The sequence below is a fragment of the Podarcis melisellensis genome, assembly GCF_964234715.1.
Source record: "Podarcis melisellensis genome assembly, chromosome: 9".
NCBI lineage: Eukaryota > Metazoa > Chordata > Lepidosauria > Squamata > Lacertidae > Podarcis > Podarcis melisellensis.
This window is the reverse complement of record NC_138541.1, coordinates 2,630,288-2,687,085: the sequence shown is the minus strand read 5'-3', so window position 1 is coordinate 2,687,085 and position 56,798 is coordinate 2,630,288. Positions and strand designations below refer to the sequence as shown.

The 56,798-nt window shown below is 46.9% G+C and overlaps 4 protein-coding genes across 6 annotated transcripts; 1 reads left to right on the top strand and 3 right to left on the bottom strand.

Annotated features, from left to right (window-relative positions):
* Positions 1-5,514: 5,514 nt before the first annotated feature.
* Positions 5,515-17,478, bottom strand: LOC309377701 (uncharacterized protein). Of its 2 annotated transcripts, XM_081925369.1 has the most exons (8): positions 17,333-17,478; positions 17,111-17,236; positions 15,294-15,512; positions 12,989-13,096; positions 10,362-10,448; positions 8,223-8,383; positions 6,809-6,912; positions 5,515-5,826 (listed from the first exon to the last, which is right to left on the bottom strand). In XM_081925369.1, the coding sequence occupies exons 3-8, from the start codon at positions 15,508-15,510 to the stop codon at positions 5,661-5,663; spliced, it is 843 nt and encodes a 280-aa protein (XP_081781495.1). In that variant the 5' UTR covers positions 15,511-15,512; positions 17,111-17,236; positions 17,333-17,478; the 3' UTR covers positions 5,515-5,660. The 2 variants fall into 2 exon arrangements, with proteins under 2 accessions (XP_081781495.1, XP_081781496.1); XM_081925370.1 differs by lacking the exon at positions 17,111-17,236.
* A 6,663-nt stretch (positions 17,479-24,141) lies between these two features.
* LOC309377716 (CD209 antigen-like protein D) lies at positions 24,142-38,453 on the bottom strand. 2 transcript variants are annotated; one of them, XM_081925415.1, is made up of 7 exons: positions 38,078-38,453; positions 33,285-33,461; positions 31,220-31,327; positions 29,182-29,268; positions 26,679-26,845; positions 25,246-25,349; positions 24,142-24,413 (listed from the first exon to the last, which is right to left on the bottom strand). In XM_081925415.1, exons 2-7 carry the CDS (start codon positions 33,457-33,459, stop codon positions 24,257-24,259), a joined length of 798 nt encoding a protein of 265 aa, XP_081781541.1. In that variant the 5' UTR covers positions 33,460-33,461; positions 38,078-38,453; the 3' UTR covers positions 24,142-24,256. The 2 variants fall into 2 exon arrangements, with proteins under 2 accessions (XP_081781541.1, XP_081781540.1); XM_081925414.1 differs by lacking the exon at positions 38,078-38,453 and adding an exon at positions 34,773-34,974.
* On the top strand, positions 36,653-50,696 carry LOC309377722 (C-type lectin domain family 4 member F-like). Its single transcript, XM_081925423.1, has 7 exons — positions 36,653-36,890; positions 40,346-40,453; positions 43,470-43,577; positions 45,175-45,273; positions 46,525-46,676; positions 47,921-48,033; positions 50,087-50,696. Exons 1-7 carry the CDS (start codon positions 36,842-36,844, stop codon positions 50,223-50,225), a joined length of 768 nt encoding a protein of 255 aa, XP_081781549.1. The 5' UTR covers positions 36,653-36,841; the 3' UTR covers positions 50,226-50,696.
* Positions 50,697-51,643: 947 nt separating this feature from the next.
* Positions 51,644-56,187, bottom strand: AP5S1 (adaptor related protein complex 5 subunit sigma 1). Its single transcript, XM_081925461.1, has 3 exons — positions 56,098-56,187; positions 54,614-54,802; positions 51,644-53,296 (listed from the first exon to the last, which is right to left on the bottom strand). Exons 2-3 carry the CDS (start codon positions 54,784-54,786, stop codon positions 52,870-52,872), a joined length of 600 nt encoding a protein of 199 aa, XP_081781587.1. The 5' UTR covers positions 54,787-54,802; positions 56,098-56,187; the 3' UTR covers positions 51,644-52,869.
* Positions 56,188-56,798: the final 611 nt, after the last annotated feature.

The window sequence follows — 56,798 nt, the reverse complement described above, 5'->3', positions numbered from 1 at the left end:
GTAGAAGGTCTCTCGCTCGCCCATAGACATACTGGGTTGCATTTTCCTGTGGAGCAGTCGGTGGAGGCAGCTCCCCTAGTGAGATTTATTCCCTCAGGGCCTCTATAGGTGGGCTGTTTATTAACTCCCTCTGTGTACCAATAATTATATACCCCGGCCCCAGCCCCCACGTTACTTCCTTTTATTCTCTGGAAAAGGTACTTTCTTTCCTGTAAATATGATTGTTCCCAACCACGATTTCCACACCAGACCCCTGCCCCTCCATTTGGGCCCTGTCCTTTATCTATTGCGATACAAGCATCAAAACAGACCATAATCCTGCCCTCTCCCCTTGTTGTATTATGTGCTCTATAACCCTGTCGGTTTTGGGCCAAGGAACACATACTTCTCCCCTCACCAGCTTGATTAGCGGTTCCGCCCTTATATCCGTAAACATATATACTGGAAGTTATGGGTCCCACCGCCAGGGGTTCATAGCATTCCGTCTTGTTTCCTTTTACCCTACATCTATAGTATTGAGTTTGGTTGTGAACACAAGGATCTAACTGTTGAACACATTCTGGGGCTATATTATAATACATTAGGGTCTGTGTGATTTTATTGCCTGTTCGGGTTGTCTGGATGCATTCGGTGCACTGGGGTTCCGATTGGGTTGCCCATGAAGTGGCCCATCCTATTAATACTATTCCTAATACTTGCCAGTTACCTTTCATGTGTGGGGTTCAAATAGATTAAAGCTTGCCTCACCGTTGGGGTTTCTGCTAATTGGCACGTTACCTCCCCTCCTAATTTCACTTCACAATATTGGAGTATAACGTCCTCTATAAAGATGATGCTGCACCTTTCAGTACAATGCACACACTGCACACACCCTTCGCAATGTTGACAGCAACAGCACTCGAAAAAAAAAGCACACACAGGTACAAAACAAACACCTCACAGTCTAGGTGCGCCCTTCTGGATCCCGGTTCCTGATTTGGTAAGCGTAACTTTCAGCGGATTATTTGGACTAGTCACTGCTGTCCAATTTTCAGGTGGAGCTCTTTTCACCCGGTGGTAATGGGTCCATCCATGCTCTCTGGTCCGTACTGCTGATTCGGTTGTGAGCAGGACCTGGTATGGGCCTTCCCAACTCGGGCTGAGTTTCTCCGTCCGCCAAGCCTTTATCAGGACCAGGTCTCCGGGCTGAAAGGTGTGCTGTTGCTCCAGGAGCGGGGGCCGCTGTGCTAGTATGCCTTGTCTGTGGAAAGATAACAGAGACTGGGACAGTGACTGCAAATATTTCCTGATAAACTGATCCCTGAACTCGATTTGAGGGTTTCCTAATACTACCAAATATGGGTGACCCATCATCATCTCAAAAGGGGACAGACCGGTGTCTTTCCGGGGAGCCACCCTCATCCTTAATAGTGCCAAAGGGAGATTTTTCGTCCAAGGCAGCCCATTTTCAAGATATAACTTAGTCAAATGTTTTTTATTTCCCCATTCGCCCGTTCCACCTTTCCGCTGCTCTCAGGGTGCCAGGACGTGTGGAAACTCCACATGATCCCCACAGCTCTCATTACCTCCTGCATTGCTGTTTGGGTGAAATGAGTTCCCCTATCAGAGTCTATGACTTCTATTATTCCATACCGACTTCTGCCCCCCTCTTTCTGGCAGTTCGGTAAAATCTACCTGTACTCTCTGGAAGGGCCATACCGCTAGAGGCCGCCCACCCCTTTCAGTTTTCCTTGCCCGGGCTTTGTTAACCTTTTGACATATCAGACACTTCCATGCGATGGCATGCGCCATCGGCCACATGTCTCTACTCCCAATACACTGACTTCACCAAATTCACCATTCCCTCCGTGCCTAAATGACTTCCTTCATGTATTTTCTCCAATATATTTAACATAGTTGATTTTGGAAGGACCATTTGCTTTTCCGGAGTCTCCCAACTTTCTCCTTTTCTTTCCCATCCCTCCTTTTCCATCTATTCTTTCTCCTTTTGAGTGAACACTAAATCTTTTACATCCTGCGGGTCAATCACAGGTACTTGCAGGACACATTGTTTAAATATTTCCTTCCTTGGTTCCCCCTCCGCCGCTTCTCGCGCTCGGAGATCAGCCCATGCATTTCCCTGTTCCTCCGAACTGTATCCTTTGGTGTGGGCGAGGATGTGCACAATGCCTATCTTCCGAGGTCCCATCAGGGATTCTAGTAGCCGCTCGAGTAAAGCAACGTGTTCAATTTGTTTCCCATCCGCCTTTATGAAGCCCCTTTCTCTCCAGGTCCGACCGAAAGTATGCACCACTCCCCATGCATATCTTGAGTCAGTCCAGATTGTCACATCTAACCCGGTTGCCAATTCCAGGGCTCGGGTTAGCGCCATTACTTCACATTTCTGGGCTGACCAAGTGCTAGGGAGGGCCCCGCTTTCTATTGTCTCCCCGTCTTCCTTGACCACTGCGTATCCCGACCTTCTTTTTCCTTCCCTCACATAACTAGATCCATCTACGAACCATCTTTCCCCTTCCGTTAGAGGTACCTCGCTTAGATCTTCCCTAACTTTGGCCATTAATTCTATATCCTTAAGGCAATCATGCTCCTCGAGTTCCCATTCTTGCCGCTCCCCTCTTAGGAATTCCGCTGGATTCAAATTTCTATCTGTCCCTATGGTTATATCATTTCCAGTTCTGAGTATCCCTTCATATTGCACTAGGCGCCTGTCCGTCATCCAGGTGGGTGCAGCACCTGTCAGTACTGCGCCTATCTGATGAGGGCTGTGCACTATCAGTGCTCCCCCAAAGGTCAATTTCCTGCTTTCCAATACTAATTCGGCCGCTGCAGCCACCGCTTGAATGCACGCCGGCCATCCTCTAACCACTGGTTCTAAGGTTGCGCTTAGATAAGCTACTGGCTGATATCGCCCCCCTCTTTTCTGAGCCAGGACTCCTACTGCCGTCTGAGCAGCCACTGTCACATACAAGTGGAACGGCTGCTGTAGATTTGGCAGGGCCAGAGCCGGACTAGTTATTAAAGTTTTCTTAATTCCTTCCCACCTGGCCTTATCTTCCTCGTCCCATTGCACCTCCTCTTGTTTTCCTGTCAGTTTCCTATTCAAAAACTGAGTCAACTTTGAATACTGATCTATCCACAATCTGCAATATCCCAATAATCCTAACATTCTTCTTACATCAGTTTTATCTTTAGGTGGTCGTAGTTCCATGATCCCTTTTACTCTATCTGGGTCTAATTGCCTTATCATCCCAAGCCAACAAAACCTGTCCCAAAGGACTATTTGGATCTATGGGGTCCTTGGTCCCATTACTGGGGCCCCTTCTACATGTACTCTGACTCTTTCCCATACTCTATTATGTCTCTTTCTCATTCACTCACACAATCACGCGGAATCGCCTGGCCGTTTCCCTCGCGGGAGAACGGAACCGCAAGCTAATCCTCCCGCCGGGGTCCCAGGCCCCCCGGTCCACACTCACGCGTCCGTTTGGAACCTCTCTTTCATACAGAGACCACACACCAACAACACCCAATATTCCCCTTCCCAGGGATATATTACCAAGATACTCACCCCCTTCAGTCTAGTGCCTCCTTCTCGGTGGCTGGTAAACTGGCAGGCGTCCCTGCAGGGCGAGGCAGTCCCCGACTGCGGCGGTCCCAGACCACCAGTCTTTCAGAATATCTTAAGTCGGTTCTCCGTCCTTCCAGCTCCCGGAACCTGTCACCGCGGGCCCTGAGCAACAGATCTCTCCGAAAGTCGGAGTGCCGGCTGATCCGTTCCCCAGCCCCCGCCGAGCAGGTCGTCGAGAGCCCCACGTCGTTGGGCGCCAAAAATTGTGAGAAGTTACTTACGTGGACTTACAATGAGACAAGGAGACACCGAGATAAGGTCTATTACTTCCCTTTTATTATAACGCGTTTGCAAAGGCGGGCTCCCCATCCCAGGGTGGTACGAAGAGCCCCGAACAATGGACGGGCAAGTGTATTTATCCCTATTGCTGCCGCCCTTCATTCGAAGCTTGGCTTACAATCTGTCTAATCATCAAAGACATGGTACTAATACATCATCCATTCTACACTCTCTAAACCTAACCTTATTTAGAGACTCTTTCTACTTCCTTATCTTGTTGACCTGGCTCCCCCACCGCTGGAATTTACAACAGCCCAACGCTGGAATTTACGACTGAGTTCGAGGCACACCTTTTTACTCCTTCTCACATTATATAAAGAAAAGAGCATGGGTTGAACTATGGAAAGCACACAAGGAAAATTATTTATGTATGTTTCTAGGTATGTAGGTTCTCCCAACATTTCCTGGCAGTTGAGGGGTGGAGCGGGCAGCAAACACAACAGGTAGCCTGAATATTGCCATGGCATGCTATCTTCAACAGAGTAGCCACTGCCAGCCATGACCTGGGAGGAAAGTGGTAACCCTTTGATGCCCCCCCAGCCCTCATGCTGCCTTCCCAAAGCCAGCTAAGTGAGGTGCCCAACTTTCAGAAGGAGGTGCGAGCCTCTGGCAGGGTCCTAGAGTCCTCCTACCTCCTTCCCAAAGCTGGCAAAGCACTAACTGAGCTTTGGGAAATAATAATAATAATAATAATTTTTTATTTATACCCCGCCCTCCCTGGTTCAAAAACTGGGCACTTTAAAACACTTAATTACAAAAGCAGCATAAAATACAGTATAAAAACATGAATAACAATCAAAAATCAATTAGATAATCCCCAGGGCTAGCTGGCTGAATTGATCCTACTTGGGCCAGCGAGGAGGCCAGGGGAGAATTAGCTGTGGGGTCTCAGAGCAGGTAATCTTCATAAAAGGGGAGAGGGAGGGAAGAGAAGGGAAATAAAAGATCAGACTGAATTCAAATTACAGGCCCGATGGAAGGAGGTTAAATCCTGCAGGGCCCTGGTCTCCTGGTACAGAGCATTCCACCAGGTCGGAGCCATCAGTGAAAAGGCCCTGGCCCTGGTGGAGGACAGTCTGACTTCCTTAGGGCCCGGGACCTCTAAACTATGGTTGTTCATGGACCTTAAGGTCCTCTGTGGGGCAGATCAGGAGAGGCAGTCCCGTAGAAGCAGCAAGGAAGCAACTGTGACAGCAGGGACCCTTCCCAACAAAACTAAGACATTTCTTAATTTAGTTAGGTATTAGTGCAACTGCAGTGCTTAAATGGAGACCCTCCTAGTGTCCCTGTTTTCCAAAGACAGTCCCGGATTTACAGAAGCTGTCCCAGTTTCTGATTTGACCCCAGAACGTCCCACTTTTCCTTAGGGCAACCCTATTTTCAGCAGAGAAATATTGAAGGGGGTGTCTCTAATTTTCATCGGAGAAATGTTGGAGGGTATGTTAAGTGTCCATCGTATCTGGGAAGAGCACCAGAACAACTGGTCATGCTCTGTGACTTGCTAGCAGCCCTGCCAGGTCCAGTAGGTGCCAGTTTCCAGGTACCCATCACCTGAGAAACAGATCCCCACAGCCAACAGATAATAACAAAGCACACTCTAATCTCTCTTGGTTTCAGGCAGCTAAAGGAACGGTGCTTGGAGGGAATCGGACGTTTATGTTTATTCTGTAGCTCTGAAGGCTTTCCATGGGGTTGGATGGTGAAATGCAAAGCATTCTGTCTTCACTTCACTCAAGTGTTGGTTCCCCCAACTTTACAGTTCTTCAATATCCAGGTTTTCCTTACAAACCCATCTGCGCTGTTCGTGACAGTAGGCATCGTTCCAGTTATATTTGTTACTTGCAGGCACGATGGAGACACAGTCCTCCTCTATTTCTCTGTTTTGCTGTCTGTGGGGAGGCTCATTGTGAGACCAGTACCTGCAGAAAGACTTCCCATTAAACAGGAAAGATAGAGACAGGCTGGGTCTATCAAGGAGGAGGAAGCAAGGCATGCTGAGACCTGTGGGGTGAGAATGGAATGCAGCCCCCTTGGATTGTGGGGGGCAGGAGGGCCATATTTTTAGACGCTCCCCAACATCATCATCATCATCATCACTATTATTATTAAAAAGAAATCCCTGCAAGTTGGGAAGCGTAACACAGAAACTTAACCACACCTCAAAATAACTATGGGATGGGTGTCTCCTTTTCTCAGGAAGAAGAGAGGCTGTATTAGACTGTATTTGGACCCTTGCAAGATTCTGAATAGGGACATGGGTGGCACTGTGGGTTAAACCACTGAGCCTAGGGCTTGCCGATCAGAAGGTTGGTGGTTTGAATCCCTGTGATGGGGTGAGCTCCCGTTGCTCGGTCCCTGCTCCTGCCAACCTAGCAGTTCGAAAGCACACCCAAGTGCAAGTAGACAAATATGTACCACTCCGGCGGGAAGGTAAACGGCATTTCCGTGCGCTGCTCTGGTTCGCCAGAAGCGGCTTTGTCATGCTGGCCACATGGCCCGGAAGCTGTACGCCGGCTCCCTCGGCCAGTAAAGTGAGATGAGCACCGCAACCCCAGAGTCGGCCACGACTGGACCTAATGTTCAGGGGTCCCTTTACCTTTACCTTTTAAGATTCTGAATAGTGTGGGACATTTGACAGCCAAGTAAGTGTGCTCGTCTATACCTGGGAAAGAACCATCTGAACACCATAATACAGTGCATATCTTAGAACATGGAAAGAAGGTGTTCAGGGGTTTACTCCATTATGCGCCTCCTGCCTCCACATATACACACACCCTGGTCCATGAATGTCCGTGACACAGGAAACACTCCTGTGTGAAATGCTGCGGCCATTTCTGCAAGACTTGACTTTTCCTCTAGTGTTTGGGAACAATTCCTCGACACCGCCTATTTCAGACTTACTCTTTTTTAAATCGGGAGCCATCTGTCCATTCCCATTTGCCTTCCTCCGTTTCATCTGTAAGGCCAATCCAAGTGGGGTCACTGAGCAGGGAAGTGACAAAGTTCTGTAGAAAGAAGGAACAACCTCACTTGACATTGGAAAGAGACAACAGCCTGCCTGGGGTAAGCCTTCACAGATTTGCTAACGTAACCCTAAATGTGTGGTAAGAAAAGTTAGGTTCTGTTAAGTATTATTGGTTTAATTGTCACAGAGATGGAAAATGGCTAGAGGTATATTGCTGAAAGGTTTAACATGGGGCTATATTAAAGCCAAGAACAGCACTCTGAGCTCTTGCTGAGTTGAGAATTAACTGATGGTTGTTCTCTGGTAGCTAACATGTGAGTGTTGTAACCTTAGATCATGTGAGAGGTGTTGGGTTGCAAATTCTCCATCTTGAAAGCTTCCTTTGTCTCCTAAACTCTATGGAATGAGGCTGCAAATGAAGTTCTCCTGAAGGGAGAGTAAGCAGCCTAAAGCCAATGGAGGCCGGAATGAAGGCTATGGGGAGAAACAGACCTCTGCTTCTCGGTCTGCTTGGGTCATTTCATCTTTTCTAAGATGTTGAGCCTGTGCTGGACAGCACAAGACAATGTATAGATATTTTGATTGTATCTTTGATGCTTGTGTTCTGTTTTTGAAGAGTTCTGCCAGTAAAACTTTGAATAATATTTTTATGGGCCAGGACAAGGCTTCATTGCCAAAGGCCTCAGTACTTATGCTTCCAGTCGCTTCAAACTGCACAGCATTAATATCTGCAACAGGTTCAGTGTAACCCACATAAACAATTTTCATTTTAAAAAATTCTCTGCCCCAGGTTCTGAGCCAAGAAACTGCTTACACAACTGTAATGGAGCCTCTGCAGGTTGCAAAATATTCTGGGCTGTGTTCTATAATGACTTTACATTGAGATGCTACCATTGCCTACTGGGCTTCACCATCGCTGCATGTGCAATGGGATTGTGCCAAAGAACCATGTTCTCCTGTTCCAGAAAGGTCAGCCGTGGAGGGACAAATGCCTTTCAGTGAAAGCTGCCTGTCATTTCTAACTTAATTGAAGAGCCTCTTGTAAGCTTTCATGGAGGCCCGGGACTATTTGGGACAGAATTTTCAAGCCATTGCATTGATGCTACAAAGGCAGAATAGTAGCAAAATCATCGAGTTGGAAGATACCCTGCGGATTTTCTAGCCCAACCCCCTGCAATGAAGGAATAAGCAGCTGTCCCTTACAGGAATCAAACCTGCAACCTTGGTGCTATTAGCACCACACTCTAACCAACCGAGCTATCCAGCTGGGATGTGTGGATAGGAAGCAGGCAAGAAATCGTACAATATTTGCATGCGAGAACAGAAAAAAGAGAAGCAGATGTCTATAACCTGTTCTTCATCAGTCAGGATGGAGGCCAAGTGGGCATCTCTGGACTCGCAGAAATTCTCAGCATCATACCAGCTCTTTTTTCCTTTTGAAATGTAGTAGAGATTCCTCCCAAAAGCATCCCACCTACCAGAAGACTTCCCACCTTTAATGAAGAAGGATTCTAAGAAGAAATAAGTAGGAAGAAGAGGATAATGTATTCTCTTCTGTATATAGTTGAATTCAAGCCCTGCTCATCCCTGAGGAACAATGGGTGATGTGGGGTAATTCTTGCAGTTTAGCCTACCTCCAAGGGTTCTTGTGCCAATAAATTGGATAATCCAATCCACACTGCTCTGAGCTCCTTATGGGAAGGGAGGGACCCCAAATATAAGAAATAGTGGGAATTGCTGCAGAACCCACTTCTGGGTCCCATTAGAACTGAATTCATATTTCCCCATTTTCTGTGAGCCCAGGAACACCAACCCATCACTTCAGCACATGCTTAAAATCTAGAGCTCTGCTCCACAGTGAGGTGGAGCCAAGGTCCTCTTGCAGCAGAACCATGACCCTCCCAGCCAGCACTTTCTGAAATAATGCATGACCTGAAACACAACCATTCCCCGAATTTTCTGAATTTTGAATTTCAGTTCTCCAGCCAAGGAATTTCACAAAAATGCATATACTAAAGTGAAGTTTGTGTTAAATGCTTATGTCTTGCGGAGGTAGCACACAAGAATGCATCTTGTGAGCTGAAATCATTTTGCCAAAGTATATATATATAGCACAATTTCATATGACTATGTGCATATGAGGAAGAAACCTGCTCCAAAATGCTGGTTTGTTTTCATGAGAACCTTTTCTTTAAAAAACAAAACAAAAAACAAATCGCAAGTGGATGTGAAAATCTTGAGAAGACCAGACAAATGAGAAGCTGAGACAAACCAAAACTGACACATGCTTCCATCCCCAGAGGGCAGAAGCTGAGAGAGGTCTGACCGTGAGAGAGAGGGTTTTGCATACATCTGCCCAGGGATCTGAATGCTGATATTGTCAGTAATTTATGCACTCTGCAACATTTAATTGAAATACCCTGGTCAGGGCCATGCACCTGGTCTGTCTCGTACCTACGGGACCGCCTCTCCCGTTATGCCCCACGGAGAGCCTCAAGGTCCATAAATAGCAACACCCTAGTGGTCCCAGGCCCTAAGGAAGTTAGATTGGCTTCAACCAGAGCCAGGGCCTTTTCAGCACTGGCCCCGGCCTGGTGGAACGCTCTGCCTCATGAGACCAGGGCCCTGCAGGATCTGATTTCTTTCTGCAGGGCCTGTGAGACAGAGTTGTTCCGCCTGGCCTTTGGCTTGGAACCAATTTGATTCCCTCCCTCTCTTTCTTTTTTCTTTTCCTTATCCTCCTGCAATGAGGCTACATTTTAATATTTTAATGTTTCAATATTTTAATGTTGTATTTTAATTTTGTTTTTAAGTTGTAATCATTCAACTTGTTTTTATTATTGCTTGTAAGCCGCTCTGAGCCTGGCCTGGCTGGGGAGGGCGGGGTATAAATAAAAATTATTATTATTATTATTATTATTATTATTAAGCTCAAGGACACTGGAGCTCAGAAGCTGTAAATTCAGTTTGGCCTTGGTACAGTAAGTGGCAGCAAAGGTGCCAACTCCTTGGGGCCCTGGGTGCCTGGGCACCCACAAAATTCCCCACAAAGCGGCTGGGCACTCACAAATTTCGGTGCATGGCACCCATGGCCCTGGGCACCCACAGTTGTGGGGCCAAGATGGCACTCCTGCGTGGCAGGCAGTTCGAGGTGAACAGTAGTAGTGGTGGATGCAACAGAGAGAAAAGCAACAAAGAAAAGGATTCTGTTTTGTATATAGTTTTCTGTCTTTCAATAAAATGCCATCAAATATTCAAATGCAGGCGCTTCTGCCTGTTTGCGCAATCTGTTTGCGCCAGAGCCAACAGATGTGTTTCATAACTTCCTCTCTGTGCCACATCTGGTGTTCAACCAAAGTGGCCTCTAATCTTTGTGCCTGCCAGCCGGGGGGGGGGGGTGTCCTTTTTGCAATTTAAGCATGCGCCTCTTGCCATTTGATCGCCCTTGCATTCTCAAAAAGTGCTGAGTTCAGGCATGCAGCTACTTACGGTACTTCAGTTTCCGTTTCTTGTAGGCCTTTTCAGCCTCTTCTAAAAGGTCTGGCAATGTCTTCACTTCTTCTGCTACCTGCAGGGCTATAAGCATTCCCACAGTTAGAAGGTTTCTTCTTCACCTTCAACACCACAGACACATTCGCTTGTTATAGTTAAGTATTTATATCTTAGCCTTACAACCAGGGAAGTCTGGTGTGAGAACAAAACTAGATAGCTAGATAGCTAGATGATAGATAGATAGATAGATGATAGATAGATAGATAGATAGATAGATAGATAGATAGATAGATAGATAGATAGATAGATGATAGATAGATGATAGATAGATGATAGATAGATAGATGATAGATAGATAGATAGATAGATAGATAGATAGATAGATAGATAGATGATAGATATAGAGATAGATAGATGATAGATGATAGATGATAGATAGAGATAGATAGATAGATAGATAGATAGATAGATAGATAGATAGATAGATGATAGATATAGAGATAGATAGATGATAGATAGATAGATAGATAGATAGATAGATAGATAGATAGATAGATAATTGATAGATGATTGATAGATAGATAGATAGATAGATAGATAGATAGATAGATGATAGATAGATAGATAGATAGATAGATAGATAGATAGATGATAGATAGATAGATAGATAGATAGATAGATAGATAGATGATAGATAGATAGTAGATAGATAGATAGTAGATAGATGGTAGATTAGATAGATAGATGATAGATAGATAGATAGATAGATAGATAGATAGATAGATAGATAGATAGATGATAGATAGATAGATAGATAGATAGATAGATAGATAGATAGATAGATGATAGATAGATAGATGATAGATAGATAGATGATAGATAGATAGATAGATAGATAGATAGATAGATAGATAGATAGATAGATAGATGATAGAGATAGATAGATAGATATAGATAGATGATAGATGATAGATGATAGATGATAGATAGATAGATAGATAGATAGATAGATAGATAGATAGATAGATATAGATAGATAGATAGATAGATAGATAGATAGATAGATAGATAGATGATAGATGATAGAATATTATTGTCAGAAAAATGGAAGCAAGAAGAATTACTGACGAAAGAAGAATGGCAAATGAAATTAATGGGCTATGCAGAATTAGATAAATTAACAGGAAGGATTCGAAACCTGTGGGATCAGAGATTCTTAGAGGACTGGAGTAAATATTTGAATTATTTGAAAAGCAATTGTGATAAACAGATTACGCTAGTAGGACTGCAAGAAGTTCTGCAAGGAGGACTTTTTGAAATATTGCAAGGAAGGCTTTGAAAAGAATTATTAGTTAAGGACAATTAAAAGTAAAAGAGAAATTAAGAAATGGAGAATAGGTGATAAAGAACGGAAAATCATCAGAGGTTGTTGACGGAAGTCTAAAACATTGTATAAGAAGTTATGTTAAATGATTGTTGGAACTTATATGTTTTAAAATTAATAAATATATATATTTAAAAAGATAGATGATAGATAGATAGATATAGATATAGATATAGATATAGATATAGATATAGATATAGATATAGATAACAGAACCCACCCAGCCTTCCTCTGCATGTGACTAGAGGTGGGCGTGGCCTCACCTGTGCAGGTAACAACAAAAGCACAGGGCAGGGCAGCCATCTCTCTCTCTTTCACCACATGCATCGAAGAAGCAACATCTGCTTAGCCAAAGATCCTCTCTTGGCCTCCAGCCAAAAGAGGACAAAGGGACTGTCTCCTTATGAGATAGTTTCCAGGTGTATGTTACTTTTCTAAGCTAAGTCTGCCTTCTGGGATCCCATTGTGAACAGAATGTGAGTAAACTCTTTTTATACTTTTATAGAAGACTGTGTTGTGCCTTATCTTTTATGAGGGAATAAGGGGGAAATACCAGAACAGTTATTATAGAGGCTTTAGCGAGCCTGAGCAAACGCATCCGCTGCAAGTTTAAAAAGGGGGATGTTACTCTGCTAAATTGTGAACTTGTTTACACAAGTTGGAAAGGCTATAATCAAACAATATATCCTCTCCTGCATTCCTGAACATTCCCACATTGTGGACCTTACTCCCTGTGAACACACACAAGATGGATAACTCTTAGGCTCTACACTTTGCTTATCAGGCTCCTGCTGTCTCTGGAGGCTCTCATGAGATCTCACAGGGCCATGAGAGATCTCAAAAGAGACTCTAGAGCACATGGGAGAAGATGCCCAGAGCCCAGTAAGCAAAGTAGAGAGGTTAAAAGCTATTCTTGTGCCAGGAAAACTCATTGCAAAAAGAGCTTTTAAGCGCTATGCCTTACACGCATTCAATTCATGTAATTTCAACTGACTGGCCCATCCAGCACATAAATTTGAAATCTTGCAAGTTAAATGCTTGTAAGTTGCAAATTACTTGTATACCTGGGGTACACAGAAGAAGTGACATTTTCCATAAAGCCTGACCAAAAGTCTACATCTGTGTCTTATCTGCGATGCCTTCAAGGCAGTCCTTCATATTTGCTTCAGTGGAATGGAAGCAGCCCCCATCCCCTTTTAAAACCCAGTCAGGAACAAACCATCCTTGCTTTTCCACTTACCATTTTCGGAATTGATCTTAGGACGGTTTAGTGAGGCAGCCATTGTGCTCCTCAGCGTGATCAACGAATCTGTGCGAGGATCTTTAGGTGCTCTTTTCAGCTTGTGATCTAAAGTTATAAAGACAAGGATGAGTGCTAAGATTTGCAGGTGCCCAATTTCTGCCCCAGTCTGCTTCATTTGATACCTAGGAGCCTACGAAGGACTTTTCACTTCCAGGAGGCAAAGGTCAATACCCCACTGAGGACCTCTTGCCCTGCCCCAAAGTGGTTGCGGCAACCCAGTCAGATGGGAGTATTATTATTATTATTATTATTATTATTATTATTATTATTATTTGCATCATCTTCATTTCAATACCCTCCATTTTTCTAATCTTAAATGTAATGCTCCATCTCTATTATTATTATTATTTTTAAAGACTCGTGAAAATTCTTCAGCTTTCTCCTGTGAATTGCTCATAATAAGCACATTTGTGTATGCTGTTTTGAGTAATGCACACACATTTTTTCCCCTAATATCTTACAAATTTCTCCTACAATGACTTTTAAATGGGACATTCATTTTTATGCACATTTCCTGTGTTCTATACATTTTCATAAATCCTGGCATCGGAAAATTCAGAGATGTGCTAATTTCTGAGAGCGGCTGTATGTTGGTGCAGATAGATTCAGTGTCAAATGTTACTTGGACTGAGTTTCTCCCCCATCGCTGGACCCAACAAAGAATATTTGTATTACTGGTTGGGTTTTAAACCCAGCACGAGGTCTTAAATGAAGTTCTCTTGGTGCATTGCATGTGTGAAGGAGTTCTACAGCTTGAAGGGAAACACTGTCTGCCACTCACCCCCTCCAGGGGTTGTGACTCTCACTGCCCCTGTCCCCTCCCCATGTCCACCTGTTTAGCACTGAAGTCTGCAAAGCGATGGCTCCATGGCTCTCATCTGCCATTGATCCATGCATAAGATTGTCATATTTCAAAAAGTGGAAATCTGGATACAAAAGGTTGGTGTGTTTTGTTTGCAAAATCTCAAATCACCTTTAGTTTTGCCGGCTATGTCCAGGAAATTCCAGACATATGGCAACTCTCTCCATGCAACATCAGCTGTAGAGGCCAGCAGTGGGGACTTGGGTTTGAACCCCTCAAAGTGCAAAGGGCTTGAGGGGGCCACTTGGGAAAGCCTCATCTCTGGTGCATGAAGAACACCCAGCTTTTCTGGCCACATGACCAGGGATCCTGCCAACCGTCCCTTCTCATATTCACCAAGGGCACAGCCAACAGATGCATTCTAGATGTGGGGTGGCCTTCAGGCCCAACCCTGCGCTCCCTTGCTCACTAGGGCTGGGAGATATATTGATATACTGTCCAAAACCAGTTTGAAGTCCATATCGTGATATCAGTTTCATAATTTTTGACCTTGTTAGGATTCTTGCTCCATGTTTGCAGTCATGGGATTGTAATATATCCCATGACGGTGTATGTTTTCATTCCACAGTGTGGGAAGTGACGGAGACAGGATGTTAATGTTACTGTGTTCCGTGAAGTGGGACTATTGTCCTTTGTCCTTCCTCTCTTTGCTGTTTGATGAGAAAGAGGAAGGAACTAAGTCAGAATGCTCCGAGTGTATTATATGTAAATGTAGATTAGCCAAAATGCTGTCCTACTGAGGTCTGTTACGCAAACTGTGAATACTCTGTGGATCCCTAAGTGTGCTGATGCTTCTTGGTTTCAGTCACTGTGATGTTCAGGCTGAAGAAAGCTTTTGAAGCTTCCGAACGATCAACCAGGAGGGAGAGAACATGCCAGTCAGGCATGCCAGTCTCTGCCAGGGTTCTACACGAGGGTAGGACGGTCCTAACATATATCGCGAACCATGACGTGTGTGCTATGCAAAAATCACAATGTCAGGGAAACCATGAAGCCAGCCAATGCTCCATCTTTATTTCAGACATTGTGATATATTGGTATATCGAAATGCTTAGCTAGTGATATACAGTATCACAATGTTGGAAACCAGACCGCCCAGCCCTAGGTAACAGTCTGGCCTATATACTCATAGTGACTGTAGAGTTGGAAAAGACCCAAAGGGTCCATAGCTGTCAACTTTTCCCTTTTCTTGTGAGGAATCCTATTCAGAATAAGGGAATTTTCCCTTTAAAAAAAGGGAAACGTTGACAGCTATGAAAGGGTCATCGAGCCCCAAACCCTGCAATGAGAATCTAGTCCCCCTTCAGCAGGAAAACCCAAGTAGGACAATTTATTCAGGATTGTTCAGGGGAGTGCATGATCAGGGGGAGCTGAACTTACAGGAAACACCCATCCCGATTGCCACGCCAATTAAGGTTATTATAGCGATAGTGATGACAGTCCACACGACTTTCACGCGGGTTTCATTCATGAGAAGAACGATAGGTTTTCGTGGCGGTGGCGGTGGCGGTGGCGATCCTGGTGTGGGTGCTTTTTTCTTTGGAGGGGCTTTTGCTTTCGGATTTGCTTTCGGTTTTGCTTTCGGTTTAGGTGCCATAGCTTGAATGACAAAAGAAATTAAACAAAAAAAAACTGAGTGTGAAGATGACTCATCGAGGGAAGATTTACCATCAGGTTCACTTTTGCCCATCTGGGGTTTATTTACTTATTTACAAACTTTTTTTGAATTAAAAAAAACCCCATAGCAAATGTAAAGTGTTGTCTTCTGCGACAAACGCATGTACAGATGTTAAACCTTGTAATCATCGGGCTGTACAGTGAAGTCTAAGCGGTATACAATCAATAGTTTGGAAAAATGGGCAGATCAGCCCAAATGCATATCTCTCAAGGGAAGAACAGAAAGAGGCTCTCCAGCCTTCTATTTGCTAGCCTCTCTAGCCTTGTTAGGAAGGCTGACAGATAGAAGGCCGGAGACTTCATTTCATACTCTAAACTGGACTGAGTTAGAATCATAGAATCATAGAGTTGGAAGAGACCACAAGGGCCATCGAGTCCAACCCCCTGCCAAGCAGGAAACACCATCAGAGCACTCCTGAGATATGGTTGTCAAGCCTCTGCTTAAAGACCTCCAAAGAAGGAGACTCCACCACACTCCTTGGCAGCAAATTCCACTGTTGAACAGCTCTTACTGTCAGGAAGTTCTTCCTAATGTTTAGGTGGAATCTTCTTTCTTGTAGTTTGGATCCATTGCTCCGTGTCCGCTTCTCTGAAGCAGCAGAAAACAACCTTTCTCCCTTCTCTATGTGACATCCTTCTATATATTTGAACATGGCTATCATATCACCCCTTAACCTCCTCTTCTCCAGGCTAAACATGCCCAGCTCCCTTAGCCGGGAACTCTGTAAAAGGACGACTACAGACTTTGGTGTTCTGGAGCAGTGCATACTCCGCTGATCGCACTGGTCAAAGGATGGTGTGGTACCAACAACCAACAGTGGGCCCAAGGCTAACATTTTCTGGGCCAGTTGGCTTCTACAAGTCATGGCACACACTTCCGCTTGTTCCCTGATTTCTAGATACAGGTCTGAGTGGTTTCCCCTTTGCCCTGCTGCTTTCCGATTTAACACTGAATCGGAACAAATGGCACCCTTTGGGAACCTGGTTGCTGCTGGTTCTGATTCAGAGGTAAACCACAGTTTGCCCAGGGGAAAAGTTGCAGGTGGAACATGTGTGAATGAGCCATCAGACAGAAGACAGATTACTGTATCATTGTTACGAAACGATATAAATCAAGACCCTAGGAAGACAAAGCCATCTTTCTTTGTTATTCTTGTTATCACCCTCCGATGCTCAGTTCAGCGTTCCGTAAGTGCTATATTCCACATACATCGGATCCAAGTTTCGGTGGTGCTTTTCTCCCCCAGTTGGAAGCAACTATTTGTCTCGCTGCTGTCATAAGAAAGAAGATCAACTCTTTACGCTTAACATTTGGATTGATATGGTTTTCCACTGACTCCACAGCTAACACGGGATCGGGAAAAAGACGCTGCTCTGTAACAACGGGGAAATTGGCACTGTGCACAACACCCAATCAGCAGTGGGAACTGTCAACATTGAGTGGTCACAAAGCAACAGCCGGTTGCACGTGCAAAGGTGATTATTATTATTATTAATTTAATTTATATACCGCCCTATACCTGGGGGTCTCAGGGTGGTTCACGAGAGGCAGATCTTAGGAGGGAAACATCTTCAAGTTGCAGAAGGCTGGAAAAAGAGCAGCTGCTTTTAGCAATTTAAAAAGTTATCCGATGAAATTGTTCTCTCTGCGAAGGGCCAGAAAGAAACCATCTAAACTCTAGTAACTGGAGGCTGAAGTGAAATACTCTGGGATTGCAGCATTAGGGGGCCGCATACTGTACCTTCTCCTTTATCTTAGGATTCCCTGCCAGGATACCATTAAAGGCTATCACTTGCTCTTCCTCCGAGTTTGATGCAATTGATTCCTGCAATACTTCTCATCCGCATTGCCCATCACCACTCCCTCCTCCTGCCTTACTAACTTCCTTTGTTTTCTCAATGTGGTGCATGCGACAGCCCCGGGAGTCCAGCTGCTTGCTGATTGGCTGCCTGCTCTCCCCTCCCACCATTCACAATCTCACCTGTAGCTGAAAGGTAAGGTGAATTGTGATGGCATTTGGGGGTGGGGAGGCAGGGTGAGGCAGCAGTCTTTGGCATCCCATGTCAAAGAAAGTGGAGCAAGACCATCCCCACCCATCTTGGGCAATGGTATCAACAAGCTCCTCACCTGCTTGGTGAGACTAGCCGTCTCCCATCTTCCTAGTCCCTGGAAATATTTTGGGCTGAAATCAGGTTTTGGGCTGTATGAGACAGTTGGGGAACAGTCATTGGGGGATCTGAAGCAAAGTTTCATCTGTACACTGATGACACACTGCTCTTTCTTTGTACCATCTGAATTGGAAGTGGAAGTGAAGTTGGTTGGTTCTGCATTGATACCTGAGTGCAGCGGTGGACCGGATGGAGGTCAATCAACTGGTTTTAATTTTTTAAAAAAAAAAATTATTGCCATTTAAAAACCTTACAGATTTTACACCATCTTTTCTCTTTACAATTACATCCATAATCTATTTTTCTTTCCTTACGGCTCTGTGAGTGCATGGCTCCTGTGTCCTGGAGATTGTTAGGATATTCTGTTCCACCTTAAGTACAGGCATGGCTGTTGTGTGTCACATGCCTGTTTACACTCCAGCACAGCTTGCTGGGAACTTCCCTTTGTGTAGAGCTTTTGCTTATGCTGCTTGCTTTTGGACACGAAGGAGAGAAGACATGTTTTCCTTTTGTCCTGCTGTACGCTGAATAAACTGCTTGCAAATATGCTCGCATATGTTACGATATTGAAGCAATGCTGCTGCAAAGTCCTAGCTTGAAAAGTAAACATGATGGGAATGTTGGGACTGTCTGTGGGAAACAGAGGGACAGTTATTTCACAGTGGGAAGCACCGGAATTAGCTCAGAGTGTAATATGAGCTGTACAGGAAGTGTTTGTCACTACACTGCTGGAGTTTGAAGAGAGCAGTCATGTTTTTTGTAACGCTGCAAAGACAGAAATAAAAGCATGTAAATACGTTTCTGTCTATCTCTTTCCCCTGCCTGGGGGAGGCAGGAAAGAGGGGTGTGTTCTTCCCACGTTTGAGAAGAATCGCCGATCGAGACCTTGCCTGTGTCTGCTGGGGAATGCAGCCAGGGAGGTCAACAGGGAATCAAGCCAGGTGCCTGGGATTGTTGCCAGTTTCTCATGATATGGGCTTGAATTTCCCAACATCATATGCCTCTCCTGCCACTTCTGTTGTGCGTTTACTCTGCTGAAGGCTTCTGACGCTCAGGTCACAGTTTCATGCTGATCCAAGGACTAGAGATCGCTCGGCACACCGGCCGGTGGGCTGGGACCTGCTGGGGCCTGCCAATTATCCCTGATTCCTTGGCTGCATCACAACAAAGATAGGTTAGTTACCTTTTTTGGACAGGGTTGAATTGCTTCAGAAGGAAGAAGCATGTAGTTTGCAAGTACCTTTAGATCCATCTCTGTCACTTGAGGGACATAGAACCATAGAATTGTAGTTACAGATAGGTAGCCGTATTGGTCTGCCATAGTCAAAACAAAAAAAATTCCTTCCAGTAGCACCCTAAAGACCAACTAAGTTAGTTCTTGGTATGAGCTTTCGTGTGCATGCACACTTCTTCAGATACACTGAAACAGAAGTTTCCAGACCCTTCTATATAGTGAGAAGGTGGGGAGGGGTATTACTCAGAAGGGTGGTGGGAATGGGTGATTGGCAGATAGCTGTGATGAGCCTGTTGATGACTCTTAACGACTGCAATAGATCTTACAGGAAAAAGCAAGGGGTGAGAAGGTGAAAAATGGCTTTGTCATGTATAATGAGATAAGAATCCAATGTCTTTGTTCAGACCAGGTCTCTCCATGGTTTTAAGTTTGGTGATAAGTTGCAATTCAGCAGCTTCTCTTTCCAGTCTAGACTTCCATAGAATTGTAGAGTAGGATGGGGCCCTGAGAATCATCTGGTCCAATGCAGGAATTGTCGGAGGTTCCGTACGACCGAGCTGTAATGGCTCTCCTCCTCCTCGTATCTTCGGAATCCATCCAGGCTCTCCTCCAACGATGATTAATGACCTAAGCCTTTGATGAGGCTCAGGCACGCTCCCCCATTACGCAGAGTATCCAAACAGCAGAAGGAGCCGAGAAATGTGCTCCATTGCTACGTTTATTCCTAACTACGCAGGATAGAAAAGAATATACATCTGCTCTCTGTGAGCTGTAAGAGACAGTGAACAACTGGAACAAATGGACAGGAAACCAGTAACATCAACATCCATCTCCCGTGAGACTTCCAGCAGTCTGGAATGTCCATAGAGTCTTGCGACTCCAAAAACTGCACAGTGGCATAACAGAAATCTAACAGGAATATGCAGCTGCCCCTTATGAGAATCAAACCTGCAACCTTGGCTTTGTCAACATTATATTCTAACCAACTATCAGTAGCTGGGAGTGCCTTCTTCCAGCTTCAGTTCCTAGGTCACTTATGGATTAAGATAGCTTGGCCATGGTAGCTTGAATTTTTTAAGTATTTTACTGCTGGCATCCCATCTGTCTTGGGGGACAACAGAAGAGCACGACTTCAAGGGTGAAGCCAAACCATTGGAGAGTTACAGCACCTGTTGTGGCCAACTTCTTGTATATTTTGCTTCACTGTAAAACTTTGTGGTATATTTATGAAACAAACAAACAATAAATAAATATAATGAATAAATATAATTTTGCCTAAAATTGCCACCATAACGACAACAGCATATTAATATTGTTGTGAGTTGGGGAGAGGTGTCCTGCATGGTGCCTGAGTTCTTCCGAGTCCCTGGGTTCCATGGATCCAGCAAGGGTTAAACCTAATAGAGGCTCCCACTGTTGAACGAGCCGGGCAGGTTTCTCGGTGAGATTATGGCCCCAAGTGCTATCATTAGTATAACAAAGGAAGTTGCTCTGTGCCAGAGGACAAATGGGTGGGGCCCCTGCCTCCCCTGGCAAGTAGCAAGAAGGGCAACAGTGAGTGCAGGGGTTGTGAGAGAGCTAGAAGAAGGCTGCAGGCAGAAGCCAGGGTGTGAGAGCCATGCTTGCTTTCTGTGGGATTCCAAGGCTGTGACTAGGGGGGAAGCAAGTTGGCATGCATCCAAGGAAACGGGGGCAAATGGCAGGCCCCCAGCTGGCTCCAGCCCATCGGCTGGTGTGCCAGACGATCTCCATTCCTTGGTGCAGCATCATCAACCCAAGCTTCAAAAGCTAGGGCTCACTACTCAACAGAGTAAACCCTACACAACAGAAGTGGCAGGAGAAGTTGTGTGAGCATGTTTACAAGCAGTTTATTCAGCATAGGCAAGGTAAAGGGACCCCTGACCATTAGGTCCAGTCATGGCCGACTCTGGGGTTGTGGCGCTCATCTCGCTTTACTGGCCAAGGGAGCCGGCGTACAGCTTCCGGGTCATGTGGCCAGCCTGACTAAGCCGCTTCTGGCGAACCAGAGCAGCGCATGGGGCCTGGTAGGAATTCTTCCCAATTGGCAATTTCAGCTAATTGGTTTTTCGCCTACCTCATAGCAACTCATCACAAACTCCTTGGTATTGGTGGTTAGGCATTGGTAAGAAGGGGTTAAGAGGATGGGGGGGAGGAAATGCCATCACATTCCCCCCAAAGCTAAGGGTACTCAATAAAGGATTCCGGGGGGCGTGGCCCTGTCCAAAGCCTATGGAGGTGTGGGCCTAAGGCACGCCCCTGAGCGGTGACCCGGGGGAGCTCCTAGTTGACGTGCCTCAACAGGACTCCCCCTTATGGTGTTAACCCATGCCGGTCTTCATGCAATCGGGCTGGAGCTGGTTAGTCAATAGGACCAATGCCTAAGCCAATACCTCTCATTCCTGAAATCAATAAAGTTGTGGCCTAATTTGCCCATTAACCTTAATACTTGGTGTCCAGCGTTTTTATTTCTCTCTGGTGGGGGGCGGGAACTCGCCACGCAATGTACTTTTGCTATATGCCATATAGAATCATAGAATTGTGGAGTTGGAACCCCAAGGGTCCTCTGGTCCAATCCTGTGCAATGTGGGAATCTCTGCTAAAGCATCCATATAGAAGGGATAAGTATTCTTGGGGAGCCAGAAGTCTACTTGACCAGGTGTCCCTCAGATCAATACTTTGGGCACATCTATTTGTGCCATTTCCTGGTAGGCAATTGAATTTCATGCTGGATCCTGTACACTGATTAGCTCAGCAAGACATTGGAAAGGGAAGCAATCCTGTGGAACTAGCAGCAGAAATAGAATGAAATAGAACCCTTTGCATTTCCAAAGTGCTCCTCTCTGGGGACAAATTATTAGGAATCTCGGGGTCACTTCCTAGGAGGTGACTTTGTACAGGTTTAAAATGGTCACTTTGCAATGGACGCTGCCAGCACATTGTCTTGGGGTGGGCCCCAGAATTTATTTTTATTGTGCTATTTATATACTGTGCAGACATAAGGAATCTGGTACGAGTGCTGGATGAAAGAATGAAGAAACTTACGTTTTATTATTCCTGGCAGACAAAGCCATTCTGAGAATAGGCTTGGCCTATGGCCTGTAGGACTGGGCAATATCTGGTTTTCACCATCGTGGTATATCACCAGCTAAGCATTGCGATATACTGATATATCACAGCATCTGAAGTAAGGATAGAGCGATGTAGAGGCATTGCCTGGCTTCACAGTTTTTCCTACATTGTGATTTTTGCTGGTGTCAGTTCTAGGGATTTGCTGCCCCACTGCAGAAGGCAGCAGAGTTCACAGGGGCTGCAGGAACTGAGAGAAGCATTGGTTGACTTCATGGTTTTTCCCATATTGTGATTTTTGCATAGCACACACGTCATGATTCACAATATATTGCCAGGCCAAAAACCAATGCCACAATATGGACTTCATACCAGTTTTGGACGGTATATCGCCCATCCCTAATGGCCAATATGGAGTGAAGAGGTTAGCACACATGCTCAGATACCCTTGAACTAACTAAGCAGGAGGAGAAGAAGCAGGGAAGTGAAGCCTGAAATGAATTGATCCAGCGTACCAACAAAAGTTACTAAATGATAAGGAATCATTGAGGAGAAATGACAGGTCCTCTCTCGGTCGGAGAAATAAAACGAAAACGAAAACCAGGTTAAAAAAAAAGCAAGGCAGGCTTTTTAAGACTCATCTTTATTGATCTGCTGCAAGAAAGTCACTCCCTGCGCCCAACAAAAGGAAGAGAAAGAGCCCTCAACAAAGCCAGGAACAACTTTTAAAACTGCAGAAAGTGTCCAGCGCCATTTGAGGATTGAACATGTTTGTTTATAAAAAGTGGCTTTGTTGGGTGTTATATTTGATTGGATGAAGCAAATAGTGGTTTTATATAGTGGACATATGAAGAATTGAAAACCCTTTACTTTGGCATCTTATTTGTCTTATCTTTATCTTGTAACCTCTTTTCTACTCTTTGTTTATTTCTTTCTTTTTCTATTGCTTTCTCCTCTCCAAAGAGAGGGGTTTGCTCTCCCAGACCTGAAAATGTATTACGAGGCAGCATGTTTGTGTTGGATGAAGGAATGGGTGGAACTAAAAAATGCCAACATCCCAGACCTAGAGGGGTTCAACCTATCTTTTGGATGGCATGCTTACCTTTACTATGGAAAAACCAAGCTACATAAGGGATTCCTAAACCACATAATAAGGAAGAACTTACATAGTGTTTTGGCAAGACACAAAGACCTCCTAGAAAGGAAGACCCTTGATTGGATATCCCCTACTGCAGCTGTGGCAGTGAAAAAAGTAAATTTGGATAAGAATTGGGGTACTTATAAGGATCTCCTTAATATTAAGAGATTTAAAAAAATAAAATAAGGAAGGGATTCCAAATTGGATTACAGATTGGTTTCAATATTTTCAACTAGGTGAGGTCTTTAAAAAGAATAAAGAAAGAGGAGGCTAAGAATTTGGGGGGAAATGGTATTAGGGAACAACAAATAATAACCGTAATTTTTAAGTGGGGACGGAGGGACTTTGGGCCGGCTCGTTTACATCGCGTGGTCCAGTGCGCGCTTGGCACTGCACGTAAGTAAGAGGCGCCCAGACTGCAGCCCAGATGGCCTCCAGCGAAGCCTCCCTCTAAGTGCCCGGTGCCCCTTACCTGCCCCCATCCGGGGAAGTCTGCACCATAGGAGTGCAAGCAAGGAGATCAGGTGGCTTGCAGGCTGTGCAATCCTTGCTTAGCACCAGGATCACACAGGGCACTTCCCTGCTCCGCTCGCAGACTCTGCAGGGAGGCGCGCAGGCAGCACCGTGGCCAGAAAGGGGTGCCCAGCGACTGCGCCCGATCGCGCCCATCAGATACCCAGGCAGCCACGGTGACAGGGGATGTGAAGGGGCTTCCCTGAGCCGGACGAAGCGCGCTCTGATGGGTGGCTGAGAGGAGAGAAGTGGGCTGCCCCAGAGCAGGGAAGGGAGCGAACCCTGACTCTCCTTCCCAGACACTCAGCCTGTGGCGCCCTCCAAAATCTGGCGCCCCGCACCACTAACGTCTATTACCCCTGAAACAACCTCTCAACTCTCTTGGTTTCAGGGAGCATAAAGAACAAGGCTTGCGTGGAATAGTATATTTCTGTTCATTCTTTCTAAGCAGACTTCTCCTGAAGCTGAACCATGGGATGAAACCCATTCTGTCTTCAGTCACGCGTTGGCTCGGGTTTTGCCAACTTAAATTTCTACGCTCTCCTTACAAACCCAGTTCCGTAGTTCGTGGCAATAGGTATCGCGCCAATTGTTTCCAGCCAGCGAAGGCACTATGGATGTGCAGTCCTTCTCCAGTCTTCTCTTGCTTTCTGTGAAGTAAGTGTTTTCCTCGTGCCAATACCTGGGACCAGAGACGAAAGACTTCCATTAAATCGAAGACATGCCATGCCATGCCATGCCACATTGAGGCAGTAATTGATGCAAAAGGGGCCCAAACCAAGTACTGAGTACATATGCATGCTTCTACTTCTCAGAAGTTCAATATTGCTCTATGTGCAATCCTTGTTTTGCTGATTTCATTTAATATTCTAATTTTCTGAGATTGTTAATTTGGGGTTTTCATCAGCTGTACGCCGTAACCATCACAAGTATAACAAATAAAGACTTGGCATATCTCCCTTTGCATGTCATGAGTCTATCTCATATATTAGTTTCACTTTTTCAGTTGAATTACTGAAATAAACGAACTTTTCCACAATATTCTAATTTTCTGAGTTTCACCTGTACAGAGAGGCTGGGTCTACCAAGGCAACAGAATGAGGAGGATGTGAGAGGTGGCAAGACCTGTTGAGGCGAAATGGGCTGTGACACTGTTATGTACTGAGCTTGGATCCTAGAACAATAGGCAGGTAGGATCCTAGAAAGCAGCCACCTGATTGGTCTGCAGGAGCCGCCCAATCCAGCTCAAGGAAGAAGTGAATCAGCAACCGGATTGGCCTGCAGGAGCAGTCCAATAAGGCCCCAGGAGGGGAGTTGAATCAGCCAATCACGGGGGACCCATTGTGTAAATCAGGGGTCAGCTGGCCTGGTTAGTTTGGGGGTGCATCACATATGCATGTAAATTATGTTGTAGATTAGATTATGTTGTAAAGATAACTTAACTTCCTTACATGCCCAAGAACAGTTCCCCAACACCTCTTGAAATACACCCCTTTTTAAAAAAAAAGACTTACTGTTTTGTTACCCTGGAGCCATCTGTCCATTCCCATTTGCCTTCCTCCTTTTCATCTGTAAAACCAATCCAGGCGGGATCTTTGAGCTGAGAAGTGATGTAATTCTGCGGAAAGAAGGAACGACCTCAGCTGACAAAATGCCCCAATTCAGCTACCTAAGCCTGAGTAAGGAACTGCACATTGAATGCTGTGACTTGTTGTGAGGTAGACGGAAACATGTACTTCGAGGTAGATAATAAAAATGGCTTGGAACCTCTGTGGAGTTAATTTTTTCACTTGCCCCCTCATTGAAGGGAGGAGGGACAGGATTTCGAAGACTTGCCGGGGCTCTGGTGGGGCATAATTATAATTATAATTATAATTATAATTAATTGCTTTGACTGGACGTGGAGGGGAGAACCTGGAGGCCAGCCAGGCAGGACTTTAGCAAAACATTGGGTGACTCCCTGTTATAAATTGAAAGTGGAATTTTACAGCCGCATCAGAAGAGTTAATTACAAAGAGAGATAGCTCTCCAGAGTAACTCTGAGTCATCAAAGGAGATCAGGAACTAATTAATATGGACATAATATTTAATAACAGAACAATTGGTGGATCTTAAAACCTCACACAGGAAGAAGAAAAGAGAACTTTGTTTGCAAATTTACAAACTACTATATGTGTTAATGGGATGCGGGTGGCGCTGTGGGTAAAACCTCAGCACCTAGGGCTTGCCGATCGCATGGTCGGCGGTTCGAATCCCCGCGGCGGGGTGAGCTCCCGTCGTTCGGTCCCAGCGCCTGCCAACCTAGCAATTCGAAAGCACGTCAAGTGCAAGTAGATAAATAGGGACCGCTTACCAGCGGTAAGGTAAACGGCGTTCTGTGTGCTGCGCTGGCTCGCCAGATGCAGCTAGTCACACTGGCCACATGACCCGGAAGTGTCTGCGGACAGCGCTGGCTCCCGGCCTCTAGAGTGAGATGAGCGCACAACCCTAGAGTCTGTCAAGACTCGCCCGTATGGGCAGGGGTACCTTTATACGTGTTAATACGAATTGAAGTTAATCATTGTAGCTGTGGTATAAGGGATTTTATGGAGAATGGATTGCATTTGGTTTGAGCAATAGTCTGGAGTCAGAACTAAAGGGAACCAGACCCTGAAGTACAGCACATGGGAAGCCATACAAAATTTATAATTGGCTATGTAATTGATTTGTATCTGAATTGGTATTGCTATTTGGTATTAATATAATTTGATGCATATTGGATTTTTGTAATTGAAAATGAATAGAAATTATTTAAAACAAAAACAAAAAACGAAGCAGCCATGGCAATAACTGCAAGAAATCATAACACATTTGCAGGCAAGAGCAAGCAGAACCAAGGATGACAGGAGGATTGGGCACTAGAGAGGATGACCACTTTGTGGAAGAGAGAAAGAAAAATATATATAACCTGTTCTTCATCACTTAAGACGGAGGCCAGGTGGGAATCTCTGGACACACAGAAGTTCTCCGCATCATACCAGGTCTTTCTTCCTTTTGAAACATAGTAGAGATTCCTCCCAAAAGTATCCCAGGTACCAGCAGATCTGGCTTTCGTATCTTTCTTGTAGAGACTCTCTATGAGTGAGAGAGAGGGATGCCTGCTATTGCATGGTACATGGACTGCAAGCAGTTGTGTTCAAAACCCTGTCCATCCCATATGTGATGTGGGGTGCGTCATTCGCTCTTGCAGCCTAGCCTACCTAGAGGAAGAAGTGGCAGAGACCTCTAAGCTTCCTTGTGCTACATAATCACAGGACTGGGAATGCCACGCAAGACCTGGAGACTGGGGTAGGGTCATCCACGAAACGATGGTGGGGTTGTGCCAGAGCACAAGAATTCTGGGCCACAGTATTCAGAGAAACTGATAAGACCTTAAACTGCTGCATTATCCCAACTTCTCCATTAGCACTTTTAGCTATGCTACAAAAATAAAATTGTTGTTTATTTCCTTTACATCTGGTGGGAGGGTGTTCCACAGGACAGGCGCCGCCACCAAGAAGGCCCTCTGCCTGGTTCCCTGTAACTTCGCTTCTTGCAGTGAGGGAATCACCAGAAGGCCCTTGGAACTGGACCTCGATGATATGAGATGGGGCGACGGGCAGGGCCGTAGCTAGGGGATGGTGAGATGGGCCCACGCCAGGGGCGCAGGTGATTGGGGGGCGCAAAATCGGCTAAAAAAATATGTCCATAAATATAAATATTGATTATTGCCTCATAAGAAATGGTTTTTAATAGAGGGTGAATTGAATAGGGGGAGGGGGGGTTGGAGGAGAGGCAGAAAGAAGAGCTAATTTGTCCGTGACCAGGGGGCGCAATCTGGATGGTTCTGCCAGGGGCGCAAGATCACCTCGCTACGGTTCTGTCAATGGGCCTAAGCGGTGAGGGAGCTTTTCCGGCTCCACGAACCAGATCCTTTATCAGGATCAGCCTCATGCACAAGTTTTGACAAGTGACTGGTTCTTGACTGGAGAAATCATATGCATCGGGCACACAGAAGTGGTTTGAGGTTAGCATGCCCGGTGCGTTTGCACTAGGTGTCATGCTGCAGCAGGCACCAGAAACCAAAAACCACTAAAATGCCTATATTACGCAAATCCCATTGAAAAAACCACGTAAAGGTAATAGGCCATATAGTAACAATTGAAAAGTTATTTCGTAGAAACTACTTCTCAAAAATTAAATACAGGTTCTTACAAGGTCAAAATCAACATCGCCACATAATATATTAAAATGTAGCTTTCCAGCTGACCACCAAGTTCATTATGTACAAAATACAAGTCCTATATTGTCAGTGCCGTGCTACATGATTTTCTAATTTCTCCGTCTTCTCTTGTATTTTTCTGTCTGTCATATTCCTTAGAAGAGTGGCGTGAAATAATCTTCTAAGTGTCTAATGAAGATGATAGGGTTGGCAGACAAAATAATAATAATAATAATAATAATAATAATAATAATAATAATAATAATAATATAAATAAATAAAAATTATTTATATTCCACCCAGCCAGCCAAAGCCGGGCTCAGAGCAGCTAACAACAATAAAAGTAACACAGCATTCTAAAATCAATTCATTTTAAAATCAATTCAAAATCAAATTACGGCAAATTAATGGCACTGATGGATGCTGGCCCAGGCAGACAAGACAAGGATTCCTGGATTCCCTGTTTCGCTCAAAGATTATTTCCCTGCAATGCTTGGGCTTTTCTGCTGCCCTGTGGCTCCACAAGCAATTGCTTCAATGGAGGAGGGGGATTGATTTAAATGCAAACCTTCATAATTTGCACCCTCCGAAACGACCTGAAACACAACCACTCCTCAAAAGTTACACTCCTCTGGGTTTTGAAATGCAGTTCGCCAGGCAAGGAATTTTGGAAAAAGGCATAGACCAGGGTGAAGGGAGTGTTGAAATGCCTATATTTGTGACGGGGCAACGGGGGCTGGGGTGGGACCACATCCTCTTAAGAGGAAATTACTTTGCAAAAAATAAAAATTGCATCAGAAGCAAAACTGCAAGCAAAACTGGGCATATTGAGGAGAAACGTGCACTGAAATGCTCGTGCATTTTCATGACATCCTGTTTTAAATAAATGCAAACTGCTGTGGAAATGTGTGAAACTGAGAAGCTGAATAAAGAAACCAAAACTGGCAGATCAGGGCCTGGGTAAACGCAAGAGAAAGCAGCCCAATGGCTGACATTGAACACTGATATGTCCCAGCTCCTTCCCTTAGCTCTGTGCCAGCATTTAATGTTCATTCGGGGTGGCCTTTAATTTTTGTGGAAGCTAAGGGTGTGCCCCCCCCCCTTTTGCAATTCCAGCATTCCACCCTTTCAGTTTCTTGCTCACTGCCATATCTATTTGCCCCCTTGCGTTCTCAGAGTGTGCCCTGTATTTTGACGTGCAGGTACTTACGGTAGATTTTCTTCTGCTCAGCATATTCATGCTGGTTGCTTTTCAATGTGTCCATCAACGTCAAAGCAAAATCTGATACCTTTACGGCTGAAAGTATTCCCAAAATTAGAATGAGAGTTTCTTCAGCACCAGCCCAACCCAGACCCAGACACGTTTGCTTCTTCATTTGAACATGTTATAGGATTCCCATATTATAAAAAGGTAAAGGGTAAAGGGGACCCCTGACCATTAGGTCCAACTGTGGGGTTGTGGCGCTCATCTCGCTTTATTGACCAAGGGAGCCGGCGTACAGCTTCCGGGTCATATGGCCAGCATGACTAAGCCGCTTCTGGCGAACCAGAGAAGTGCACAGAAATGCCGTTTACCTTCCCGCCGGAGCGGTACCTATTTATCTACTTGCACTTTGACCTGCTTTCGAACTGCTAGGTTGGCAGGAGCTGGGACCGAGCAACGGGAGCTCACCCCGTCATGGGGATTCGAACAGCCAACCTTCTGATCGGCAAGCCCTAGGCTCTGTGGTTTAACCCACAGCGCCACCCATTATAAAAAGGAGGACACCCTAAAACGTCCAAAAAAAACCACAATTTTTTAATTGATTTGCCTAAGATCTAAAGTGCTGCCTTTCGGAAATTCCCTCCCCCCCCCAACTGAAATCCCAATAATGAGGACAAGGCAGGGGTGCCCCCTGTCTCCACTGTTGTTAATCCCAACATTGGAAGTGTTAAGTAGATAAATATGGGGAAATGATGAAATAACAGGAATTAAGGCTGGGCTGAGAGAGTCCGAAGTCAAAGCCTTGTGGACAACGTTGTGTTGATGTTGGAAAACATGATAGAAAGTGTCCCAAGGACAATAGAAACAATAACAAAATTTGGCAACTTAGCAGGATTCTATATAAATAAGGGGAAGGGGGGAATGATAGTTAAAAATCTAGACTCACAGGCAAAAGAAAGACTTGAGAATATTACGAGAATTAAAACAGGGGGGTTAAATATTTGGGGAAATGGATATCAGCAAAGAAACCTTTTCCAGGATAACTATGTTACAATTGTGGGATGTAATCAAATGCAACATTCCTTCCTTAGAAGGTTGTTTTAAACTGTTATTAAGAAGTTTCAATGTGCTAGCATTGTCAATAAATATTAGTGCTGGCATGTTCGCTGCTCTGACCTCCTTTGGAGGAATTTGGGCGGGGTCTATATCTAAATAATAAGAATAAGTTCTATTTTTCTAGGAAAAGGGTTACCGGAACTCACCATCAACTTTCCCCTCGTTCTCTTAGAATGGCAATGGTGCCCATCTGAGAGGTGCCGGAACTCAGTTCTAGTGAGTTCCAGCTGGGAGAGAAGCCCTGGTAACATCCTATCATGATTTGATATTATGGTGAGTATTGCTATATACACAGAACTTCCTATAAAGACTAGCCAAAATTCCACATCTGTATCTTCAGGAGTTGCCAACAAAGGCCTGTATAGCTAAAGCTATGGTTTTCCCAGTAGTGATGTATGGAAGTGAGAGCTGGACCATAAAGAAGGCCGACCACCGAAGAATTGATGCTTTTGAATTATGGTGCTGGAGGAGACTCTTGAGAGTCCCACGGACTGCAAGAAGATCAAACCTCTCTATTCTGAAGGAAATCAGCCCTGAGTGCTCACTGGAAGGACAGATTGTGAAGCTGAGGCTCCAAGACTTTGGCCACCTCATGAGAAGAGAAGACTCCCTGGAGAAGACCCTGATGTTGGGAAAGATGGAGGGCCCAAGGAGAAGGGGATGACAGAGGACGAGATGGTGGGACAGTGTTCTCAAAGCTACAAACATGAGTCTGACCAAACTGCGGGAGGCAGTGGAAGACAGGAGTGCCTGGTGTGCTCTGGTCCAGAGGGTCACAAAGAGTCGAACACGACTAAACGACTAAATAACAACAATCTTCAGGAGATTTCCGCCTTTTCTTTTCAGTCCTCAGAGCTATGGAAACTGTGCCGCGCCCCACATTTCAAAACCGGAATTGGAAATAAACAGTTATTCCTATCCCACTTACCATTTCCGTAATTGAGCTTAGGGCGTCTGTACGAAGCGGCCATTGAGCTTCTGAGTCTGTTCAACGACGGTTCGAGGTGATGGGGTGGTTCCGCTAGCATACTGCTATCTAAAGGTATTAAGACAAGGACGGGAACTCAGATTTCCAGCTGCCAAACAACTGCCCCCTCAATAACCCCATAATAAGCACATGAAACTGCCATATTCAGAGGTTGAGCCGTGTTCCACCAAGCCTTGGACTGTCTTCTCAACAGGTAGTAGCTCTTCAGAGACTCCTGCAAAGCCCTCTACCAGCTACCCAGCCTGAGATCACAGAACCATAGAGTTGGAAGGGACCCCAATGGCCATCTAGTCCAACCCCCTGCATTGCAGGAATCTCAGCTAAAGCATCCATGACAGATGGCTATCCAACCTCTGCTTTAAAACCTCCAAGGAAGGAGAGTCCAGGTGAACTTCCCTGGGGAGAGCATTCCATAGACGGGGCCACTGCAGAGAAGGCCCCGTTTTCATGTTGCCAGCCTCTGTATCTCTCGAGGAGGAGGCACACAAATGAGGGCCTCAGAAGATGATCTCAGGGTCCAGGTAGGTTTATATGGAAAGAGCCGGTCCTTGAGGTCTTGTGGTCCTGAGCCATTTAAGGCTTTATAGGTCAAAACCAGCCCTTTGAATTGGGCCCAGAAACTAATCGGTAGTCAGTGCAGTCGGAACCAGGATCGGTGTAATATGTTCAAACCATCTTGCTCTGGTGAGCAACCTGGCTGCCGAATTCTGCACCAGCTGAAGTTTCTGAACCATCTTCAGAGGCAGCCTGACATATAACGCACTGCAGTACAGTGGTACCTCAGGTTACAGACGCTTCAGGTTACAGACTCCGCTAACCCAGAAATAGTACCTCAAGTTAAGAACTTTGCTTCAGGATGACAACAGAAATCGTGTGGTGGTGGCATGGCAGCAGCGGAAGGCCCCATTAGCTAAAGTGGTACCTCAGGTTAAGAACAGTTCAGGTTAAGAACGGACCTCCGGAACAAATTAAGTTCTTAACCCGAGGTACCACTGTAATCTAACCTTGAGGTTACCAGAGCTTAGACAACAGTAGTTAGGCTATCCCTGTCCAGATGGGGGCGTAGCTGGGCCACCAGCCAAAGCGGATGGAAGGCTGTATAGTTACTTATCTGCTTGGCTTGGGGGGGTCACAAAACGGCACACCCTCCAACATTTCTCCAATGAAAATAAAGACGTCCTAAGGGAAAATGGGACATTCCAGGATCAAATCAGAAATCGGGACGGCTTCTGTAAATCTGTGATTGTCCCCGTGATTGATATACACTCAAGGTTTATAAAAATAGGAAGAATTAAGGAATGCCTTTCATAACATAGATGGACACATTACGTGTTGCTTGTAATGTTAACAATGTGTTATTAAAATTTGATGCCAGAGGTTTCTGCAGAGCAACCAGGAACCAGGCAATAGGCAAACTGCATTGTTCCCAACAAAAAACAGGTAAGGGATATTATTTAATGTACAGTGGTGCCTCTGGTTACGAACAGGATCCGTTCCGGAGCCCTGTTCGCATCCCGAAGTAAACGTATGACACAACTGCGCATCTGCGGGTCACGTTTCACCACTTCCGCGCACGCGCATGACGTCATTTTGAGAGTCTGCGCATGCACAAGCGGCGAAACCCGGAAGTAACGCGCTCCATTACTTCCGGGTCACCGCGGAGCTACTTCAACCCGAGGTATGACTGTACCAGTATGTCCTGTGACGTTTTAGAGCAAAGTATCTAATATCGTTCTAATAACGCTTAAAAGTTCAGTGTAGATCCAGCCCTGGAAAACAAGGGTGCTTTGAGTGTCTGTACATGCTAAGGGCCCCTTCAACAAGCCTGCCGCCAGGTGCGGGGTGCCAACGGACACATCTTAGTTGTGCCCAGCCCTCCTCCCCTGCTCACTGCACGAGGGCACCTTGTTCAACCCTCTGTCCTTCAGCAGGAGAAACCAAGTGGCACAGTTTGTTCAGGAGCAGTTTGGGGAAGGTGTGTGTCAGCAGGCAGAGTTGAACTTACAGAGATAGCCCATCACTGCAGCTATGGTACCGAAGACCAATACTGTCCCACCAATGCACATCCATATCATCTTTAAACGTTGCGGTGTCATGCCAGTATGTTCTGGTGCTGGTGGTGGTGCCGGTGCCGCCGCCGCCGCCGCCTTTGCTGGTGCTGGTGGTTTCTTGGGGGCCATGGCTGCAGTGACAAGAAGAAAGACCCATGAAGGCAACAAATTGAGGGGCAAAAAAGAGAGAGGTTTCTGAGCTATTTTTAGAGGAAAATAGCCGAAAACAACACTAGCAACATAGGTTGCCATATGATCAGATTTTCCCGGACATTTTTTTGCGATTCTTTGCCCAGACATTGCTTCCGACTGCGGTATTCCGGCTATGTCCGGAAAATTCTGGACAGATGGCAACCCTGACATAAGAAGATCATCAGGCCCCCTGCCTTTTGCCTATTCAGGGATTTGGGTGCTGCACTCAGGACCCAATAGGCAGAGGGACCCCCTAGCATTTGGTGGTAGCTGAGCGACAGGCAGTCACACCTGCGATTCATGGATGATACTGCATTTCAAATTCAGACAAATCTGTCGTGATGCAATGGAGACCACGAGGGTCTCAAAAGAGGCAAATCTTAGGGCGGGGGGCTCAGAATCATTTGGAGAAGGTGGGAAAGGAGGGGCAGTTGCCTAACAGATTTTAACTGTTCTTTTAAGTTCTCAAATAATGGCATTCACTGCGGAAAGGGAACAGTTTAAGCTCCAGGAATGGGGTAAAGGTAAAGGTGCCCCTGGCCGTCAGGTCCCGTCGTGGACGACTCTGGCGTTGCATGCTCATCTCTTTCTATAGGCTGAGGGAGCCAGCATTTGTCTGCAGACAGCTTCCGGGTCATGTGGCCAGCAGGACTAAGCCGCTTCTGGCCAACCAGAGCAGTGCATGGAAACGCCGTTTACCTTCCCGCCGGAGCGGTACCTATTTATCCACTTGCACTTTGACGTGCTTTCGAACTGCTAGGTTGGCAGGAGCAGGGACCGAGCAACGGGAGCTCACCCCGTCACGGGGATTTGAACTGCCGACCTTCCAATCAGCAAGCCCTAGGCTCAGTGGTTTACACCACAGCACCACCCGCGTCCCTCAGTAATGGAGAGCTGAGGTTTAAAAAAATCAGGGATTGCCTAAATTAGGGTTGCCATATTTCAAAAAGTGAACATCCGTACACAAAGGTTGTTGAGCTTCTGGGCAAAATTGACACCCCCACCCCAAAAAAGAGAGAGGTTTCTGAGCTATTTTTAGAGGAAAATAGCCGAAAACAACACTAGCGACATAGGTTGCCATATGATCAGATTTTCCCAGACATTTTTTTTTGCGATTCTTTGCCCGGACATTGCTTCCGACTGCGGTATTCCGGCTATGTCCGGAAAATTCTGGACGGATGGCAACCCTGGAATAAGAAGATCTTCCCAACATTGGATAATCTGCTGTAGTGTCGAGGCAACTACTGTACCTTCTGCTTGTGGTTCACTTTAGGATTCCCTTCCAGATTATCTGTCAAGGATTTCCCTTGCTCTTCTTTGAGTCTGATTCTCTTGAACCCTACGCTATTTCTGCTCTATATTTCCCATGGATTCTTATGCCTCCCTCCCACGGCCTTATACTCGCTTCCTTTGTCCTCCCAGGATGGTGCAAGCAGCAGCCCTGTGACACAAGCTGCTTGCTGATTGGCTGCCTGCCCTGCCCTGCCACCATTCACCATCACAAGCACACCTGTGGCTGAAAGGTAAGGCAGATTGTGATGGCGCTGCGCCTGTGAGGCAGCAGTCTTTGGCATCTAAGTAGGTGAAGGTACCAGGAAACTCCTCGTCAACTTTCTGACCCCAGCTGTGACCCTCCGACTTGTCTTCAGCTTGTGGTCCACCAGAAAGAAGATTCCACCTAAACATTAGGAAGAACTTCCTGACAGTAAGAGCTGTTTGACAGTGGAATTTGCTGCCAAGGAGTGTGGTGGAGTCTCCTTCTTTGGAGGTCTTTAAGCAGAGGCTTGACAACCATATGTCAGGAGTGCTCTGATGGTGTTTCCTGCTTGGCAGGGGGTTGGACTCGATGGCCCTTGTGGTCTCTTCCAACTCTATGATTCTATGATTCTATGATTCTAAGACCCCTAGATCCTTTTCACACACACTGCTAGTAAGCCAGGTGTCCCTGAATGCTACTTCCAGCCTTGTGCCAAGTGAGCAGAGCTGGCAAGGGAAATCCCAGAATGATGATGATGATGATGATGATGATGATGATGATAATAATAATAATAATAATAATAATAATAATAATTTATACCCTGCCCATCTGGCTGGGTTTCCACAGCCACTCTGGGCAGCTTCCAACCGAATATTAAAAACGATACGGCAAAGTTGCAAGGTCACTGTGTTTTTAACCACAAAGCCCACAAGCCTCTCTCTGGCAGCATGACAGTTGTGAGTCGAGGACCCGCCACCCACTTGAGGATAAGAAAGACACAAGGAGGCAGTATATTAGGTTAATAGGCTAAAAAAAGGCCACAAATTTATTGATTACAGCATGTGAGTGCTATTGGCTTAGGCATTGGATAAAACAACAGAGCTTGACTCCATACCCTCAGGAAGGGGTGAGTCTATCAAGGGTTAACCACCAATAGAAGGAGCCTGTTGATGCAAATACAACAAGGGTGTTGGACAGGATCCACAAACCACTGGATTCCTTTAACGGAATACCCAAAAAGTGGAGGGGTAGGGGATGGCCACATCCTGCCCTCCAATACACAAACATATTCCAATGCCTAACCGCTAATACCCAAAAAGTTGTGACGATTTGCTACAAGGTAGGCGAAAAACCAGGACGCAGGTGGCGCTGTGGGTTAAACCACAGAGCCTAGGTCTTGCCAATCAGAAGGTCGGCAGTTCGAATCCCTGCGACGGAGTGAGCTCCCATTGCTCAGTCCCTGCTCCTGCCAACCTAGCAGTTTGAAAACACGTCAAAGGGCAAGTAAATAAATAGGAACCACTCTGGCGGGAAGGTAAACGGCGTTTCCGTGCGCTGCTCTGGTTGGCCAGAAGCGGCTTAGTCATGCTGGCCACATGACCTGGAAGCTGTATGCCGGCTCCCTCGGCCAGTAAAGAGAGATGAGCGCTGCAACCCCAGAGTCGGTCATGACTGGACCTAATGGTCAGGGGTCCCTTTACCTTTTAGGCGAAAAACCAAGTGGCCAGTGCCAATTTGCCAGTTCCTACCAGGCCCCTTGGACAACCAAGGCGACCAACCGCAGGTCCATGGCAAGGTCAAAAACATAGCAATGAACTAAAGGGAAGGTGCGTGCGTGATCCAACAAAAACCAGCAGCAGAATGAGAGGGCAGTGCTGCCGTGACCGCATTTGAGCAGCTACACCCCGCCCCCAAGCCTCTGCCTGATTGGTTGACTGCCAGGGGGCGTGGCAGCCGGGACAGCTGAGCAGGAGGCCGGAACGAAAGGCTTAATAGAAAGGCGTTTGTCTTAGAGGGAACAGCTAGAGAAGAACAGGCAAGGCTGGTGGCATCAAGAGAAGGATGGCGCAAGAGATCATCTATGCGAATACAACGAAGTTTGAAGTCGGTGGTAAGGGCACACTTTAATGACAGGCTCCCTTCCCTTTTAAGAAATGTCTCACATTTTGAATCGGGGCTTCGTTGGGGGAGCAAAGGCATTACAGCAGCGGATTAGATAGTTTCATGGAGAAGAAGGCTATCAATGGCTTCTAACCACAATTGCATCCCCTCCAGCGTTTCTCCAGTGAAAATAAGGACATTCATTGCTATTTTTCTAAGGGAACCGGGGCTGGAACTCATGGACACCTCTGTCATGCTCTTTGAATGGCAATGGTGCCCATCTGAGAGGTGCCGGAACTCAGTTCCAGCGAGTTCCAGCTGGGGGGGAATCATTGGGGACATCCTATTCCATGCCCTCCAACATTTCTCCGAGGAAAATAGGGACGTCCTAGGGGACGCGGGTGGTGCTGTGGGTTAAACCACAGAGCCTAGGACTTGCCAGTCAGAAGGTCGGCGGTTCGAATCCCCGCGAAGGGGTGAGCCCCCGTTGCTCGGTCCCTGCTCCTGCCAACCTAGCAGTTCGAAAGCATGTCAAGTGCAAGTAGATAAATAGGTACCACTCCAGCGGGAAGGTAAACGGTGTTTCCGTGCGCTGCTCTGGTTTGCCAGAAGTCATGCTGGCCACATGATCCAGAAGCTGTACGCCAGCTCCCTCGGCCAATAAAGCGAGATGAGCGCTGCAACCCCAGAGTTGGACACAACTGGACCTTATGCTCAGGGGCCCCTTTACCTTTTTTTAGGGAAAAGCAGGGCATTCTGGGATCAAATCAGAAATGTGGAAGGCTTCTGTAAATCTGACATGGTCCCTGGAAAATAGGGACACTTGGAGGGTCTGCAATGGCTATGTTATCACTGCGCTCTGGGGTGCAGTAGTGCTTCTGAATAGCACCAGTTTCTGGGGAGTGTTGCTGTTGCACCCAGGTCCCTTTGGGGCATCATGAGACCAGGATGAATGGGAGCCCTCTGGCCTGATCCAGCAGTGAATTGTAATGCACCTTTGTCCAAAGTGAATATCAAAGTGGGGGATATTGGGGGGGGGAGGTCTGTCTGCTCCTCTTTGCCCCTTGCAGTGTTTGAAATTCCCCAGGCACCAGAATATCAGAAGACCCTGCTGGATCAGGCCATCCTTCGGGTAAATTTGAGGGGAGTGGCTTTCCTTGTGGAGGACAATTGCCTTACCTGAGCAATTGCTCTTACCTGTGGCAACGCAATCCTGAGAGCCAGTCCTGGGTCCGGTGATAGGAACGTAAGGAGTCGTAAGGTCAATTGCCGGTGCCCAATGCAAAGTCTGGTGCAAGGCATCTTTTGCAAGAATGGGCTTGTCAACATCCTGCTTCCTCTCTGCTTATCAGTGCCCCAGAGTCCACAATGGCTTCCTGTTGTGTGAAGGTTGAATTTAATCCATAATATGGGGCTGGGGGTGAGGTGGGGGAACAAACACACACCTACGGTCCTCCTGCGGGATGCAGTTGCTGGACTCTCATCCTCCTCTGAAAAAATGGCTGGAAACGATGGGGTGGAACTCAACATCTGCAGTAAAGCTCTTGGGAAACTGCAGAGCTTGCAGAGTTTCACAGATGAAAATAAATAAGCTCTTAGGAAACATCCCTCCCGCCTGATTCCCACACCAACTCGTGTACCCCACCCAAACCAGGCATCAAGCGAGACACACTGCAGAACACACCTGCAAATGGACTAGAGACAAAATGTAAAAAATAAGACATTTATATTATGTTATATTTTTGACATTTTTTGTCTTTGGGAAGTTCTATATAATTGACTGCATAGTTGTGTGAGCTGTGTTTCTTTATCTCTCTGTATTCCTTTGCATTGTGTTTTGCAATGGCACCAGAGCGGGTTTTTTCCTTTCTTTTTTAGTGGGGAATTTATTATTTGTTTCTGTTCAAAAATATATACTTATAGGCTGCCGATTTGCATAGCGTATGAACCTAAAAGCAGAGTGAAGTGCAATCCCACAATGGACCAGAGCAACTCCATCTCAAACGAGCACATAAGGAGAGCCCTGCAGGATCAGGCCCAAGGGGGGTCCCCCCCCTCAGCCTAGCATGCTGTCCTCACAGCAGTCAAGCAGCTGCCCGTGGGAAACATGCAAGCAGGATCTGAGCCCAAAACACTCTTCCCTCCTTTCACTTCTCATATTGTTTTGGGAAGCGTGAATTAGATGGGGGGGGCGTAAATTGGCTTTAAATGTGAACTAGAATCATAGTATCATAGAATTATGAGTGCCTGGAGGCAGTTGGAGGATGGATGGTGGCTAACAGATTGAGGTTGAACCCTGACAAGACAGAAGTACTGTTTCTGGGGGACAGGAGGTGGGCAGGTATGGAGGACTCTCTGGTCCTGACTGGGGTAACTGTGCCCCTGAAGGACCAGGTGCGCAGCCTGGGAGTCATTTTGGACTCACAGCTGTCCATGGAGGTGCAGATCCATTCTGTGTCCAGGGCAGCTGGCTTCCAGCTCCATCTGGTACGCAGGATGAGACCCTACCTGCCTGCAGACTGTCTTGCCAGAGTGGTGCATGCTCTGGTTATCTCCCACTTGGACGACTGCAATGTGCTCTACGTGGGGCTACCTTTGAAGGTGACCTGGAAACAGCAATTAATCCAGAATGCGGCAGCTAGACTGATGATGGGGAGTGGCTGCCGAGACCGGTCTTGAAAGACCTACATTGCCTCCCAGTACGTTTCCGGGCTGAATTCAAAGTGTTGGTGCTGACCTTTAAAGCCCGAAGCAGCCTCAGTCCAGTATACCTGAAGGAGCATCTCCACCCCCATCGTTCTACCCGGACACTGAGGTCCAGCGCCGAGGGCCTTCTGGCGGTTCCCTCATTGCGAGAAGCCAAGTTAAAGGGAACCAGGCAGAAGGCCTTCTTGGTGGTGGCACCTGCCTTGTGGAACGCCCTTCCACCAGATGTCAAAGAGAACAACAACTACAAGACTTTTAGAAGACATCTGAAGGCAGCCCTGTTCAGGGAAGCTTTTCATGTTTGATGCATTACGGTATTTTAATATTTTGTTGGAAGCCGCCCAGAGTGGCTGGGGAAACCCAGCCAGATGGGCGGGGTATAAATAATAAATTATTATAATATTATTATTATTGTAGAGTTGGACCCTGAGAGTCGTCTAGTCCAACCTCCTGCAATGGAGGAATCTCGGCAAGACCATACATGGATTTCTCTCCCCGCCCCATCCCTATTCTTCACTGGGGCACCACTCAGTGCTACTCAACCCCTCAGGTTTTTTTCCATCGAGTTTTATGTAAACTGCTTTGCTTGTTTTTAATGGTATGGTTCTAACCTGCCCTGCCTGAGACCTGCTGATGGAGCGCAGGCAAGAAACCTTACATGCCTGAGGGGGTCGTAGTCCCCTGGAGCCTCACGTTTAAGAGAAAGCAGGGTGAGGGGATGAAATTTTAATCTTTCCCACCATCCTCTGCCTCCTTCAGCTTCTTCTCCATCTCGCAAGAGAGACATCTCCACCACCATCATCGTGACGCTCCTCACTCTGCTGCTGCTACTGCTGGCCACCTCCCTCATTGCAATGGCCCTTCTCTGTAAGTACAACTACACGTTTCCTACTTTGATCTCAATTACATCTGTCCAGGCCCCAATGGGTGGTGAGAGTGCCTCTGAGGACGTGCAGAACGACGCAACCATTTTGCTGCTTCGGGCGATCACACACAGGCTTCCATTATGTAATAAAAAATTTAAGGTCTTTTAAATGTTCATAAAAGTACCAACCTAGCACGTACATAGATGTGTGGACCACATGTCTGGAGCAGCACAGGAAGACCGCCCTGAAACTATTTTGATTCCCAAACTGACCAAATGTTTTCTCTGCAAGGAGGGAGGGGATGAGGGAACCTTCCCATTGTCTCAGGGATTGGGTAATCACCATCTCAAAGGAATGGCCAGACTACCATCTGATAAGGCATTATCAGATAACCTGCCAGACTGGAGATAAACAATGCACTCAGAGTTTCTGGGACAGCTTCAAGGGCAGCCCTGCATAGAGCGAATTACAGTAGTCAAGCCTGGAGATGACCGTTGCATGGATCACTGTGGCCAGGTCGGGGCAAGAAAGGTAAGGGACCAACTGCTTGATGCGGCAAAGGTGGAAAAATGTTGCCTTGAATGTTGCTGTAACTTGTGCCTCCATGGAAAGGGAGGCATCAAGGATTACACCCAAACTCTTAATGGAAGGCAATGGCACTAATTGGGCCCCCGCAAGAGAAGGGAGTTGGTCCCTCATCCCCATGCCATCCCGACCCAGCCATAGGACCTTTGTCTTCGAATGATTTAGTTTCAATCGGCTCCCACGAAACCATCCAGCCACAGCTTCCAAGCATCTGGTCAGTGTGTTCGGGGCCGAGTCGGTGTGGCCATCCATCAGCAGACAGAGCTGAGTGTCATCAGCATATTGGTGACAGCCCAGCCCAAAACTCTGGATAATCTGGGCAAGGGGGCGCATAAAGATGTTAAAAAGCATCGGGGAGAGAATTGCGCCCTGCGGCACTCCACACACCAAGGAATGGCGCGACGACATTTCCCCCCCTAGTGCCACCCTCTGTCCCCGACCAGAGATAAAAGAGCACAGCCAGTTATGGGCTATGCCCTGTATCCCCACGTCTGCGAGGTGGTGGTCCAGAAGATCATGATCGACCATGTCAAAGGCCGCTGACAAATCTAAAAGGATCACCAGTCCTGACCCGCCTCAATCCAGTTGTCTACGGAGATCATCTGTGAGGGCAACCAGAGCCATCTCGGTCCCAAAACCAGGACGGAAACCGGACTGAAATGGATGATATATCGGGAGGGTGGTCTTGAGCTACACCCCTTCTGTGATGTATAGATGATGTTTCTGGGGGTGGTCTTGGACTCCAGGGCGGGCAATTTAAAATGTCTATATAAAGGCAGGCACACCTTGGTTCGGTGTTCCTCCTCCTTTCCTGCATGTGAGGGGAGCACCCTGTTGCAACAGTTCAATAAAGATCAGGCTTACGAACTGCTTTGCTTCTCAAAATAGTACTACTACTACTAATAATAATAATAATAATAATAATTTATTTATACCCTGCCCATCTGGCTGGGTTTCCCCAGACACTCTGGGCAGCTTCCAACAAATTATTAAAATACAATAGTCTGTCAAACATTAAAAGCTTCCCTAAACAGGGCTGCCTTCAGATGTCTTCTAAAAGTCTGGTAGTTGTTCTCTTTGACATCTGATGGGAGGGCATTCCACAGGGCAGGTGCCACCATCGAGAAGGCCCTCTGCCTGGCTCCCTGTAACTTGGCTTCTCGCAGTGAGGGAACCGCCAAAAGGTCCTCGGCGCTGGACCTCAGTGTCTGGGCAGAACGATGGGGGTGGAGGTGCTCCTTAAGGTATACTGGACCGAGGCCGTTTAGGGCTTTCTCTGGTTGGCCTCTGTTATTGTCTCCTACCGATGGAGAACCTACAAAGGACTCTATAAGGGCTCTTGTGTCCCCCATAAGGGAATAAGGGCAGATTTTGTTTACGACAATTAAAAGCTAAATGCTGGTCACTGCCCACCCCTGAAAATACCCCGCAAAAATGAGAGAACCAGAGCAAAGGTGAGGTTTTTCCAAGTGGGAGGGAAATTAGCCTTGAAAAGCGATGGTGGGGAAGGAAGGGATTTGATCTAAATAGGGAAGAGTTGGCTGGCCTGCAGAAAATGCCACCGGCCCCATTGCCAGGAAGACCAGCAGAACAAGATCTTGGAAGGGCTAAAGGGCCATTGGTATTCAAGAGGCATGCTCAAGGATGGGCTGTAACATCCCAGAAGATACTGAAAGGCTCCCTAGATCAGGCAAAGGCAAACTCTGGCCCTCCAGGTGTTTGGGACTACAATTCCCATCATCCCTGATCACCGGTCCTGTTAGCTAGGGGTGATGGGAATTGCAGTCCCAAACATCTGGAGGGCCAGAGTTTGCCTATGCCTGCCCTAGAAGTACATGGGAATTTGCAGGAGAACATGAATGATAGGTCCCTACCCCGTGGAGCTTACAAAATCTAGAATTTGGCAGGGCAGGTAGGAGAGGCAAGGATACTCAAATGGATTGTGGGCCAACACAGTTCTGTTTGTGCCTCCGCTGCAGTTGGGAGGAGAACAAAAAAAAGTTCCGCCCCTGTTAAAAAGAAAAGGGGTAGCAGGGAGTTCTGAGCAAAACTCCAAACTCTGAAATCTGTTCAGCATTTTCAGATTTTTGGATTTCCAACTTTGCACGCCCCCTTCACACTTCTTGCCTTCGCTGGCACTTTTATTTGGAAGTTAATCCTGCATGTCTGCCATGTCAGGGCAGGTAAGAGAAAGTCCTTCTTCATGCAGCGCACAGATAACCTGTGGAACTCCCTGCCACAGGAAAGAGTGATGGCCACCAATTTGGATGTGTTTTAAAAAGGATTATTAGACAAATAATTGTCTAATAATATTAGACAAACCACAAGAAGGGGGAGTGCTGCTCTTGTGTTCGAATCCTGGTTGTGGGTTTCCCACAGACCGGCCATTGGCTCCATCCAGCATGCTCTTATGATGTTCATATGGTTTGTAGATTCCCAGAAGGAGAAGAAACTCCAGGAAATCGAAGGAGCGATGGAGAAGATCAGAACCTCCCTGTTTCTGAGCAATATCTCTCTTTCATCAGCGGAAGCATCTGAGAGTAAGTTGCAAAACCCTGAAATGAGGAAACCCTCAGAGTATGTGAGGATGGGAAGGGTTCCTATTTTTAATCGTTTCCCTTCCTTTCCTCCAGATGATTTGTGCTCTTCATCTTTTAATTTGCATAATGAAAAGTGTTTGTTCTCACAGCCAAGCTAGGAAAGTACGGTATGTTATTGTTGTGCCCTTTTTACAGCTGGGAAACTGAGGCTGCGATAATAGGCCACACACACTCTATCTCCTCTCCTGTAGTTTCCAGCAACTGGCAGATTTTAAATACCGTATTTTTCGCTCTATAAGACACACCAGACCACAAGACGCACCTAGTTTTTGGAGGAGGAAAACAAGAAAGAAAAAAATCTGAATCTCAGAAGCCAGAATAGCAAGAGGGATCGCTGTGCAGTGAAAGCAGCAATCCCTCTTGCTGTTCTGGCTTCTGGGATAGCTGCGCAGCCTGCATTCGCTCCATAAGATGCACACACATTTCCCCTTACTTTTTAGGAGGGAAAAAGTGCGTCTTATAGAGCAAAAAATACAGTACCTCCTTCAGGGATAGGGAACACCTGTTTCTCTGATGAGAGTACCCTGTGCCTTTAAACAGAAACTCAACAGGTGCAGCTGCCCCAATCACCGCATCTGAGTGATTCTCTTAGCCAGGGAGAAGTTTATGAAACGTTACTTTTTGTTAGAATTCCTGCTCCGTGATTGCAGTCATGGGATTGTTGTCTATCACATGACGGTGTATGTTTTGACTCCACAGAGTGGGAAGTGACGGAGACGGGTTGTTTGTGTTCCTGTGTTCCGTGAAGTGGGACTATTGTCCTTTGTTCTTTTTCTCTTTGCTGTCTGATGCTAGAGAGAGAGGGAGCCATGTTGCAGTGCTCCGTGTGTGTTTATATGTAAATAAAGTAGATTAGCCAAAATGCTGAGTTGCTGAGGTCTGTTATGCAAGCTGCACAAACTCTGAGGATCCCTTAGGTGCCGATGTCTGTTGGCATCGGTCGCTGTGATGTGCGGGCTGAAGAAAGCTTTTGAAGCTCCCGAACGATTGACCAGGAGGGAGAGAACATGCCAGTCGGGCAGGTGTCTCTGCCAGGGTCCTACTCAAGTGTAGGATGAGCTCCTGGCAATTTTCTCCTAGTCTCCCATTTCACAATAATAAATAATAATAATAAATTTTATTTATATCCCGCCCTCCCCAGCCGAAGCTGGGCTCAGGGCGGCTAACAACAATCAAAATAATCCAACGTTCTAAAAACATTTCATTATAAAAATTAATTAAAATCAAATTGATGGCAACCATTAAGCAAAATTCTGTGCAGATTGCCAGGGGGGGGTCAGGCTGCGCCCTGACCAAAGGCCTGGTGGAACAGCTCCGTCTTGCAGGCCCTGCGGAAAGATGTCAGGTCCCGCAGGGCCCTAGTCTCTTGTGACAGAGCGTTCCACCAGATTGGAGCTGCGGCCGAGAAAGCCCTGGCTCTAGTTGAGGCCAGCCTAACCTCTCTGTGGCCTGGGATCTTCAGGATGTTTTTATTTGCAGACCGTAAGTTCTTCTGTGGGACATACCAGGAGAGCTCACTTTGGTCTGACACTTCCAGGTGTTCAGCTGCTCCAAAACATCTCTGAGGCTTTCTACAAGATCCAAACCCGCCTGGGGAACGTCAGTGCGTCAAAAACCGCTATCCAGAATCGTCACAGTAAGTAGGGGTCAAAATCAGTGACGAAGACCTCTTCCAATCCCACCTTTCCTTCAAGGGGAGTCAGCATCCGAGACCATCTCCGGTTCTGGACATAAGCGTTGCCAACTTCTTAAACGCCTACTGCTCCTGTAATTGAAACATATTAGGAGGTGGCAATGTTGGTCCTTATTCAATTAAAGGACTTTGCCACATGATTTCTGCATATCACTATCCAGTTAAAGTTGCAGGGGCAAAACCAAGTCCCCACCCCAACTTGAGTTATGGCGATCCTCCTGGCCAGACCTGGGGCAACCACCTCCCAAGGGAGTCTGTTCCTCTGTTGAACAGCTCTTAACATCAGAAAGTTCTTTCTGATGTTTAGTCAGAATCTCCTTCTTGTAACCAGTACATTTCCAAGCACAATTCAAAGTGTTGGCGCTGACCTTTAAAGCCCTAAATGGCCTCGGTTCAGTATACCTGAAGGAGCATCTCCATCCCCGTCATTCTGCCCCGACTCTGAGGTCCAGCTCCGAGGGCCTTCTGGCGGTTCCCTCATTGCGAGAAATGAGGTTACAAGGAACCAGACAGAAGGCCTTCTCGGTAGTGGTGCCTGCCCTGTGGAAAGCCCTCCCATCAGATGTCAAGGAAATAAGCAGCTATCTTATATTTAAAAGCCATCAAAGTGCAAGTAGATAAATAGGTACCGCTCTGGCGGGAAGGTAAACTGCGTTTCCGTGCGCTGCCCTGGTGCGCCAGAAGCGGCTTAGTCATGCTGGCCACATGACCCGGAAGCTGTATGCCGGCTCCCTCAGCCAATAAAGCGAGATGAGCACTGCAACCCCAGAGTCGGCCACAACTGGCCCTAATAGTCAGGGGTCCCTTTACCCTTTACCTTTAAGGTATGTATGTTCAAATATTGCTCACTGTCCGATTTCCGTGACCATTCACCAAACTTTCCGGTCACACATTGTACATGTAATGAACAAGTAAGAATGTTCAAGAACTGTGGTTTTTCACACCTCTGCATAACAAGCTTCTTCTTGAACTGAATGGGGGGGGCGGGAGTTGGCTATAAATGCAATACATAAATAATATTTATGCACACACACCATGCTTGAGCCCCCATCCCTTCTCTAGCACACATCCCTTCCCTTTTTTGAGACAGCCATGCTACATCCTCGAACAGACGATGCTCAGATCCAGCCCCTCCAATCAGCCTTTCCTGCAGTTCAGGGTTCCTGAAACCCACTACCTTTTTTTCTCCCAAAGGGGAACTCCTGGCATTCCTCTCCACAGGCTGGAAGTTTTGCAACGGCAGCGTCTATTTCCTTTCCCAAAAGGCAAAGCCCTGGCAGGAAGCTGAGGACACCTGTAGAGCCCAGGGGGCACACCTGGTCTCCATCACATCAAAGGAAGAGATGGTGAGCACACAGACAGGGCCGTCTTACCCATAGGCACTAGGGTGTGGGGTGTTAGTTTCTGTTTGCCACTGAGCACCTGCTTAGAGTCACAAGGCTCTGTTTACATTCCAGAGACCTTCCAGGCTGTTGGAAGTCTCACGGAGGCAGGAGACGGATGTGATGTTTACTGGTTTCCTGTTCCTTTGTTCCTTTGTTCCAGTCCTCTCTGCTTTCATAGAGAGAGGGTGTATTTTTCTTTGCTGTCTGTGCAGTAAGAAATAAAGCATAGCGATGTAACCATAAATCTCATCACTTCCCTGTGCTGGAAACTCTGCTGAACGGGAATGTGCCTGAGGCCTCATCAAAGGCTCAGGTCGTTAATTATTTGACGGAGGCGATTCCAAAGGACTCGACCGGAGGAAGATGAGCTTTATCAGCTTGGCCGAGCAGAGATGCTGACATGGGGCACCTGGGCACCAGGCTGAGAGTCCGGGATCCGAGAGTTGAGTCCAGGGAAGAGCCCGTCTGTCGGTCAGAGTGCTACAGTGGGCTCTTCTGCTGCGGGTGGCTCTGCGCCGCGAGTTCAGGGACAACCAAGCCAGCAAGACGCTGAGGCGGCCAGCCGGCTCCGCCCTCCTGCGCACCTGAGACTGGGCAACCTGGGGGAGACGCTGGGCAGATATTTGCACCCCGGAGCCACATATGCTTAAGACAGCCCTGCACACACACTTCAAAACACCTGGATTTACCTGCTCAGCTAACGAAAACACCAACACCTGGGCTGGCCCGAAACATTTTCCTGGCCCAAGCAGCCGCCTCAAGACAGCACTGCCACCTTCTTTGCTGGCCTCTGCTCCTGCGCCTTTGCCAGCAACTTAGCCTGCCAATATTACCAGGCCAGTCCCCTTCCTGGGAAAAGCAGCTGCTGCTGCTCTCTACACATTAAGCAGCTGCTAGAGACACCAGGGTTTGTTTTCTTGGTCAGTTGGCATTCCTAGAGTTGAGGGTCCATTGCACAGAAGGGGTTAGGCACAACTCGCTGATTCCTGAAGTCCCAGCCTGCCTCTGGGAACTGGGTGGGGCTTACTTCTGAGTAAATGTGCGCAGGATCAAGCTGCACAGCTGCAAATCCAAAGGCCATTTGCTGCTGAGACAGGATTTGAGAATGGTATCCCGTCCCTGAGCCTAGTTCGTTCTCTCTCTCTCTCTCTCTCTCTCTCTCTCTCTGCAACCCTGGACCACTGTGGTTTGAAACTGTTTTGCAGGAATACCTTGTCAGGGAAGCCAGAAATCAGCCCTTTTGGATCGGACTCTCTGACCAAAATACAGAAGGCGTTTGGACCTGGGTGGACGGCACAAAGTACAACAAAAAGATTAGGTGGGTCTGATCAGCTCTTTCAAAAAGAAGAAAACACAGTGTGTGGCTTTCTGTATTCTTTCACTTCAGGTGCCCCTACAAAACAGACTTTTTCATATAGTCCTCGCCTCCGTCCCAGGAGACCCCCGGAAAAGTGCTACTCTGTGATTTCCTAAAACAAACCAAAATCAGGAAATATAATCCCTGACCAATAGGGATCTTTGAGTAATAGGGACCCCGACTAATAGGAACACATCGTGCTCCTTCTTCTTTGGTCGCACTCATCTCTCACCTGTGGCTCCTAGAATGTGTTAGCATGCAACAGTGGCCACACCCCAGCAATGGCTTAGACTGGCCGGCTAAACAAATAGAGGGGAGCTGATGGGTCTCAAGCCCTCGGTGAGTTAGGGACTTGCAAAGACAGGCTCTGAGAATTGAGTGGACAAGACTAATAGTGGGTCCAACTGTCAAAAAGGTGATTTCTGCACATGCTGTAGAGCATGGGTAGGCAAACTAAGGCCCGGGGGCCAGATCCGGCCCAATCGCCTTCTAAATCCAGCCCACGGATGGTCCGTGAATCAGCATATTTTTACATGGGTAGAATGTGTCCTTTTAATTAAAATGCATCTCTGGGTTATTTGTGGGGCCTGCCTGGTGTTTTTACATGAACAGAATGTGTGCTTTTATTTAAAATGCATCTCTGGGTTATTTGTGGGGCATAGGAATTTGTTCATTTTTTTTTCAAATATAGTTTGGCCCCCCACAAGGTCTGAGGGACAGTGGACCGGCCCCCTGCTGAAAAATTTGCTGACCCTTGCTTTAGAGGGAGGAGAGGGGCAGATAGGGCTCAAACACCTGGGAAGGCAGCCCATCTAGGAGAAGGAAAACTCTGATTCTAAACTTCTGCTGCCTTGCGGGACATCTTCCAGAAAAGAAAAGGCCAAGGAGTAAACTCTACACAATTCCAGAGTGGAGTCCCTAAGACAGTTGGCTGGCGCCTTGCATGCCTTCTTCCAGCAAATGCTACAGCCAAGCAGGTGCCAAAAGCATTGCTCTGCTTTCCTTTGGACCCCATCAGTGAGGCTGAGAGAGGGGTCTTGTTGTCTGGGCAGCCCAGGACCTCCAGGCTTGTATCCTGGGGGGTCACTTTGGCTAACATAGCGGTTTGACTTCACCCGCAGAAGTGCATGTTGTAAAACAAGCCCCCTTGGGAGAGGCTGGCCCCCCTCGTCAGTTCCCGGAGCTTGTTTACCGGTGATCTGCCTGGCTGGCTTCCCCACAAGTCCAGGGTAGATCTTGATAGGCGACATCTCCCAGAGTGGGAAATGCACACCCCCTCCCTCCTTGCATCCCAGCAGGGAAAGGAGATAGTCAGAAAAGTCTATTTACATCTCTTTATTTCTGACTTTGCAACACTACAGAAAACATGTCCGATCAGTTCAGACTTCTTCAAGCAAGTGACTCAAACTTCCTTTACATACGCAACAGGAAGGTTTTATATTACACTCTTCACAAAGCTCTGAGAAGCCTGTGAACTTCCGGGAATATTCTTTCCCACAGCTAGTCACATCATGTGATGTAAACACCATGCTGCTGTTTGCAGCTGCGTTGCTCTCATATCGTAACAGTGCACTCCGTTGTCTCTCGAGACAGACGGAGGCCAACAAGGAATCTGTTGCCCTGCATCCAGTCGCGGACGACTCTGGGTTTGTGGCACTCATCTCACTTTACTGGTATACAGCTTCCGGGTCATGTGGCCAGCATGACTAAGCCACTTCTGGCGAACCAGAGCAGCGCACCGAAACGCCGTTTACCTTCCCGCTGAAGCGGTACCTATTTATCTACTTGCACTTTGACGTGCTTTCGAACTGCTAGGTTGGCAGGAGCAGGGACCGAGCAATGGGACCTCACCCCGTCGTGGGGATTCGAACCACCAACCTTCTGATCGGCAACTCCTAGGCTCTGTGGTTTAACCCACAGCGCCACCCGTGTCCCTAAGATATATATATATATATATATATATATATTAAAGCATGCCAGCTATATAATTACAGCCTCTCGCCTTCTTTTCCAGTTTTTGGGGACAAGGACAACCAGACAACTGGCATGGAGCACCACAACACGAGGAAGACTGTGTACACTTCACAACGCACTGGAACGACATCAGCTGCACATACAACTATAAATGGTTCTGTAAGAAGGTCTTCTCCTGAGCAGATGCCCCACTACCTTTCCAGGACAGGACTAAGGGGCCACCGAACCCAGTGTTCTGGATCCAGCGGAGGACAGCCAAAGGTCTCCAGAAGCTCATAAGCAGCTGTCACTCCAGGAGAGGCCTAGCCCCATGACTGCCGGATTTTCTTAATCTATAGGAACACTGCAGGAAAACCGTCCACCCTCTTCCTTTTCCCCAAAGGGCATGTCAGAATTTTAAAGGCCTGGAGGAGGCAAGGCTGCCTTTGATGGACTTTTGCCAGACGGGAAAAGCAGGTTGAGCAATCAATTTGAGAGTTGCCTTTGTACCAAAGTCCCAAACTTTTAGTGCCCACTGAGCCCCCTACCCCATAAAAAGGATTATTCAGAAGAGCACTTTGCACAGCCCACGAAGGAAGACAATAACGCAACAGAATTCAATACAGCGACAATTTATCCAGAACCCGAATAAAGCTATTTAGCTTGATTAATTCAACAAACTTGATCCAGGGAGACCAGCTTTGCAAAGTCTGATTTACAGCTCCCACACCCACCTGCTACCTTATTGCCCCCCTAAACGGCCCCGCTCCTGTATACCTGAAGGAGCATCTCCACCCCCATCGTTCAGCCCGGACACTGAGATCCAGCGCCGAGGGCCTTCTGGCGGTTCCCTCATTGCGAGAAGTGAGGTTACAGGGAACCAGGCATAGGGCCTTCTCGGTAGTGGCACCCGCCGTGTGGAACACCCTCCCTTCAGATGTGAAGGAAATAAGTAGTTATCTTTAAAAGACATCTGAAGGCAGCCCTGTTTAGGGAAGTTTTTAATATTTAATGCTGTATTGTTTTTAACACTCGACTGGGAGCCGCCCAGAGTGGCTGAGGGAACTCAGCCAGATGGGCGGGGTAAAAATAATAAATTATTATTATTATTATTATTATTATTATTATTATTATTATTAGGTAACCCCTCCTGCCCAGGGGGGCGGTGCCAACCACTTTGCAAACCACCAGTCTAGTTTCTTCTCACACACATGGCCACCTGTCCATGATGCTTTAGCTGAGATTCCGACATTGCAGGGGGTTGGACTAGATGTTTCTTGCTGGGGTCCCAATTCTAAGATTCTACTTCTCTGTCCTCCACGGCAGGCAACCAAACTGCACGATCATAGCTCAAGGACCAATTGCAGCCAGGCAAAATCCCTCAAGGAGGCACGAAGCAGGGCTGGAGATGGGTGTGGCAGAGTCTCGAGGGCCAGGCAGAAAGGCTTGGAGGGCCACATTTCTGATGATTCTCCATCCCTGATTTATGCCATATGCTTTGAACACTGAAAAACCACAGCTATGTTTTATTATTCGAGGCAATTACAACAGCAACTCTCCTAACAATTTCACCAGTCGGTGCCTGTTCCAAGGGAGCAGAGGGGACTGGGAATTAGAGGACTGGGAATTGATGGAGGAAGAAGTGAAAGAAACGATGATTGAATGGACTCAGGATCTCGGACATACTATCCATCTAGAGCAATGGGAGAAACTCTGGCGAGAGGATATACGATTTACTGCCTCATATACAATTAAAGAAAATTTTGTCAAGATGTTCTATAGGTGGTACTTAACGCCAGTTAAGTTGGCAAAGATATATAAACTGAAATCCAACCTCTGCTGGAGATGTGGTGGAGAAATAGGAACAACAATACATATGTGGTGGAGGTGTGAGGAAATTAGGAAATTCTGGATAGTAGTACATGAAGAACTAAAGATGTTGAAAATATCAATAACAAAGAAACCAGAGACATATCTCCTTGGATTGAAAGATGAAGAGATACCACAAGGGGAAGAAAGAATTTTTCTATATGCAAGTACAGCTGCTACAATAGTGATTGCTGCTATGTGGAAGTCACAAACTATACCCACGAAGGAGGAACGGATTTGTAAACTAAATGAATATTTAATTTTGGCAAAATTAACCGCTATAATAAGAAATCAGTCGAATCAAAAATTAAAAAGGGGGTGGAAATGTTTTGATGAATATATGGCAAAATATTGCTCAAAAAAAGATACGCTAATATGCCTAGATTAAAATGCGGAGTACTGGATGGAAGAACAATTCGTAAGGAAAGATAATAAGAATATGTAGATAATTTGAGAAGGTTGTAGAATGCAAAGATTATTGTAAATTGTATAATGTGGAGGAAATTGAGTGGGGGCGGAGGAAAGTGGGAGAAAGTAGAAAAGAATAATATAATGGAGGAAATATAAATGTAATGGGGAGGAAATGGTGTTGGTTTTGGTACATCTGTATTGTAATGTAATATGTGAAAACTAATTAAAAAAAGGGGGAAAGAACTCGAGTTTTTTGGCAGAGAAGCGGTAATAAGTCTCTGAAGCCCCATCTCCTCTTCTTCCTCCTCTTTCTTCTCCATCATGCCGTGTGCCGTGTGACGTTGCTGTTGCACAGAGCACATTTCACCCACCTGCAGCCCCTCTGGGTGCTTGGGACTACAAATCCCATTGTCCAGTGCTGGATGTGGACGATGGGAATTGTAGTCCCAAGCGCTCTGAGGGGCTGCAGGCAGGTCCAGGCTGGCATACACAGCATGCAGCAAACCAGCTGACCCGTCCACAGCTGCCCACGGCCGTTCAAGCTTCCATCCCTTTGGAGATCTTTCATTTGCAAAGCGCCGCGCTGGCCTCTCTCTCCAGGCCCAGCGCGAACTGGTCGTTCAGGAAGAGCAGCTGCCCATGTGGCAGGAACTTGTGGAGAAGGACCTCTGTCCTGTCGGCCTTGAGGACGACGTCGCTCCCTGAGCTCAGCAGCTTGAGGTGGTCGACGAGGGTCTTGGCAAGGTGCTTCAAGGTGCTCTCGGCCAGCAGGAGGTTCTCGTGGGGGTCGCAGACCAGAGCAAAGCCCAGGCACTGGATGCCCAGCCACAGAACAGTCTTGTCCTCAGAGAAGGGGTCCCCCATGGGGAGGCGGAAGACCCCCGACGGGGCATCCTGGAGAGAAACGGGTTCGTCAGGGAGCTGGGCTAGGTGCTCGGACTGAGGCTTCCCGGAGGCTTGCTGGTGGAGTTTGCAGGCTGACTCCACTTGCCTGTGAATGGAAACGGAGTTTTGAAGTTTATCGGAGGGAGCTTTCCTTCCACGAAGGTGGCAGTGGGGAGAAAGAGACGCAATAAAATTGTGTGCATAAAAAGAGCAGGGCTCGATCAGCCCAATGGCCCACCTTGTCCAGCATCCTGTTCTCACAGTGGCTCACCTGTGGGAGACCAACAAACCACTACAGTGGTACCCTGGTTCTCAAACTTAATCCGTTCCGGAAGTCCGTTCCAAAACCAAAGCGTTCCAAAACCAAAGTGCGCTTTCCCATAGAAAGTCATGCAAAACGGATTAATCCGTTCCAGACTTTTAAAAACAACCCCTAAAACAGCAACCTAACATGAATTTTACTATCTAACGAAACCATTGATCCATAAAATGAAAGCAATAAGACAGAACATCGTGAAGCGAACGCAACCCACGTTCGCGCGTCTGCATGTGTGTGGGTCGTGATTCTCCGCTTCCGCGCATGCACGTGATGTCATTTTGAGCGTCTGCACATGCACAAGCGGTGAAACCCAGAAGTAACGCGCTCCGTTACTTCTGGCTCGCCACGGAGCGCAACCCGAAAATACTTAACCCGAAGCTATTTCAACCTGAGGTATGACTGTATTGTAAATGATTTTTTTAAAAAATGTTTTCTTACCTGCATTGATGATAGTCATTGTATGGGGGACTTTTATCCATTTCCACAGTCACACAATCAATCAATTGATGAACTGAACTGAGTTGATGAGCTGAACTGGGTTCCACACAGTCACAAAAACAAATGAACTGAAAAAGCCTCAAAAACAAAAGCGCAAAATAAATAGCAAAAACAAAAACACCAAACTTAATCTGTTCCGGAAGTCCGTTTGACTTCTGAAATGTTCGAAAACCAGGGTGCAGCTTCTGATTGGCCCTGGAAACAATAGCCGACAGACACATCAGACGTTCGGCTTCTGAAAAACGTTAAAAAACCGGAACACTTACTTTTGGGTTTTCGGAGTTTAAGAACCAAGGCGTTTTGAGAACCAAGGCACCACTGTAGATGGTGGGGTGGGAGAGCTTGGGAGGTGGGATTCACACCTGTTCAACCAATGCGCCCCTTTGGTTCCAGACAGTACATGTGTAGACGAGTCTTAAAAGCCTGGGACACAAATTTTCATGGCCGTGTAGCGGCTATGGTGGCTCATTCACCAGAAGTGACGTATTTAACATTATATTCCGTCCTGACCAAACTAAGCCTCCTGCTGTACATTTTCCTCTAGGAGGCTGAGTTAGGTCAGAATCACGTACACAATTCCAGAGCACAGCATGCAGGTTGCGTTACCTGGCGACGGCCAGGATCTGCTCCTTCTTGCGCAGCCGCTCCTTCTCGCGATCCTGGGGACCAGCATCTTCCAACCCTTCAGGGCCGAAGACCCTGGAATAGAGCACTCGGCAGCAGCCGGCCTCTTCCCCGGGTCGGCAGCGTAACGTCTGGATGAAGAAGGCGTGGACCATGGCGGGAGGCTGGGCACTGGGAGAGAACACAGAATAGCTCAGTCGGTAAAGTAGACTCTTTTTCCAATATTTTTTATTGTTTTCTTTACATATGCTTTCCTACCATACATTAAAAGACACCTGCTTCTTGGGAGAAAAGCAATGACAAACCTAGACAGCATCTTAAAAAGCAGAGGCATCACCTTGCCAACAAAGGTTTGTATAGTTAAAGCTATGGTTTTCCCAGTAGTGATGTATTGAAGTGAGAGCTGAACCATAAAGAAGGCTGATCGCCGAAGAATGGATGCTTTTGAATTCTGGTACTGGAGGAGACTCTTGAGAGTCCCATGGACTGCAAGAAGATCAAACCTCTCCATTCTGAAGGAAAGCAGCCCTGAGTGCTCACTGGAAGGACAGATCCTGAAGCTGAGGCTCCAATACTTTGGCCACCTCATGAGAAGAGAAGACTCCCTGAGTCTATACGTTCAAGAATGTATGGTTGTTGTTGTTTAGTCGTTTAGTCGTGTCCAACTCTTTGTGACCCCCTGGATCAGAGCACGCCAGGCACTCCTGTCTTCCACTGCCTCCCGCAGTTTGGTCAAACTCATGCTGGTCAATTTGAGAACACTGTCCCACCATCTCGTCCTCCGTCGTCCCCTTCTCCTTGTGCCCTCCATCTTTCCCAACATCAGGGTCTTTTCCAGGGAGTCTTCTCTTCTCATGAGGTGGCCAAAGTCTTGGAGCCTCAGCTTCAGGATCCGTCCTTCCAGTGAGCACTGATTTCCTTCCGAATGGATCGGTTTGATCTTCTTGCAGTCCATGGGACTCTCAAGAGTCTCCTCCAGCACCAGAATTAAAAAGCATCCATTCTTCGGCGATCAGCCTTCTTGATGGTCCAGCTCTCACTTCCATACATCAGTAGTTCGAGTCTTACATTGCGGGAAAAGATTTCTGCATGGCAGGAGGTTGGACTAGATGACCCTCAGACTCCTTCCAACTATATGATTCCAGTCATAGCCCTACGCTCCATGAATTTGCATCTGAACTAGGAGGTTTCTTGCAGCAACCTTGGGAAAATATCCACTGACAGGCACCTTTTCTTCTCCAGGTTCAGAGGCAGAGACTGGGAATTCCTTAGCTGAGATCCCTTCACTGCAGAACTAGATCTGATCCCCACAGCAGCAACACTGTGAAATGAGGTGCAGGGGCTGACCCCGCTCCCTCCCAGCTCTAACCACTGAGCGACACTGCCTCTCCTGCGAAGAGCCACCCGCGGAACCTTCTGCCACTGGAGCATTGCCAGGCCCCCCCCCCTTCTACGCCCCCACTGACCCGTCTTCCCGGCAGCAGCGGCCAGAAGCTCCCGGGCCCTCCGAGAAGCGAAGGCGAAGCTGCAAAACAGCTGCTTCTAAAGGGGAGAAATTGGAGAAACTACATTTCCCAGCATGCCGCGCGGGTTGAAAGTGGATGCAGCCGCCCGCTGGAACGTTCCGCTATGCACTCTGGGAGATGTAGTTTTGTGGCACAAAGCTGGCCGCCCGTCCTGACTGCCGCTTCCTTTCGCCAAATGCGCATGCGTCTGCCTGTTATTCTTACTATGATTGGCTAAAGGGCTAAAGGAGGCGCGGCTTCACAATTTCCGTGTCCATAGAGCAGTGGGCGTATCCCAAGTGCGAATGGCAGGCGCTCGGCCAATAGGAGGAAAGGGGAGGCTTAGGGGGGCAGGAGGCGGGGAATGTCTCCCAAAGGGAGCAGGCGCTGATTGGGCCGCGGTTCTGATAGACAAGGCTGTACCCTCCGACGATTGGCTAGTCCTTCAGAATGCAAATTTAGGCTGGAGTTTGGAGCGCTCTGCCCCTTTGATGGGTTTGAGCCTTTTGATCAGGCATAGGCGAACTCTGCCTTCCAGCTGTTTTGGGACTACAACTCCCATCATCCCTGACCACTGGTCCTGTTAGCTAGGGATCATGGGAGTTGTAGTCCCAAAACATCTGGAAGGCCGAGTTTGGCTATGCCTGCCTTTGATCTTTTCC

What these genes read in the sequence shown, in the direction of transcription:
- LOC309377701 (XM_081925369.1), bottom strand. Translation starts at nt 15,510, where the DNA reads ATGGCACCTAAACCGAAAGCAAAACCGAAAGCAAATCCGAAAGCAAAA. An exon ending in TCCTGACTGATGAAGAACAG is followed by an intron (nt 6,913 to 8,222) that starts GTTATAGACATC and finishes TTCTTTCTACAG; the next exon opens with AACTTTGTCACTTCCCTGCT. An exon ending in GGCTCCCGATTTAAAAAAGA is followed by an intron (nt 5,827 to 6,808) that starts GTAAGTCTGAAA and finishes GTCTTTCTGCAG; the next exon opens with GTACTGGTCTCACAATGAGC.
- LOC309377716 (XM_081925415.1), bottom strand. Translation starts at nt 33,459, where the DNA reads ATGGCCCCCAAGAAACCACCAGCACCAGCAAAGGCGGCGGCGGCGGCG. An exon ending in TAAGCTCAATTACGGAAATG is followed by an intron (nt 29,269 to 31,219) that starts GTAAGTGGGATA and finishes GAATACTTTCAG; the next exon opens with CCGTAAAGGTATCAGATTTT. An exon ending in GGCTCCAGGGTAACAAAACA is followed by an intron (nt 24,414 to 25,245) that starts GTAAGTCTTTTT and finishes CTCTGGTCCCAG; the next exon opens with GTATTGGCACGAGGAAAACA.
- LOC309377722 (XM_081925423.1), top strand. Translation starts at nt 36,842, where the DNA reads ATGGCGCAAGAGATCATCTATGCGAATACAACGAAGTTTGAAGTCGGT. An exon ending in ATCAGCGGAAGCATCTGAGA is followed by an intron (nt 43,578 to 45,174) that starts GTAAGTTGCAAA and finishes TGACACTTCCAG; the next exon opens with GTGTTCAGCTGCTCCAAAAC. An exon ending in TCACATCAAAGGAAGAGATG is followed by an intron (nt 46,677 to 47,920) that starts GTGAGCACACAG and finishes ACTGTTTTGCAG; the next exon opens with GAATACCTTGTCAGGGAAGC.
- AP5S1 (XM_081925461.1), bottom strand. Translation starts at nt 54,786, where the DNA reads ATGGTCCACGCCTTCTTCATCCAGACGTTACGCTGCCGACCCGGGGAA. An exon ending in CAGATCCTGGCCGTCGCCAG is followed by an intron (nt 53,297 to 54,613) that starts GTAACGCAACCT and finishes TTCCATTCACAG; the next exon opens with GCAAGTGGAGTCAGCCTGCA.